At 39.1% G+C, this 72,089-nt stretch overlaps 1 pseudogene; it reads left to right on the top strand.

Annotated features, from left to right (window-relative positions):
- The first annotated feature begins 56,249 nt into the window (after positions 1–56,249).
- On the top strand, positions 56,250–56,621 carry LOC117707641 (large ribosomal subunit protein eL31 pseudogene; annotated as a pseudogene).
- Positions 56,622–72,089: the final 15,468 nt, after the last annotated feature.

The following is a 72,089-nucleotide window of genomic DNA, read 5'->3' as shown; positions in this document are numbered from 1 at the left end:
ACAAACATGTGCATGCCACATACATGCACACTCAATATGCATGGCAACCCTGTCAATCATTCTTAGAAGTAAAATGACTGAAATGTCAGCAGAATACAAGGAAACAGTAGGGACTGATTCTCTGGCTTTCTTATGAGTTCAATTCCTCTTATTTGATCCCTGGGGTGACAAAACCAGTATATTACACCTGTGCTTCTTGGGAGAGGAGAGTGGTCATCTGCATGCCTGTGTGCAGCACAGTCTCAAGCTGTGCTGAACTCAAGAAATTCTGAATCTGGATGCAAAGCAATGTTCATTTTTTCTTCTGAAGTTAACATTCTTGATTATTTTCTCAAATACTAATTTGGATTTTCCAAAATTAGAAAATAGGTCAGGTAGATTAAAAATTTAGAAATCACTGTTAAGGGGCTGGAAAGATGGCTCAGCAGTTGGGAGCACTTGCACAGAACCAAAATTCAGATCCCAGCACCAATATAAGACTTCCAACAACCATCTGTATCTAGTTCCAGGGAATTTCAGATCTTCTGGGGGCCTCCATGGGTACCTATACAAATGGCACACACATAGGCATGGAGAGAGAGAGAGAGAGGGGGAGAGAGAGAGACAGAGAGAGAGAGAGAGAGAGAGAGAGAGAGAGGGAGAGAGAGAGAGAGAGAGAGAGAGAGAGAGAGATTTAAAGATAAAAACAGATATACATAATCACAGAACAAAATTCATTATACTTTTTTTTGTTTAATATACATAAGCATTTCAAATCTGATTTTAAGAGGAATAGTTAGAAAAATAGATTTGTCTTAACAAGACAAGCTTGTTTGTATATTTGTGTATGGTGCTTGTTTTTAACACAAACAACAGATCTCTCATCCAATTCTCTTCTTGTTCACTACCTTAGAAAGAACTGAGAAAGAGTACCCCTCAGGTCAGTTGTGTGTTTCTACAAAAAGGATGATTGACACCTGCTTCCCCCATGTATTAGGAGGAGATGTGCCTTTCTGTCACCAGGTTTTAAGGCAGCAGAGAGGCTCTGTCTAAATGAGACCAGGCATGGCTTCCCTGAGTGAGTAGGCTTTCATCAGGCAGTTTTTCCTCCTTCTTGTCTCTCATCACTGTTCTGTTCCATGGACTTCACAGATCTGAGAAACAAGAATGGGCACAGGTCCCAAGTCACAAAAGAAATATAGATGCTGTGTTCAACAGTACTACCAACAAATGCCACAAAACCATAGATTCTGTGACTGTTCAGAGAAACTGTAAGTTAGCTCATGTTTGAGATTCCCTGTGACTTACAAAGACCTGGAGGTCTGTGGTTGGGATGCAGGATCGTAGAAGAGAGCTAAGGAATAAATGCCCACAGCTCACCGTTCAGTATTTCTTAGTTTTGGGGCAAGGCAGGGGTATAGTGTGTTTCATCGAGTTACCATCAAATGTTCATTCTCTAGCTTGGGGCCAGATCAGGACCCCACACTCATCTGGTTCACCAAGGCATTTGCCAACTCCTTGCTGGATTATTGGCATTGAAAGTATTAAAGTGGTTCTTCTTCTGGTACTCTGGCTTCTTCCCTACACAGTAAGTAAATAGATTAAGCAACCGAAATGGATTTTCTCAGGATTCTTGAAGCTAAATCCCAAGCCAAAGGTACTGATAAGTTTGGCTTTCCTGGCTTACAGATGGTGGTTTTCCTTTGTTATGTTCATGTGATCTTCCATTTATAAAAACATCATGGTGGATTAAGACACCCTAATGACCTCACTTTATCACCCATGAAAAGGCCCTGTCTCACAAAGCTGTTCCAGTCTGGATAGTGAAGCCTAAGGTTTTATTAATTCATCTTAAAGACTGTCATTCAGCCCCAATGTAGAATTTGAGCATTTAGAACTTAGCAGAAAGTCAATTTTAACAGCAGAGGTATGGAAGTGATTGTCTAGATCAAACGAGTGAAAGTAAATAAAACCTTCTAAAATGCACAGCTTAACCAAATTTCAAAATTTCTTGTTAACCAGTTCAGCTAGGTTATTTTTATTAAGCCTCTTCTGATACTTTAAGAAAGATCTACTGTAGATTGAAAAAAACCTCACACTATTTCTAACTGAAAGTAAGAGGTGTTCCAAGTTTACCAAACTGAAAGCATTTCTTTGCATGATAACAGAATTTTTAAATGTCCTGTAACACTATCTTAGCAATTTCCCTATATTCAGATACATTTATTTTTTCATATATCCTGTAGCTAGCTACAAATACCTTATCTAGTTCTGTGATGAGTATGCTGTTCAGTTTAATCTGAACAGAATTTCACTGTGAAAGAATTTAAATAATGAATGAGGTTTGTTTCAAAAATACAACAGTTTTCTAAGTAGGGGGATGTGGCGTTGGCTACAAAGCAAAAGAATCCCAAAGAGATAAGGAGGGTGGGGAGAAACTGACAAAGACTGCCTTGGCCCTGATTCCCAAGTATTTACATTATGTAAACAAGGGATTCCTATATGTAAATCAGACATGTACACACGCTCAGTGGTGATCACTAACTAAAGCTTGTAGGACATTAACAATACCCATCGATGAGCTGGGACATTCTAGTTTCTATTTATCCTGTCATCTAGAACAAGAAGGCTGCCTTGCTATGGCCTCAGTTCAGCTCTCAGTTCCTCCAAGAATACAGTGTATGTGAGCTCCAAGTGACTACCAACACACTGGGAATTTAGCTTCAGTGAGTCACTGGGCCTCCTAGACATGAAGCATTTATTAATATCCTAAATATGCAAATAAAACACTTTCCTAAATGTTGAAATCTACTGTAGCTGCTTGTATTACATATTCTAATTATCTTTTCCCCAAAACTGATTATATGAGCATGTCTTGTCTGCACCTATCTTCTGAGGACCTGCTCCCAGTTGGCTCTGATGGGTAAATAAACATGCCATCAGCCAATAGCTGGGCAGGACAGACAGAAGTGGGACTTTAAGATTCCCAGGCTTGGGACCCTGAGGAGAAGGAGGAAGAGAGAGATACTCCATGCTGGGAGAGTGTGGAGGAGAGAAGAGAGGCCATGCTTGTGAATGGTGAAGGACAGAGAGGCATGGCTGCCGTGTAAAGGAGCCGGGACAGCACAGCCCAGAGCACTGCCCAACTGCATCCCTGGCAGCCGAGAGATAGAATATAGGGTTTAGTAAGTAATAGCTTGAGATTATTGGCAGGAGGTGGGTTAACCACCTGGAGATTAGGCAGTGCCCAGCTATTGTGCTGATTAAGGCACATTAAAATATAAAGGCTATGTGTGTGCCTTTCATTCAGGAACATAAGGTATTGAGGCAGGTAACGGAACCCACTGCTGGGATGTTTTTTTAAATAAATAATTCAATAATCTACTACCAAAAATTTAGGGACATTTTTAAAGGTGAAAACCAGTAAAGATTAGTAGTATGTCTGTGGGGAATGACTTCTGACTCCTAAATGTATTCACAGGAGCGAGATAACAAGGATGAAGATATTAATTATTGCTTTGACCCATATTAAATGTGGGATGCTCCCAAGAGTAAGAATTTCATTTTCTTTCTATCTTGTCATTTCTTTTTTACAGGAAGAATTGGTGTTTTAAAACTAAATATCCAATTACTAGGTTTTTGTCAGACCAACTTCTTGGTCATATTAGCACAGACCAAGGAAATGCTAACATGAGCTTCTTCCTTTTAGAGAGGGCCTGAGATCTGCCCACCAACCATGCTCTCAACATGAGTCACTGTAGTTTAAAGTCAGTCGGCGGGAATTCTCCAGAGTTCATCTCTTCAAGGGTCTTTTTTTTTAATTTGCTATTTTATTTATTTACATTTCAAATGTTATCCCCCTTCCCAATTTCCCCTCCATAAGCTCCCTATCCCCTCTTTGCTCCCCTGCCTCTATGAGGGTGCTCCCCACTCACCCACCCACTCCTGCCTCAGCTGCCTACTGTTCCCCTATACTGGGTCATCAAGCCTCCACTGGACCAAGGGACTCCCCTCCCACTAATGCCAGATAAGGCAATTTTTTGCTATGTATCCAGCTAGAGTCATACGGAGCCCTGTGTACTTTTTGGTTGATGGTTTAGTCCCTGGGAACTTTGGGGGATCTAGTTGGTTGATACTGTTGTTCTTCCTATGAGGTTGCAAATCCCTTCAGCTCCTACAGTCCTTGCCCAAACTTCCACATTGGGGTCCTCACTCTCAGTCCTATGTTTTTTTTGTGTACATCCGCATCTGTATTTGTCATGCTCTGGCAGAGCCTCTCAGGAGACAGCTGCATCAGCAATAGTGTCTGGGTTTGTTGTCTGCATGTGGGATGGATCCCCAGGTGGAGCAGTCTCTTGATGGCCTTTCCTTCAGTCTCTGCTCCACACATTGTCCCTGTATTTCCTTTAGACAGGAGAAATTCTGGTTTAAAATTTTGGAGATGGATGTGTGGCTTCCTTCCTCAACCGGTGGTGTGGACGGGGGAATGGCATGCCTAACTTCTGGATATGGTCTGTACAGGATCTCCCTCCCCTTTGAGAGGTATTTCAGCTAATGTCATCCCTGTGGGGTCCTGGGAGGCTTTTGCTTTCCTAGCTTCTGGGACTTTCTTGTTGCTGCCCCCAGTTCCCCAATCTCCCATTGCTACACACGTCTGTTCAATTCCCTGACCCTCTGTAAATCTTCTACATCTCCCCCATACCAGATTCTTCCTCTTTTTTCTCTCTCCCTCTTCTCTTCCTCCCAAGTCCCTCTCACCCTCTACTTCTCTTGATTATTTTGTCCTCACTTCTAAGAAGGACTGAAGCATCCACTCTTTGGTCTCCCTTCCTCTTGAGCTTCATATGATCCATGAGTTTTATCATGGGTATTCCACGCTCTTTGCATAATATCCACTTATCAGTGAGTACATACCCTGTATGACCTTTTGTGACTGAGTTACCTCACTCAGGATGATATTTTCTAGATCTATGCATTTGCCTAAGAATTTCATGAAGTCATTGTTCTTAATAGCTGAGTAGTGTTCCATTGTATAAATGTACCACATTTTCTGTATCCATTTCTCCGTTGAAGGATATCTGAGTTGTTTCCCGCTTCTGTATATTATAAATATGGCTGCTATGAACATAGTGTAGCATATGTCCTTGTTATATGTTGGAGCATCTTCTGGAGTGGTATAGCTAGGTCCTCAGGTAGTACTACATCCAATTTTCGGAGCAACCACAAGACTGATTTCCAGAGTGGTTATACCAGCTTGCAATTCCACCAACAACGGAGGAGTGTTCCTCTTTCTCCATATCCTCGACAGCATCTGCATTCACCTGAGTTTTTTTATCTTACCCATTCTGACTGGTGTGAGGTAGAAAGGGTACATTGTGATCCTGAATGAAGAATGGTTTTTAGATATCCCTTCCCTTTATAGAAAGCCACACATCAGTAAAAACAAACCGTCATTTTCTTTCAAACCTCTAAAGGCCCTTGCAGCATAGGAAGCCCTTTAAAAACACATTACTAAAATTAAAACCTTTACCCTGATGTCCTCAAAAGTTTTGTCACCTTTGGCAAATGTGGGCCTACAAAACAGAACCTTATTTAATGGATTTTTCCCCTAAATATGGAGTCTAGGTTCACCCTCTATTTCATTATTGTTTTTAATGGGTAACAATAAGAATCATAAGAATGAATATTTACTGTAGTAATTTAAATACTCTACAATAAGACAGAGGCAGTGCCAGGAAAGCCTTCTTTTAGGGTTATTTTTTTGTATTTTAATCAAGGTTTTCCCGAGGAAACTGACAGAGGCTCTGTGCCTCAGTGAATTAACATAATACAACTGCATACATAATACAAAACTAGAGTCAAAGCATTACCTTCCCTTTCTGACTTCGTATGGGTAACTTACTTTACATCTACTGCCATAAATAGTTTTAACAAAATATAAAGCGCTACAAGTTTCCTCCTGTTGCTCTTGTGAGTGAGAAGAACTGGGTATATCAAGGCTGAGAGTCAAATAGTCATCAGATGCCTTTAGAATGATCACAGCCCCTGGGAAGATGAGTCCCAGGAGACCTGGGATATTTACTTTTCCTATTGTTCTGACCAAGTCCTTGACAAGAAGTAACATTAGGAAGAAAAGATTTAGTTTGGCCCATGGTTTAGAATATGTCTTCTTGTGGCAGGAATGACAAGGCAGCTTCACCAGTGAGAGCCTAGGGCAGCAGTTCACATCATCACAGTCATGAAGCAGAGACAACACAGGAGTCAGGACAGGCTCCAAGTCTCAGAAGCTGTAAATGAGACATGCACATCCTCTACTTAGGCCCCACCTCGAGAAGAGTTCTCAATCTTCCCAAATAGTGCTACCAACTGGGGGCCAACACTTCAAATGCATGAGCCTGTGGGGAACCATTCACAGCCAAACTATAGAACCCCAATCAGGACAAATAATGCCTTTATGTCGTTGCCTAATGTGAGCCAATCCTTATAAGAAGAGGCAGGAAGGGAAGATGGGAAATTGTCCCTATTGAGAGGAGTTTTATCCTATGGGCAAGATAAAGGATTGGTAAGTCAAAGGTAAAAGATTCCATGTTGGTATCAGACAGGCTGCACTGTCTTCACAGTGTTCATGCCTTCAAGAGTAGCCAACCCTTACCAGAATCTCTTGGTTTAATGGCAGTAGTCAGTGCTACGGTTGCTAATACTTGCTTCCTACTGTCTAAAACTTCAGTGTTTACTCTGCAAAAAAGATTACAGCTCTGCAAAACCAAAAGAAGCACACTAAATGCTGTAGTTAAAAAAAAATACATACGTTCTCTTCTGTTTGTTCCATCTTTCTTTTTTTGTTTTGAGACAGGGTCTCACTATGTTGCTCCAGTTAGCCTGGAGATCTCTGCTTAAATAAGGCTGGCCTCAAACTCACAAAGATTCACCTGCCTCTGCCTCCTGAGTGTTGAATCAAAGGTGTGAGACACCACCTTCAGTCAACTCTGTTGTTGTTATTGATTTTAATTCTTTTTAAATGAATTAAGTAAACTTAAAGGTGACTTTTGACATCTTTAAACTTTTGACTTATATTGTATAAGACTCCATGAGAAAACATATTCAGTATTTATATTAATTATTTAATCAAAGGTCTGTTTAGATGGGGCTAATATCTTTAAGTCTTACTTTTCAGTAGGGAAAAAAAAAGCCACTTCAATGTTTGGTAGATCCTAACTACAGTGGGCCTGGAAGCCAAAGTCCTAAGTAAAAACGAGGGGTTCTGCTGGGTATGTAGAATCCCAGCTTGATTAAGCTGATAATATGCTTATATAAACATTTTAGAGGAGAATCTGACATTTCTCACTGAGTCTTCAACTAACAACCCAAATTAAGCAGTATCACTTATTTGAGATTTTATGAAAATGGGCACACAGTTTGCAAACCTTTGGTCCCTTCAAGAACCTCACTCCATCTTCTAATAAAATCCACATATCCATAATCTTTATTTCTGGAATTCACTTTTGTTAACCAAAAAACCCTTAAAGTAGCATTTTCCATAATGATTGCTGACTTCCAAGAAAATCAAATCATTTTTCACATCAATACCATGTTCCAAATTCATTTCCAAGTAATTCTAGTGCATAGTGCTCTGACTGTGATCACTAAACCATTTAAACCATAATGCTGATTCCAAAGATCTAATGACAACCCATCATTTATTACCCAAGAGAAGACAGCAGGAGGAAAACATTTGGATGTACTGATATATTTCATTATTTTAAAATTATATAATACATTTAACAGTTAACAGGAGCAGAAAGAGTGCAAGGGTCATAGGGACAAGGACCTTAAGATGTTGACCTCTAGATATGGCTTGGCTGCTGCACACATGAGCACACAACGTCCGTGGTTATCTGCACAAGATCTCTGCAAGATAAAGCCAATTAAAAATCTCACCTTAGATAGGAAAGACTTCTGAGATTCCATACCTACCCGAGGAGCTATTGTCAGTTGATGGTGGATGGATAAAGCGCAGTCACTTTTCTTCAGAACCATGGCAACTCATAAGTTTCCACTCCCCAATGAATGATCCCACACCCCTGCTGATATAGGACACATTAATTAGACTCAGTGTATGAAAATGAAGTGAACCATAATAGGAGGTCATGAAGTTGGGAGGAAAATGTGATGGGAGTTCTCAGGGGAGATGAAAGAAGAGTAATGGTGGACATGAACAAGGTACATTGTATATATGTAGGAAATCATTCAAAGAATAGTATAAAACCCTCAGCTGAAAGGCAACACATGCATCCTTGACATATACTCCATAAGTTAATCTTTCACATGAGCTTGTTATTCTTAGCTCTGGAGACTTTGTATTGAAGACATAAAATACACTGTTTCAAATTCTGACTTTGCTTCATTCCATTCTAAAGTCTTTAGGATGGGACAGTTTTAAGTTCTCTATATATTAAAATTGCAACTGTTAGCCTATACTTCAAGGTAGTTACTCCCAGGTGTCAGCGTCACCAGGTCTTTGTAAAAGCATATTCCAAAATGATTGATGTAAGTGTTACTTCCAGCATTCAACCCCCAAGGGTTAGATTAGATTTAGACATTTATATCAGGATTATTTGGTTTCGTTGTTTATAACTCCTTTGTGTGTTCTATGCAAAGACCTCCATATACCATAAAACTATAAATGTACTTAGCTAGTAGACCTTATCGTATAGATTGATGTATATACTGATGTTTGTGTGAATATAAATATAGAAAAACTAGCAACAGACGCTTACCTCAGGTAGAGTGCCTTTCCTAGAAGGTATTTCATTACTTATTTTAAAAGTTAGTGCTCTCCATGTATGGTGGCATATTCCTTTAATCAAAGCACTAGGGAGCCAAAAACAGGTAGATCTCTGAGTTCTAGGCTAGCTTGGTCTATGACGAGAGTTCTAGGACAGCCAGGGCTACAAACAAAATCCCTATCTAGAAAAATAGCAATAAAAATGTGTGTGTGTGTGTGTGTGTGTGTGTATTTCCAGATGTAAATTTCCAAAAAATAATTGTGAAAAGGATTCTAATATAAAAGCTATAGCATATAAGAAAATGCATAGTTCATTATCTACAGTGAGATTCTGCCATAAAACATAGTTTGCTAAATAACAGCATATAATTTAAAATTACAAACTCATAGAGGCTGACTTACCAAGAGTTTCTTGACGCTTCAAATTCTTGGTCCAACCACAGTATACCAAATGATCATGTGACAGAGTTGAATAAAGGCAGTTAGGCCATCTCTGAAGCTGTTCTCCATCCACGTGTGTTTATCCTATCTCCATTTCATGAAAGAGAAATTCATACATCATTGTCCACTTAATTATATTCTTGGCGTCTTTTGTTTCACCTGTTAGACCTTAGGAAGCCTTGGAATCAATGTTCTTTTACTTTTACAATGATCACCAAAATAGTTTATGATATTCTCTTGTGATAGTGTCATTTAATAGAAATGGCAACTGGAGATGTTAATATATAGTCATTTTGAGTGTCTTTCACATAAGAGATGTACTGAAAGGACATCCCTTGGCCATGAAGTAAACAAGCATAACCAATTATTCTTTATTTTAAAAATATTGTAAATTACAATGTACTTTAACACATCTTTTAGCCTTTGCCACATGCTCTTCCCCGTAATGCAATAACAAGTACAGAAAAATACCTAACAATTTTAATTAAGGGTGAGGTCATGCAAAGCCATTATAAACAATAATATTTGATCATGGTGGCGAACACACGGTCTTTTCATCTTCTTGCTTTACATTTTCTCCTAGTTTCGTAAGTTCAAAATGCAGGAAATCTCCATGTGTCCAGTTTCCCTTTGGGTCAGCATTTTTATCACCAGAATTCAAAACCATGAATGAGTCAGAGACAAGAGGAAATGAGGACGGCTGGAACAGAGTTTATGTCAGGGCTGTGCTGCCAGCGGCTTTACATGCCTCCTCCATGTGTTCTGGTGTTCCCCTAATGCGGCTACTGCCTCTCCAGGGTCTGGAGTATCCTTTTCTTTCCTCTCCCAAGTGGCCCATAAATGATGGATAGGAGAACACAGGCTTTAAAAGAAATGGCCAGGGGTTTCTGGTCATTTTTTCCAGTTTGGTCATTTGAAACAAATTCCTCTCCTTTTATTGGCTCTGCTTACTTTAGCAAAACAGTTTAGATTTACAGAAACCCACAGGCTAAGCAAATACCTTTAAAAGTCACACTTTTCTAGTGGTGCTGACAGTGGTTTTAAAGGACCTGCAGGTGTAGATCTGTCATTTCTGCCTTGGGCATGTTATGACGAAATAGAACAAAAGTACCTTCCATTCTTAGGGATAAAATGCCATCAAGAGTGGGCTAGAGTCCACTTAGGAATTGCTTGTTTAACCTACTTTGTGTTCAATACTCAATTTTATCTACTCATAAATTTTTAATCCCACAATTTACAGTGCATAAAAATGTGGCTTTTTGCTATGTGGATGAAAATTGTGTAGCATAGTCACAAGGAACAATGGCCATCAAACACACCGAGCATTGGGCTCGTCTTCCTTGGAGAAGGGACCTTCCTGTAACACACACACATCTACTCTGCACAACCATTTTCTGTCTCACTTTCCACTCTGCGTTTGATTGCACTTTAGGCCCAAAGTAAATGGAATGCAAACAAAACCGATAGGCACTAAGAAACGAAAACATTTTGACAAGTTAAGTGTAACAGTTTTTCTGAGCCAAGAGCAGCTCATGAATGGACATCATTTAGAAAAGTAGTTCAGAGAAGGCTGAGCAGCAAGATCTGCAGAACAAGAAAAATGCAGTGGAGAGGACCCAACTTCAATCCACAGAAGGTACCATGTAGCATGGAGGGGTGAGTGATTACCAGATATGATCACATGGGCCCCCTTTGATCATATAACCAATCCATTGCCAATTTATTTCTGATTGGCTGGGGCTCACATTTTCAAAAGAGAAAAGATGTGGTCTGAAGACAAAATCTTGATTCTTCAAGAGCAAACCACTTGATGAGAAAACACCAGGGGTCATGGGCTTGAGTGGTACTGTGAGAAGTGCCACTTAAGAGAGGTAACAACCTTGCACTGTTTTCTTTAAGAATGACCCTGCAGCCAGTGTGACCTAGAAAATCCTGGTTTTGCATTTTGCCCAGTTCTACTGAGTCTACCCAGTAGAATTTATGACACTCGGTGAAGCATAGGCCTTGCTTAGAGTTAGCAAAAATTTAATTTTAATATTCCTGGGTGAGGGCTCATTATTCTGTGCTACATGTCAGCTCCAAATGCTGCTGTCCATGGATGTCCTTCCATTCGAAGAACACCTTGAGAGTGTAGAGCAAGCTCCGCTATGGAGTATGCTCATGCAGACAACTACGAAAATTCTCCATATATACCAGCTCTGCAGGAAAGCATCACAAATACAGTTGCCTGAAAGAAAGCTTGTACTGGACCTCAGTCTAGTCCATGGGTTCGCTGAACCTGTGTGAAGCAGGAGCCTTCTTCATAAGTGGGCATCACCTTGGTGGCTCTTCTTGGGCTTTGCTGGGTATTTGTGAGCGTGCTCTGGTTGTAGTTAAGCCTTGTTCACCTGGCGGCTCAACTGGATTCAAATTGGAATATTGTTTTTTAACTGCAACACAGTTAAAACATTCTGTTGACGTTTTAGGAATCCAATTCAAGTCAGTTCTAAAGCCCAAATCCACAGGTACTTGGAAGCTGTACATGACTCTTCTCCACTGCTGTGGTGGCCTTTCCAATGGTTGGGAAACAAGAGCCTCGGGTTTCTGAAGAGCTCAGTCATTAGGTGAAAGTGAACCCCCAAATTTTAAACCCCAGTGGACCTAAGCTTCACAATATATCTTGAGACTCTTGATGACTAGAAAGACAGATGGTGATTTTACATCCCTGAACGACTTTATCTTTAAAAACTAACCACTCTCTTTAATTCAGATTTAGGCAAACTAGAGATTGTGAGATTAATCCAGGCAGTCATGTATTTTCAAACAGGCTGTGAGCTGGCTTACTTCTTAATGCTTATAAAAATCAAAAGGCAAATAGTACACTCTCATACATGTACAGTGAGCTATATTTAAATTTCAATGTCCATAAATACAAGTTTAGCCACACTACCTGGCTTACACCTTGGCTGTGACTACAGTAAAGGCAGCAGAAGAGACACAGATGCTGGTTGCCACAGGATAGAACACATTGAGAAAATAGCCCTTTATAGACAGGGCGAGCTAACTCACATTTTGGCCTGCTGATACTTTTTATATGAAGCAAAAGAAAACAGCTGACATGTTTAGCTTCTTGGCTAGAGTCCATTTGACAGTTTCCGAATTGTAGTAAGCACACCTATGGCACACTCTAGCTTTTACTTTCTAAAGTAAAAAATATCTTTGCAGCCTCAGGCACATTCTCTGGTCAAATGCTTGTCCACCAACACTGATGTGAACTCTTCAGTGCTTGTCTTACAACACAAAATCCTGTCTCTTAGGTCCATACTCTTGTACCTTTACATACCATTTCTGCATCTGTTCTACACAATACAAGAAATAACTGGATACAATCACCATTTATTCTTGTTCTAGAATCTCTGAGTTGATGAGAGACAGTGGCCTACACTTACAGTCATTTTAATTGGTGGCTACTGAATGGTAGGCTTATGCAATCTTTAGTCCTCAAGAAAGTGACCTGAGTCTGTCCGTGTAATCATGGTAGGACCTTACATGAGTATGACAAGCATATGCAGTTTCTGGAGGCACAGACTTTCTCTTCAGTTAATGAAATAACAGAGACCTATCGGGAAATGCATCAGTCTCTTAGAAACTCTATTATCAATATGCAGCTTACACAGCTACATGGCGCTCAGAGTTTCCTATCTGATAGACACTTTCAGTCCTGAATATTGTGGTCAAAGAAATCTTTCTGTGTTTTCTTGTAGAGTTAGTGTAATGAAGTCTCACAAATAATGAGGTATTCCTTATTTTTAAAGATGTAAATATTTTATTTATGTGTTTGTGTTCATGGACCGATATAAGTTTATGTTTACCATTTGCATTCAGGTGCCCAAAAAGACCAGAAAGGGACACCACATTTCCTGGGACCTGAGTTACAGCTGTTTAGAAGCCACCATGTGGGTGCTGGGAGCTGAACTCACCTCCTCATGAAGGACATTTAATGTTCTTTACCACTGGATCACCTCTTTAGATGAAACAAAACATTCTTAAGACAATTTTTGTTGGTGGTAGTAGTAATGATTTTTTTAAAAAAATATTTTATTTTATTAATATATTTGCTTGGGGGGGGGGGTTAGGATCTTGCCATATAGTCCAGGCTAGAAGGATATACATAGCCTTCTCCTCTCAGCCTGTACTGGAATTACAGCTATGGACCATCACACTCAGCTTCCTGACAAAGTTTTAACACTAGTGAATATTATATTTTATAAAAAGAACAAATAGCATGTAGAGAACATGCAACTAGCATGTTCTTTATAAAAAGAACCAGGCACACAGCATGTAGAGAACTAGAGAGATGTGACTCTTGATAATTTGCAAACCGTTGTTCCCTAGTGTGCATTTGGGGGTCAGGGCTGTTTTGTTGTTGTTGTTATTGTTATTGTTGTTTTTGTTTTAGTCTTTCCCCGAGAGGTGGTTCTAGAAGTAAAGTCCTGCTTTGAGATATTTTGGCATTTTGTGATATTTCTCTTTTTATTTAGTCCTCTGTGCCCCACCTCTTCCTCTGTTGGTAGTTAATCTGAATATCTTGAGAGAATTTCATTTGATTTCACATTTCTATATTTCTCTCTGTTAGGTGCTAGTTGATTAATTGCTCGTGCTTTGTTTTAATCTCAGTCATGTGCCCATCACAATTCCATGAGCATGTGCTTGTGGAAGTGAACTGATTTCTCCTGACTGGCACAACCTGCCATTTCAAACACTACCTGAGAGTAAATGCAAAAGAATCAGCAGGGTGAGTGCGGGCTATGACTCAGAAACCACAGGTACTTCCGCCTCTTGTATCTACACTTTTTTTGTGCCACTAAAATAGAAGAAAGTGTGATTTCTCTGTAATCCCTCAAAGTAACACACAAGCCAAAGCACATGCTTTGTGCCACACTGGTGCAGCAGACGCCAAACTCCTGCTGAGGCTGATGGGCCACCTGTGACTTAGAGATATATATCAGATACAAGGGCTTAGGGTTACCTCAAAGTACTTTTGGTTTTGTATATTTGGATGGTTTGGGTGTGTTTGTTGTTGTTGTTGTTGGAGTGTGTTTGTTTGTTTGTTTGTTTGTTTTGAAGACTGTGAAGTTTACCCTCTAAGCTTCTGATGTATTATTTCTTCAGGTGTGAACTAATCACCAAAGCAGCCATTTTAGCTTCCTTCCATGGGAACTTACTGGGAACTTGGGCTCAGCATTTTAGGATGGCTCAAAGGACATCTGGAATTAAGAGACGATCTTGCTTTCTAAAATTAAATGAAAAAACCAAAGTAAGCTCTAAACACTTCTCTTGTTTGCATTAAAGAAATAGCCCTGTCTGTAAAGTACTTGCTATACAAGCATAAGGACCTCAATTCAACTCCCAGGCATCTATTCCAAAGCTAGGCTATGCCCAAACAGATGAAGGTGGTCATTGATTGGTGAGCTGCTCAAAAAACTGATTCTTTGAAAACTTTTCTTAGAGAGTAAACAACCTCAATCAGTCTATTTTGCTTCCTTCTCCAGTTTGTAATATTAACACAGTGGGAAAAAAATTGAAGCAGGGTCTTTCTGAGATGAGGCAAAGTCAGGAAGACACTGTGGTCAGGATTCTGGGTCGTTTCATGCATGTGAGAAGCCATTTCCCTGTGCAAGTGTCACTACAGGCAGACAAATGAACACAATCTGCTGAGGCTGTTTTACTGGCTTTTTGTGAACCATATAGACAAAGTCAGAAAGTGCACCACTGATTTGAATGCAGGGAGAAAGAGGAGGATCAAGCTTCATTCTTCTACAAGTAGACTTAAGGTTGACCCAATAACATTTGTTAATGATGCTGGGTTTTTTTTTTTTTTTTTTTTTTTTTTTTCAGTGTATGTTTTTTAACATCCCTATCAAAAAGTAGGTGGCTGTAGGTATATGGACTTACATTTGGGTCTTTGATTCTATTCCTTTGATCAATCAGTGTGTCTGTTTTGGGCCGGTACCATGCTGTTTCTGCTGCTATGGCTCTGTAGTAACACTTGAAGTCAGAGAAGTTCCTTGAGCAGTGGATAGTGGCTAATTCGGAAACTCATAGGTAGTGTAGAGAATGAGAGTGAATGGAGTGGTCAGCCACACAGGATATATCTCTGTCACCACTTTCCAAGGCTCAGGGAGAGTCCAAACAGAAGAGATGGAAAGATTGTAAGAAAGAGGGTGGAGACGGCCATAGTGAAAAGTGCCCTTTTTACCAGACAGGGTTTATGCACTCATGAGCTCACAGTACCTGTGATTTCCTTCACAGGACCTCTATAAAAATCAAATCAGTCCACATTCTAGCATTGCAAAGAAAGGGCTTTATTGGTCCCCACCCATAAGTGAGAGCTATGGACAGCTAATGACTTCTGGGGAGGAAGAGTAGTTTTCCTCAAGGACTTGGCTCTTAGTAAGTACATGGTGTTCCAGGAGATGGCCCCATATGAGAAATACACGGGCAGCACAGACTGGAGTGGATGGGTTATTAAAATAATAATGAGACATGAGTTACATGGAGGGATCAGAAGTAAATGCAATCAAACTAAATTGTATGGAATACTGAAAGGATTAATTTAAAATGGTTTTAAAAATATCTGACTAACTGGTAAATGTCTCTAAATAAAATTGTATACAGTACATGCTGTTTCATATATATATATGTATATGTACATATATATACATATATATACACACATATCATATATATATGTACATATATACATATATATATATATATATATATATATATATATATATATGATGTATTATGTATAATTACAAACTAGAATTCCCTAGAAATGGTAGCCCTGAATTTGAAGTTCTCAGGCTTGACCTGAGTTGTGCAACTCCAGATTCATGAAAAACAGTTTAGGTCAGATTGGCTTTGCTTGACATATTGCTTCCATGCCAGTTATTTAGCCACACCCCTCTTTCAATATTATGATAAATATAATATATCCAGGCACTACAATGTCTCCAAAAGGGGACAAAGTCACCACCCTAGATAACCAGTAGGTTAATCTGAAACAAATGGGAGATGGATTCTGTAAGCAAGCCAGCATGGCTAGCAGAAGCCCCTGGAGCCTTTGAATGCCCTTTGCCACGTGTTCCCTCAGTTAACAGTTGTTGGATCTGACTCAATTCCCTGAGATAAGCAGCAGCAGATATGTTCATGTCTAAACAAAGACCATGAAGCAATTCTTGTGAGGTAGGAACAACTTTAAGTGTACTTCTGTGTCACCGGATGTGGTTATCTAAGTTTCAGAAATGTCCAGTGTAAGTATACGAACAATGAAAAAAGTAAAGGAACTCTTAACAATTGCAAAGTCTAAACTCATGCCTCAACCTGCAGCTAAGTAGAAGGAAAGCTTGAAGTATTTTGCAGCAGAGATGCTAATTTCCTGAGAGAATCCTACACTCTCATAGGCCCATGGAGTCGTTTTCGATGGCTGCTTTGAAAAGACCAATGGGACACATTGACAGTTTCTGTTATCTAAGGCCAGATGACATCTTTGAGTTGGGTGTTTCTACACTTTTTTTTTCTTTTTACAAAGGAAGTGGAGTCAGTGAGAACATTTATAGTTCTCCATTGTAAGACACGCCAGGCAAGGAAGTGAGTATATAGATTATCTGTCTATCACAGCCTTATGTTCTTTCCTTCTGGGTGAATTTGGAAGCATGTGTGTTTGGTTAAAGACACCCACTATCCCTCCCACACACAAGATGTCATCTTCAAGGTCATCTAACTCTTGAAAATACTTCTTTGAATAATTCATCTGTCACCTCTAGGTATAATTTTCCCAAGGCAAAGGAACTCTAAGAATGTTAACTTGATTTATAAACTCAGTTTATCTAAAGATTCCTCAAATATATAATAATTTGCTTGGGGTATGGCACCACATTCAGTTCTAACCTTTGTTATGGAATTTTAAATAACCACAAACCTGTTATTTGGTAGCACTACCCAACAGCCATTTTAAAGCTTACTTTGAAGGAAGGAGATAGCAAATTTGGGCCAGACTTGTGTAGAGATTTTGAGAAACCAACACCAACTAAAACTTTAGTCTTTTTCCAAGCCCTAGTGAAGCATGTACTAACATCATATAAAGTTCAATTAGCAGACAGGAGAGTCCATTTCTTCAGTCCAGTATCCATTTGCTGTTCATATCCAGACACACCTACACATGCGGTACTCCACTCAGCAGAGTCCGCCAGATGCACCCTGCCCCCAGGCCCTGCTTTCTCCCAGAGTGTAATGTAATAGAGAAGGTAAAATAGTCAAGATGGGAAGGGATAAAGATAACATGGCTCCCAAGGGAGTATTATTTTCCTCCTCTATGAGTAAATGGAACAAAAATTGTACTAGAACGTTTCACCATTGAGTGTGATGAGCCATGAAGATGAAGGCGGGCTTTCAATGGCAGTGGGCTGTGATTGGAAGCTTTGTTCAGTTTTCTATCCATACACAGTGTCCATTTCACAGCTTGCCTTGGAAAAAATGATCAGCCTTGGCTACGGCCAAGAAGAATGAGCTCTGCTAGGAATTTCCATCAAGACACCTTCTAAAATACCTCTTCAAGACTCAGGACTTTGGTAAACTTGCCTGTTAGCAAGTTTGAGCCCAGCCACTCTGAAGTCAAGAAGCTGGTCAACCATTTCTAAAGGGGCTCAGTGTATTAAATAAGCTAAAGACTGATTCTAACATCTAATCCAGATTTATTACATTACAGTGTCTAGAACAGGCACTTAAGGCTTTTGAACAGAACATCTCTGCTGATTCTGACTGGGAGAAATCACAGTGTATTGATTGATTTGCTCAGTGTAAGTAAAATTAGGTTCAGGAAGCCCTCACAGGAGGGAAAGCCTGGTTTCCATCTCTTTGAAACTGACACAGCCACAGACCTTACCAATTCCTTCCAGATCCCCTCAGCTGTTTATCCAAATGATCATTATTCTACAGACTGCAGTGCCCAAGAAGTGGGTCTCGCTGAACTCCTCCACTCCAGGAAAATCCTGTGTGGATATATCTGCCATAGTGTTTCATTGGGCTTACAAGATTTCTGGATGAGACACTTAGACTCACTGGCCATACCACTTCACTGACCAAGAGCCATCTCTCTTACACAACAGAGGGTATGTCTGGTACCCAAAGCTCCTGGTGCCATTTGATTTGTTTGTTTGTTTATTTGTTTGTTTTTTCTTTTATTTCTAGTGGTTCAGAGTCACAATCCTTAAATGAAAGATGAAATTCCTAAGAGTCCAAACTCCTGAAACTCCTGAAACTAAGTTTATTTATAAGAAATAAACTAAGTTTACTCCTGAAAGTCCTAAGAGTCCACCTCCAGCTCACAGTGCACCTCAGTGCTTAATTCACAGCTTCAGTCCTCTGGCCTCCTCCTGATGCTTAGAGACTCTGAGTGAAGGTATCACTCTTATGAACTTATGAACTTATGAACTTATGCTTATGAACTCTGATCTAATCCTTTTATGCTTTTTCGGTTAATCACCCTTCTTACTACCTTTAACTGTTAACCAATGGAACTCTTCCTTACTTTAAAACATAAGTATTTTCAAAAAATGAAATTCCTACATACTCTGAGACTTATTCTTGCCATTTGTTGAAATGACTATTAAGAGTCTATGCCAGTCCTTCTCTATTGATCATGAATTATCAGGAATGTAGTTGCTGAGAGAAGATGAACATATAAAGCTTATATGATATACTGGGTAAACTTCACCCTCTCACACCTCCATTGATAGCATTTGTGAAATGTAGCAGTTTGGGAATCTGTTGATGTATCAAATGTACAGTGATGAGAACATCAGCAATTGTTGGTTACCAAGCTCCCAAAACATGTCTTCAGATAGATGTATGATGGGTAATATTCTTAAAAATCAATATTTGTTATGTTACTTTGGATTTTCCCTCTTTATGTTTTGATCACACATTAAGGCTGATACTTTGATTTAAATTCATCTTAAATAGTTGAATTATTCTTAATTTATTTTTGAAATACTGAAAACAAAAGTACATTCAAAAGATAAGATATTCAAGACAAAATGTAAATGTTAATTTTCAGAATATAGTGCTAATTAATCAAGTTACTTAAAATATTATAATTATATACTCTATATCTCTTCTACAGTACTTATAGTTTTAAAGAAACTGCTCACCACAACCACTACTAAATAAGATTCTTTTTTACATAAAGACGTTATATGATTTTATTTGAAGTGACTCCTTAAATTTCAATATATAAAATACACATTAAAATTTTCAACTTCTTGTGCCCCAAAACTTTTCAATATTTAAAAATTGCATTTCCAATTATTATCATTAACTCAAATAATAGCATAAAATAACGATCAAATGCATAGTATTTAAAGATGGCAAATATCCTAAACACTGGTGATGAGCTCAGATGTTGATATAGGTACTTGACTACTTATGCCTGACAGGACAACTAAAAGAGACAGAGTCAGAGACAGACATCTGCCTGTTTTCTTGTGTGTTTCCCTTCTTTGTCTATCTTCCCTTCCCTTCCATTGCCTTCTCTTCCCTTCTCTTCCCTGAATCCTTCCCTCCCTCAGTTGTTCCCTTCCTCTTCTCCTCCAGCCCTCCTTCCTTGCCTACCTTGACTTACCAATTTGATCTTCAGAGCCTCTACCTGACAACCATTCAGTAGCCTTAACCATGCTTCTTAGTCTTTGGACTTCTACTATCTAACTTTACAGTAATAGTGAAAAACAGAATTGAGAAGCATACACTGCAAAATAAACTTTGTTGGTTTAAATTCAATATTCAAAAAAATTATTTTTCAAATCTAAGACAAAAGACAGTATAAGTAACAATTTTAATCTAGAAGTCGGAGCTATTTATTGTTTGGCCATACAAAGGAACCAAGATGCCTCAGAAATATCTTAGAAGGAAGGTTATCAGTAAGAAAGCTTAGCTGACAAATTTCAGATGTTTAAATGTGAGAGAACTGTACAAACCAACTCCATGTTTAATCATATAAATATTTTTCTTCACTCTTGACTCTTTTATTTGGAAGTAGAATTTCAGTCAGGATAATTTGATAAATTGTGTGTCAGCACTTTTTAAAAAGAGTCCTCTGTTGTTATAAAAGCTGGCAGCTTCCAAACAGGCAGAGTTTCAGAAGAATTGATGTGGACCAAGCAGAAAGAATTCAGACTCCCACTGGCAAGCCACCTGCACAAACAGACATCCAGCTTCGATTTGGGCTGCTGGCTTCGGAACCTTCAGTTCCTGAGGGCTCTCGGAGGGTCTTGCTGATACAGGGTCGAGCTACAGGAACGAAGGAAAGCATGTTATCAGCAAAGCTTGAGTTTTAATCATTAGTACAAGTTTCTCTATATTTTTTTTGACAATGCTTGCTTTCTGTCAGCATGGTCACTCTACCATGTCTACATATCATGAGTGTGATTTTGTTGTTTTAGTATAATTTTGTCTTGAAATTTTCGGTTGGGCATATTCTAACACAGAATATAAAAAGAAAACACCAAACAGACATGGTCCCATCCCAAAGTTCTCATGGCCTCTACCGTTTAGCTCAATCTGTTCCAGGCTCCTTTGGAACCTTTTGGGGTTGAAGGAATGATCCCATATACAGTGTTCTATGTGGCCTCAAGCTACAACATGTATGCTATGATCATGAGAGCTGACTTATGACCCCCAATTAGTATTTTAAAGGCCAATTATAGTTCGGTTGCTTTCTTTGAGGAATAGAAATCTAAATTATTTTTCATTACACTTAATTATTTTAGGATTATTCATTTTTAAAATTTGCAAATACATTACAGAACTTTCCACTTCATTGTACATTCTGAACAAATGGTAAAATAGTATTGACTTTCTTCGATAACCTATGGTTAAGATAGTCTGATTCAATGGTTGGTAGAGATGACCTTGTTAAGTGTCAAGGTCACCACCTTTGATTCTGTCACCCATAGACCTTTGACTCCTCAAAGGTATGGGAGCTTCTAGGACTTTCTGTGTTTTCTCAGACAGTCACAGTTTTGAGGAACTGACTAGATATTCTGAGGAGAACCCTCAGTTCCAGACTTTTCTGCTCATGATTAGGCTGTGCTTATGGGTTATGCACACTGGTCTGTTGGCTGCTTTTCTTTCATCCAATTAGAAGGTGTCCCAGACTTAGCAGACATGTTTTCTGCACTAGTCCTCAAGTCTGTCTCTCTACAGACCTCCGTTTCTTGTTTCTTCTGAAGTCAATATATAAAATCTTCCTTCATTATTCTCTGTTTTATATTCCCATGACTGCGTGTGTACACATGTGTATGTTTGTGTTCATGAGTCTGCACACATGTGTGTATATGTCTATTATATGCATGTGAGTGTGTATGCAAACAATGGCCATGCAGGATATCACATATCTTCTTCTATCAAGCTCTATCTTGCTGCTTTCAAATAGGGTCTCTCACTGAATGAAGAGTTCTCCATTTCAGATCAGCTGGCTGGCCGGTGATTGTTGAGATCCACCTACCTCTACCTCTGCCTCTGCCCACCAATGCTGAAGTTACATACACACTCAACTTCTACATTCATGTTGGGCATTTGAAATCAGGTCCTCTTGCTTGCAGTGCAAATATTCTTACCCATTAACTATCTTGCAACTTTTCTCCACTCAGAGTTTCAATGACACTTTGCTTGACTCTAGTTTGGATGACCACAAATGAAAGTGCAGCTTCCTATGTGGACAAAATTTTCAGACCAGTCATGGAAAAAATTCAGAATCAAAATTTCTAGGTTTTCCATTATAAGATGTCTAGCTGTATAAATCCTTCCAAAATGTCTTTGGATGTAGACATTTTTATCTTATATTACAAGAATTAAAGGTATGTTGTATTTATCGGCAACTGATGCTCTCAATGGACTAGCTGTTAGATATTTTTACACACACAGCATCTTTTTCCATGGTCAATTCTCAGAGGACAAATGATACAGACATTGTTTGACATGTTTATTTGCCCACAGAAGCATCTATTCTCTAGTTTTTCCATTGGGAATATTGCTTTGTGACCAAACTCTTATCAATATGCTTATTTCCCATTGTTAGTGTGAAAATTCCTTCAGAAGTTACCATTAAAATGTTCATAGTTTATTCATCCTGAAATCAAATGAAAAGAAGGGAGCACGATCCAGATGAGAATGTTTGCCTTCAGGATGATAGAATGCTCATTCAAAAGCAAGCATGGTTTGTGTGAATGCAAAACAATGTTTATCACAGTCTCCCCTCTCTATTACAGTTCAAAGTGAGGCTATAAAAGACACAGACTTCTGGATGTGGCCATGTCTACCTGAGAGCCCAGTGCTATCAGAGACACACAGAGACAAGAGGATCATCTAGCTAGTCTCACCCAATGCTCAGTGAGAGACCTTATAGCCATAAAATTATACACCTGACATATTTTTCTGGCCTCTAAATTGTCCACAGGCACATATAACCCCCCATCACACACACACACACACACACACACACACACACACACACACACACACATGTACATCAACCACACATGTAAACAAACATCTGTTACCTGTCACATATAACTCATTCACAAATTGAGCTGCCACACAGAAGAAAACAATAACCTAGAGAATTTAAATTTCTAATAGTTTATGAGAGAAAATAATTTTGATGTACAATTAGAGTCTGGCACACAATAGTGGAGCCTTGGTAAAGGCTCTCGGCACATGGCCTTTGACGGCCCCTTGTGCAGGGCTCAGGTGGAGATGTATAGTTTAATTGGATCTGAGAGAGATTTATGATTTTAATTTGATGAGTTTGATGAAAACATCTCCCTTCTGAATCGTACAATGGGAGATGGAGCCCTTGTGAATTCTGTAGTCATCTCACTTCTGTGAAAGATGAGGCTCATGGCAGAGCATGAAAATACTTAGGATCATGAGGAAACAGCCATGAGATTCTTTTAACTGGCATCTGGGGGGCTCTGTCTGGATTGCGACGTCTATGAACACTGCCTTTTATGTACATTTTCCAAGATGCTCAAATATTCTTTTCTATGCTTTCTACCCTACTTAGTCTCACGTCAGCAGATAATTTTCAATTAACCTTCAAAATAATCTCGAAAATAAAACGGCCACCAGTGAGTTTTCTCTTCCTAAGGTAGAGCAACACTGTTGACCATCGCTGATAGTTTAACAGAATATCCCAGAATCCCCTTCATTTCTCTTTGTTCCTTTACTGTGGATCCCTTTCATGACAAAATGCCTCCCCAACTACAACTCAGACTTCTCTACCCTCTTTACACCCCATGGGGGTTTAGAATCAAGAGCACAGGTCATATTTCCACGTCGTATGTCTGCTGCTCTTGTGATATAATTTCTCACTGACCACACACACACACACACACACACACACATTGTTTTCCATGACACTTTCTCTTTATTTTCTCTTCTGCTCCTCCCACTCTGGAGCCATTTCATTGACTGAGTCTCAGCTTCACTCACCATCATCTCTTGGTGCTTCATTTTCAATCAGTCTCCCAATGGGAAGAATGTCAGTTTTCTACTGAACAACTTACCTGCCCACATGTGTACCCGTTAAGATACTTATCGCCCAATACTTCTGTTCACAACCTCTGTACTACTTCAGGCATTATTTCTGATTTTCTACTCAAACCCTAAATAGAATTATTTTCACTAGAGTTGGAACAAGTCATTTCCTGTACCAAAATCTATGAATGTGGCTAAAACTTGGGGCAGAACTAAGAATCACAAGGAGATGCTCATTGGCGCTGTTAAATCAAACAAGACTATCCGTCCCACAAGTTGGAGTCATTCTTGCTTCTGTTGTTTTGCCACTAAGAGCATTTTAATTAGATAAATGCTAATCTAATTAGTCTTCACGAAAATTAAGTAAAAAGTGTATAACAGGTTCCAGATGAAAAGAACACTTTGCAAATTATGCAGTTGTGCCTTAAGGTGTACTGTGTTTAATGTTTCTCATTAAAGAGGGTGTATATTATACAACTGAGAAAAATTGACACAGCAGACCATGGAAACCATTTGTACTAGGAAAAGGAAACCAGCCAGGAATGAAACACATCTCTGTTTAGAAATTTGAAGAGTTTTCTAAATAAAGAAATTCCACCAATGTTCTCTGACTAGGAGCATATTCTATGGTGTAATAGGAACCACTGGTGGAATTTAAGAGTGATGGTATTTTCATGGATGACAGAATCTGGGGAGTCACTGGGCCACGAGACTCACTTTAAGTACTAAACTCCTCGCTAGATTATTTACACTCACTACATAATTTTATTTAATAATTTTAATGTTTTTTCTCGATGCATATTAGAGACATTTTTTCTAAAAAAAAAAAAAAAAAAAAAAAAAAAAAAAAAAAAAAATGAGGATCCAAAATAGAGGAGAACATATAAGTAACCAAATTGGTAAGTATCAGCATCCAAAAATTGTAAGGAAAATTGAATTTCAATAAATACTTAGGATGTTGATGTGTATACAAAAGTGAATTACCTGTATGACGCTTGGGAAAACTTGGTCTAAAACATAGAACATGCTAATTGCAGCTATGCATCTCTCAGGTAAAATGCCTTAGCTAGTTTCAGTGGTGCTTTCAAACTAGGCCATGTCAGGTCTAGGGCCAAATCAAGCCTGTATTCAGCAGGCTTGATTTTGGAAATTTTGTAGCCCCAACTTTTGCCAAAAAGACCTTAGTAGTATATAATTTCAACACCTCAGAGAATAAGATAACTTGAAAAGTGCCTTTGGAAGAGTTTTAAGAAAAATGCAAAACACAAAATCCCCTTGTTATCTTTGTCAGGGTGTGAGAAATTTTAAGAAAAATTTAAAGAATGGAATAGAACCTGTGCAAATCCAAGGCAGACCAAATATTATCTTGGAGAGGGGAGGTGGGCATGCAATCCTACCCCTTACTATGAAGCCATTGGCACTGGTTAACTGCCTACATATAAAAAGTCAGTTTTCTTTGAGAGTGTAGGCCCCTGTATGTTGATTACTTTCCAGTAGAGGATCTCACATCCAATAATATTTTGAATAGCATAATTTGGCCTTAAAAGGTGTTTTTAAAAGGACACAAAATTGGGTGGACAGGGACTTGAGGAAGAGAGAGCCTCAAAAACCATGGAATGAATGTGATCACAGCATATTGTTAAGACATTTGAAACTCAACAAACTAGTGCAATGAAAGAAAAAAGATAGGAAAATAAAAACTTGATATTGTCATTTATATGCACTTTAAGCTAATAGCTTTAAAGTTAAAACTAACGTTGGTTGTATCTGCATCTGTCTCAGTCAGCTACTGGGAGAGTCTCTCAGAGGGCAGCCATGCTAGATTCCTGTCTGCAAGCAAAACATAGCATCAGTAGTAATCACTGTTAGGGTTTGGTGCCCACCCATGGGATAGATCCCAAGTCCCAAGTTGGGCCAGTCGCTAGACAGCCTTTGCTTGAGGTCGAAGTCCCCGATGGAAGAGTCATGGGAAAGACTGAAGAAGCCCCATAGAAAGACCAACTGTGTCAACTAATCTGGAACCCTGGGAGCTCCCAAAGACTAAGGCACTGATCAAAGAGCATACATGGGCTGGTCCAAGGCCCCTGGCACATAGGTAGCAGAGGACCGCCTTGTCTGGCCTCAGTGGGAGAGGATATGCCTAATCCTGTAGAGACTCGATGTCCCAGGGAAGGGGGATGCCTTGTGAGAAGGGCCCCTCTCAGAAGTGAAGAGGAGAGGGATGGGATGAAGAATTCTGGGAGGTGGGACAAGGAGGGACAGCAACATTTGGGATATAAATAAATAAAATAATTAAAAATTAACTAAAACTAAGGATAAAAAGAAAAAAGACAAGAATGGTATTAAAACTTTAATATGAAATAAACATATATGTGAGAAAGGTATTCTCTAATAATACAAAAATGCCAAGTTTTAAAAGTAGTATCTGCCACTGGCTGTCAGTGAAAAAGAGAAAAATACTTTATCAATGACTTGGAGACAGAAATTGTACAAAACAGGTACCCAAAAATTACTGCCAAGTACTTCAAAATGTGAACTTTGTATTTCTGCAAACTAGTTCATTGTCAAGGCCGAGTAAAGTCACATAGAGTTTCCAGAGCATAGCAAAGACTGGTGGAAACGTGACCTGGTTGGGAGAGTGCTTGCCTCCTGTGCAGGAAGCCTCGAGTTAAACCCAGCACCACATGTACAAGTGTGCTGATACACAGTTGTAATCCCAGCACTCCAGAGAGAGAGGCAAGAGGACCCAGAATTCAACCTTATCTCTGCAAACATAGTAAGTTTGAGGCCAATCTAAGCTCTATGAGATCCTGTCTTGAAAGAAGATAATTTTGTGAAATTGGAAGGGCTGGAAACAAAAAACATCTCATCCCTCAGGCAGAGTTCACATATAACCACTCTACTACTCTGGCAAAAGTGTGTCAACATCTGTAGCTTTGGTCACAGAACCTCAGTCGTTAGCACAGAGGTAAAGTTTCCGGAGATGACGTCCCTCTGGACAGATACCGTGTTTGGAAAAATGCTTCAGACCTGGTTGCAGCCTCGTCAGAAGCCAGTAGAGGGTAGCTACCAGGCAGGGGGACAGACCCGCAACCTGTAGCAATGCAGATGAGATGTCCACTATCACCACTTCAGCACCCAGCCTTCAGGGATGCCCACGGGTCTTGGAATTACTGAGGCTCACCTGGATGCATGCACAGTTAAGCAGAGCCCTCTGCACTTAGGCTTGGGCTTTTCCCCCTGCAGGATTATTTGGCACTGTTGTCAGAACAACACCTCTAAATCAATGCAGAGCTTTACAAACTTCCTACGCTGTGCTTTACTGTGGAATTTGAGTTCTATCTGTAATTTGCCCCGAGAACAGGTCTTTTTCTTGTGGATATGAAAGCCACTGTGTGTTTTCTATTATTTAGAGAAATATACCCTAATTATATCTCTGCCTTGTAAACACTGTCTTTTGTATAGACAAGAGTGTGTTTGTTGATGACTCACATTGCTCCCTCTACAGTTGAGATCACCTCCAGTAACTCTAGAAGTCTCAGTTTGTCTTTTAAACAACACAGAAGTGCATAGTTTGTGCAAAGTAGTCCGCACATTTGTGAATGTGTATGAAAGACATGCTTATTTTTTGCTCGTTTGTTTATTTATATTTAAGTGTGTGTTGTGTGTTCCTATGCTTGGGAATGTGCACATGAGTGCAGGTGCCCATAGGTGCCCAAGGGGCACTGAACTCCTGGAGCTGAAGTTACAGGTTGTTGTGAGCTACCCAGCATAGATGCCAGAAATCAAACACAGGCCTTTTTGTAAGAACAATACGTGCTTTTAATAAATGACCTATTTCTACAGTCCCTGTACTTCCAAGTATTTCCTCATTCAGTGTGAACCCCAGGTCTTCAGTGAAGGAGTAGTGATGAGCTAGAATGTGAGGTCTTAAGCCTGACAGCACGCGGAAAGGATTGCTGGTCTGTGTCTGGCTGACTCTGCCGCATCGCCCCTGGTCTTTTCCATCTGTGTTTCTGTTTCAGCGCTTGGCAGCCGTTCTAAAAGACAAGTACTGAGTCGTGTCAAACAAATTTTTATTATCCTGTATTGATCACGTTTAGGACATTTTCACAAAGCTTTTGTTGCTGGTCTTTCTTCTTTTGTGACATTGAAGAAAACCTCAGAAACATATTTGAACTCCATTCAAGTTGTTTCTTGATAGGTACAGACTGACCAGAGCTTTACTAATTGAGTAAAGTTCTCTGTTCTTTGTGTGTGTGTGTGTGTGTGTGTGTGTGTGTGTGTGTGTGACTGTGTGTCTTTGTAAGTGACTGTACCTGTGAGTGTGCATGTATATGTGTGTTTGTGTGTCTATGTGAGTGTGTTTGTCTGTGTGGTCCTGTGTGAGTGGGTGTGTGCCTATGTGAGTGAGTGTGAGTCTCTATAAGTGTGTGTATGTATGTATACATGTATGACTGTGTATATGTGTATGTCTATGTATGTGAATATGTGTGTATCTGTATGAGCAAATATGAGTGAGTAAATATGTAAGTGTAGCTGTGTATGTGTATATGTGTGTGTGAGTCTATGTGAGAGTGTGTGTCTTTGTGAGTGTATATGTGAGTGTGTGTCTCTGTGTGTATCTTTGTGAGTTTGTGTATGTGTATGTATCTGTTTATGTGTACAGGAGGGTTGATATTTGGTCTGCCTCAACTGTACTCTGCCTTTATTCCTGAGACAGAGTCCCTCACTGACCCTGCTTGTTACTGCCCTGAGCTAACCGACTCGGACTACCTTTCCCTCTCTGCCTTCTCAGCACACAGCTTAGTAGCACATGCCTCTGCTCCTGGATTCTTTTTTATGTGGCTACTAGGGATCTGAACTCAGACCCACATGCTTGTGCAGCAATCACCTTGCCCCTGAGCCATCTCTCTAGCCCCTGCTTCCAATTGACTGATTTCTTATGTGTTTATTGATCAAGATGCCAAAGGAAATAGAGCATGTCTGTCTCATTCCACCTTAAGTATATAATACAGAATAGAGAAACCATATAAATAAAGCACATTCTTTGTACTTGCTATAAAACCTTCTCGACCTCACCATGCCGGCCTGCCCGGCTGTACCTGTGGGATGTGCATGTAGGCATTTAGAGAGGAGAGGAGAGCAGGAGTAGCTTCCACATCATTAGCTTCAACTAAAACAGCATCAGCCAGGCTGCATATGTACCTTCAAGGTCAGTTTCTAGACAAACTTTAGTTAAAGGTTCCTGAAAATGGCTCAAGTTTTGTGCAGGTGTGGTGTGTTACATATTTGGTGCCTAGAGAGTAATTTTAAGTTAACTTTCACCAAGCCACTTTTCACTTTTTTTTCTCCTAAAAGTGATATCCTGCCTACTTCCAGATTTTTAAATGTTAGCTGGTTTGGGTTACAAAAGATCTGTGAAATGGTTTTAGATGCCTGGTTACAGCAATGACTTCCTTCTCTTACTGAAATGGTTTGAACTTCATGCACTCAAACTAGGACAGTTTTGTTTTTCTGAACATTTGTTTCTTTAAAAATACATTACTGTAGCACTTAAATTATTATTGTAGAACAGGACTCAATGAAATTTATTTAAGATTCCTGTCATAATTAAGTATATTATTGTGCACATATTTTTGAAAAAAAAAACACTATATTTGGCTGCAAAACTCAGAATTGTCTCTTACTCTCTTTTGCCTAAGATAAATTTGCATTTCAGTATGTCAAATCACTGGAAATTTGGTGACAGGCATATGAGATGCCTTGCTAAGCTATCCCTCCTCTTACTTCTGCCCAGAGCATACAACTGTGGGGGCACTGTGGGATTCACTGTATAATACAATTTAAAAATAAAAAATAATATCTCCCATGACGAACTCCATTCTTCCTTACCCACTGAGTTTATTGAAACTATCAAATGGCGCTCCATGGGCTCAGCAGTGAGTTTGCAATGGACAGCAGTGAGTCACCCCTCTGAGAATTTATCAACAGCCAATAGTTAGTCAGTAAAAATTGGGTTCTGTAATAGTAATTGCATTCCTCTTTCCGAATGTGATTTTTTTTTCCCTTCTGACTTTGAATGTGGTGGCCACCACATTTAATCACCACTCTCAACCTTCAATGCATGCTCAGATGACCCCAGGCTTTACTGAGATGCTGATTTCTCTTGGGAGGCTTCAGGGATCTGACGGAAGCAAACGTCCTTTCTCTATGACTCCACAAGTATTGTTAACCACATCTGCAAACCTCAAGTTAAGAGGTAAGAACCTAAATCACTCTGCCAGTCCACTCTGTAACTTTTGAGGACACTGCCCCTATTAATCCACAGCTCAGGAGAGCTTTAAGAAGTGTCCTGCACAGCAGTCAGAGTCTTCCTGCCGTCCCACTGCTGGATTCTTATATGAATGTAGACCTCAGTCCCTGCCAGAGTAAGTCGTCGCCCTTAGTTGCATCAGCAAAGGAGTCGAAATATTGGAAGTTCTGGATAGTGGACATGCGACGACACTAGTGTAAGGCCGGTGAGGGGATAAAATTACTGTGGGGCCCGCTTGGATCATCATGTCGGGAGGCTGCAGTGGTGAGAACAGAAATCAATGGAGCAGTGGAAAACCGGGGTGCAGGAAAAGCACAGGAGGCGATAGGGCTCCAGCAGGAAAGTGGGAAAGCTTTCACAAAGAAATTTTCCTGTAATGGAACTGTGATTGAACATTCTGAGTATGGAGAGGTTATTTAGCTTCAAGGTGACTAAAGGAAGAACGTTTGCCAGTTTCTTTTGGAGGCTGGCATCGCCAAGGAGGAACAGCTGAAGGTTCACGGATTCTAAGATGAGCCCTAACATGTGGAGAGTTTCTTAAATGGTTTTGTTCTCTAACTCAGTTTGGCTGCCTTGGAGATGATTCTTTACAGTAAACAGACAGACTTTGCATTTATTTAATTATTCAGACTTCCACTCTCACCTGCGTGGCTACATGCCGGGTATGTAGGCTCCCGAGTCATCAGTAAATCACAGTGAAATAAGAATAAAACCAGAGTTCATCCTAACATGTTTCTAAAGGAAAAGATTTTGTTCTGCGTGTTTGTTGTTAGTTTCATTTTCACTTGATTGTTAAATGTTTTTTTGTTGTTGTTGTAGTATTAAACCACGCATGTTTCCGCTTAACAATTAAAAAAAAATGTGTCTGACAAGCTGAATCTTTTAAGTTCCCAAATTGCTAGTCTGATTTTTCAAGGCCTCTTTTTCTTCTTCCCTCGAATGTTAGACTCTTCAAACTCTAACTGCTAATCTTTACATACCAATATTTAGTGATCAGGTACGGAAGGTGTCAGGTACTGATTCCATATTAGATGCTAGCTGACTGTCACAGATTTCAGTCTTAACTGTGTCTGTTCCCCGAAATTTCTTTCTTTGGTTTATTTTCCTCTGGTGTTACCATTTTCCTTGGCTTTCTCTTAAACAGCTTCCCAACGTTCTTCCATTATATGACCCCAAAACTACATTACAAGCATAGACATATCATCAGACATGCAGACATCTCATTTAGTGGGGTGCTTACATTCACCCCCAGAGCCACATGATGAAAGCTTTCGCCCCAAATTATAGTGTTGTTGGGAGGTGGGGGAAACATGAAGCAATGGGGACTGGTGGGAGGAAATTATGTGGTCCTTAGGTATGTGCCCCGTAGAGGGGACAGTAGGACCAAGTCTTTCTTTTCCTCTCCAGTTTCACACTTTAGCCAGGAGGCAGGGGGATTCTTTTTTCTCCAGCATGTTTCCCCCCATCCTCGCACAGACTTAGCAGCAACAGCCAAGAAACCTTGGATAAATAAACCTGCAAAGCTATGAGCCAAATAAACCTTTGCTCTTTATAAGTTGATTAAATCAGGAATTTGTTATAGTCATGGAAAAGTGACTATCAAAGCTATTTTTTCATAATTAAGAGTATATTTTGGCCGGTGGTTGACATGGTTGAGGGCTGAAGCTATTTGTTCTGCCTCTGACAATTTAATAAATTTGAAAAATTTAGGTTGTTGGGTGTATGCTTACTGTAGGACCACAAAATACTAGAGCTACAAGACCTAAGAACATGCTGATACATGGAGCATATTAGACTAGCTGGACTTTGAATATCAAGGCAAAAATGGGGCCACCACTCAGCAGGAGACAGTATCAGTAAAATTTAATTGGGTAGTTAAGATGCAACCAGGAATTATGAACACTGTCATGCCGTCTGTCTGCCCTGGGTTTGGGAGGTGGAGGTAGGAAGATCAAAGTTTAGTTGGAGCCTAAAGTGAGCAAGGAAAGAAGCTAACAAAGAATAAACAAAAGCAAAGAACAAAGAAAGACGAGGTATGCAGGGGAAGAAAAATAGACTCTTAAACAAGACACTGGTCTACCAAAAGCAAACCTCCAAAAGGGATTTTGGAAGTCTCTTGATGAGATAAAGGAAGTCATCTTATATGTAACCTTCCAGATTACATTTTGCTTGTGGTAAAAATTTTGAAGAGCTCTCTACCAGAAAATAGTGAAGAAGTCAGTTGTATTCCAAAACTTCACAGATATGCATTGAGAATGATATGGGATGCACACTGTAACACAGCAGCAGGAGAGCAGAGGCATCAAGTTCAAGGCCAACCTGAGTTATGTTCACTCCTGTTCAGTCCTCAGTTCTCTGTAAGCCACAAATACATGTATCTGGAACAGATCTAGGGATTTAAACATGTAAAAGAGAAGGAATAAGAACTTACTAGCCAAGGCTGTGTGAGCTTGGCAAAGTGTTAGGAAAAAAAAAAAACAACAACAATAACAAACTGATTTCCTCCAAAACAATAAAGGGTTGAATGTGCCAAAGAAGCCTGATCAGTCTCTTCCTCCCTTTCTTCCTCCTAGAGAAATCATGGTTCCTGCTCTTGATTATGTACACCAGTGCTCAGGAAACCAAGGAAGAGCATGAAGTGCATGTACCAGGGAAGGACATGCTTTTGCAGTTGAGCTGTTCTGTGGAATGCTTTGCCGTTGCCTAGATTTATGCAAAAGCACCTGGTGTCTTGTCACTCCTGAGCTTTCTATCTTCCTATAAACTTGGAATGGAAAATCTGTGTGATTCATCTGTCTAAAACTTTGCAATTGTTTGCAAAATATATTTTCATTTCTGAACTGTGGCCAGGACCCTGTGGGACAGAGCCTACTGTCTCAGTGGATGACTTGATTCTCTGGCCCCTTCCTTTGTATGCTGGTCTATGTCTTCAGTAGAACATTAATGGTATCCTGTGTTAGATACTGCCTTTGCTCTTGTAATTCTTCTATTATTTTTTTCAATTTTGTTTACCTGCTTCTTAAGACTTAAACCATCAAGTAGTGTCTTCTCAGAAGGACATTTGATTGTAACACAGACAGTGCCATAGTATCTACAGTTTGCCCATCTTACTAACTTTTTCAGTTATTTCTATTTCCTTCAAACAAAACACTAAAAAATTTAGAACTTACACTATTGACCCTTGAATTTACTGTATGATTCTATGCCTTCATCTATGAGTTTAAACCATTGATCATGGACTCTGGTGAGTATCTGACCACCAAATACCAAATAGCACAGCCCTGCATGGAACATATTAGGCATTTAAGAAAGATACATGAACAATGGACAATCCCAGCAGTTATCATGGACTACAATATCTTAATCCTTCTGGGTGGAAACAAGTTTTAAGTATTTCTGAAGGTTGGATCTTTAACAATCCCAATTAAAACAATTACATTTAAAGCAACTTTGTTATTCATTAATGTTATGGTCAGCTCCAGTTGTCAGCTTGACATACCCAGAAAGAGGGAACACCAATAGAAGAATTCCCTTCACCAGCTTGGCCTGTGGACATTTCATTGGGAAATTTTTTGATTAATGATTGACATAGGAAGGCCAAGGCCACTGTGGGTGGTGACACCTGTGAGCAGGTGGTCCTAGGCCATATATAAAACACCAAGCTGAGAAAGGCATGTCAAGCAAGCCTATAGGCAGCATTTCTCCAAGGTCTATGTTTCAGTTCTTGCCTGGGTCCCTGCCTTTATTTTTCTCAAAGATGAACCTGTGACCTGTAAGTAAACAAACCCTGTCCCCCCCCCCCCAGGTTTTTGTTACAGCAACAGAAAACAAACAAACATTGTCTGGGGGACCTTAGGTAAAAATATAAACTACTGGAACACTGATCACTTCATCAATGAAAAAGAAATACTAAGCCTGTGTAGCAGAAGGAGATGATTATAAGAAAAATCACTCTCGTGATATCACTAGTTATTTGATTGGCATTACTGTAACAACCCATGATATCTTAGCATGAAATGGAGAGCAATGAATCCAAGGAGGTACTAATAAGATGCAGCAGATGAGGCATCTCAGAATAAAAGGGAGAGAGCAGTTCCTGGGTAGAACCCACGCACACGCACACACAGGCTTATATAGGGGTGATGCTGTGAACAGACCAACCAGCTATGCCATGGTGAAAACCAGCCTTGCTTGTGTACTTTATCCCTGACCTGTGGGTGGCGGTGTGCAGACTCAACAGGACACCTAGTAAACTTCCAGATCAGGAACTGCCAAGTGATCTCCTCCTGTGATCACAGGGCAATTCTTCTGGGAAAAAAAAAATAGACGTTTACCTGAAGGAAAGTCCTCAAGCTCACAGACACAAAGAACCATTGGAGTTATTTTAGAGTCTACAGTGCATCTCTCACAGACCTGTGCCTGAATCCCTGGGACTGAGTTCATCCTTGGTCCTGTCACAGTCTGCTGGCCTTGATAAGGAGCGTGACATTCCTGTGACAATCTCTCTCACCTTCCCAGCTTGAGATGCCAGGAAATTGATGACTCTCTAGCCAATACCTCCCTCCATGTAAATTGAGCTAAACTCTCAGATGCAGTGAAGTTATTGTCAGCTACTAGCTGACACAATGTAATAGAATATTTAACTTAAGAAATACTAGCATGGAAACTATTATTCTCATTTACCACATGCTGTGTTTATATGTGAAGCATGTGACTTAATCCCCAAACATCCCCCATGTGTTGAATATTATTGCAATGGTACCCTTTACTCACTCAAAAGCAATGACTTAAAAAGTTATTCTCACTTACTCTAGTAGGTCAACATGTGGATTTGAGGCAGGTGTGGTATGCCCGCCTAGATCCACTGCTCTAGGAATGCAAGAGAAGAGGATCAAAGCAAGTTCTGGGACAGGCTGATTTACATAGAGAGACTTTGTTTCAAATAAGAAGAAGTCTGAAATAATTGACATGAGTTTTAAACTGAGGGTTTACCAGTTTTATATTTTAATCTTTATTAATTTTAGCCTGAATTTTACTACTTTCATTAAGGATTTTTTATTATTGTTGTTGTTTAGATAAAGTATTTATTTTCAATTATGTGCATTTTAATTATGTAGGTGCATGTGAGTCCATGTACATACAGAACCAGAAGATGACGCCAGATCCACTAGAACTCGAGTTACCAGTAGTTGTGAGCTACCATGTTGGTGCTGGGAGCAAATGAAAGGATAAAGAAAATATGGTAGATATACAGAATGGAATATCATTCAGTGATAAAAAAAATTAAATCATGAGACTTGTTGGAAAATGAATGACCTTGGAAACTGACCTTTAGATTAGGTTTCAATCATTCACATGAAACAGAAAAATCTAGCACACACTGGCAGCCACTAGACCTTGTAGGTATGTAGCACACTTGCCTTTTCTCAGACGTCCACAGTTCCTCTTCTAACCATGTTATCCAGGACTCCCAACATTCAGCCTGACAGATTCCTCCTCCTCGAGACCATAATTAATTGATGCTTCTTCCAGGAGACCTTTTAAGATCACCCTTTTCTTCACAGCACAAACTTCCCCTGCCCCGCAGACCTAGACTAGGGGTGAGATATTGGAGTTCTTCATCATTTCACACCTAGTGTTTAAACCTATTCTGTGTCAGAGCTCGTTCTCATGAAGACATGTTGTAAGCATAAGGGAATAACCGAGCTGGGTGTGGTAAGCCTTGCTGGCTGCTTCCTTGGCAACTTGAGCCTCGCTTACTTTGCTAATCAGTGACATTTTATGGCCATGTTTTTCAAATGAGTTTGAAAAAGGTCAATAATCCTGAGTTAGTGCTCCATGAGAATATCATGTAACTAAGACAGTTTTTGGCAGTGGCCCAAAGAAAAACAGAATTTTTTCAGTGTGTTCTACTTTCTAGTAATCTATGTCTCATTTCACTTCTAAGTGATGAACAGATCCATGAACTTAAAAAAAAATCCAAATATGCATACATCCACATAACTGAATACCACAAAAGATAGATGGCATAGCCACTTGAATGTAATACACCTTAAAATAAGTTTATTCTCTGATATTCTGTATCCTCTCATTTGTTATCCCAATAGGTTAATATGGGTGGACTTGGATCCTCTAGGCAAATGGATAGTAAAGAAAGTGAAGGAAATAATGAAATCCCATGGTTCAGATTAGCTTTGTAAGGTTGGCTCATCCATCTTCAAATACCTTTGATGTGTAATAATCACAGAGAAGAGAAAGAAGAATGGTGGGAAAATTAAGCAATGAGTCCAAACTGCCACACCAGTGTAAGAGAAGATTCACACCAGTGTTGGTTCAGAAGGTCCAATGGAGAAAGCTCATACCAGTGATGATGGATAAGGTCCACACCAGTGATGAGGGAGAAGTTCCACACCAGCACTAATGTAGAAGGTTCACACCAGTGATGGGGCAAAAGGTCCACATGAAGTTTGGTGCAGGAGGTCCACACCAGTGATGAGGTAGAAGGTTCACACCAGTGGTGATGCAGAATGTCCACACCAGTGATGATGGAGAAGTTTTACACCAGTGATGATAGAAAAGACACACATCAGTGATGATGGAGAAGATCCATACCAGTGATGGTGCAAAAGGTTCATACCAGTGATGATGGGGAAGGTTCATACCAGTGACGATGTAGAAGATTCACACCAGTGATGGTGCAGAAAGTCCACACCAGTGATGATAAAGAAGATCCACACCAGTGATGATGGAGAAGGTCCACATAAGGTTTGATGCAAAAGGTCCACGCCATTGATGATGGAGAAAGTCCACACTAGTGATGATAGAGAAGGTTCACACCAGTGATGGCACAGAAGGATCCACATCAGTGATGGTGCAGAAGGTCCACACTAGTCATGAGATATAACCAGCCAGAGCTAATGATGGAGCCCTACCTCATGCTCTCTCTAATGGATAAAAATGACCTTTCTCAGACACCTCACACAGTAGCTGCTCCTCTCCATGTGGAACAGAGAACTCTATAATCATGTTAGACACTCATGCTAACTACTCTTAGCTCTACAGACAGCTCAACTCCATCTGTCCGATGACCATCTGAGCCATTTCATTCCAGATGCTTATCTTGCCTTTTAATCAGTATTGAAATACTGTGCCTTATTATTTTTTAACTTATCATTTTATTTACCTTGTCACACTGGAAACAAAACCCAGAGTCTCTTTACATGCTAGTAAAGCAATCTGACAATATGCTTTTATCCACAGAGTATTGGATTACTCCTGTGCTTACTCATGCTTCCACAAGCTTCTACCTTGAACAGTGTGCCTGAATCCAAATCTAACTTTCAGATCATCCACATATACCCCCACACACACAATTGAACATGCACATGTGTCCACATAAACACTTTTGTTCTCCCTTCAAGAAACTCCCAATTTTTAATGAAGCCATGCTTTCTATGACCAAGATAAGCAAGTGACTAATCTGTATAGTTTACAGATGAGATTCGCATGCTGCAGTGACCCCGAGAACAGCCTAAACTTCTTTAATGAATCACCACATCATTTGCTGAATGAAGACTTCTTTCCCCTAGAAAATTAATTTCCTAGACAGTTTTATGCAGGTGTTCTAAATTCACAAACTTATATCTGAAATGATTTATTCTGATGGTTGCTGCTTCAATCTAAGATGATCATAAAGAGTTAACAGGCACTGAGTCATCATAGCAACTAGACCTTCTTCCTGCACCATGTCTAACTTGCAGCAGAAACCATAAAGCTTGCTGTGCACCCTGAGAATGAGCTGCTGTTACTCGAGCATGCTGTGTGAGATGTGCCATTATTCTGGCTCAGGAGTAAGTGTATGGTTCACAATTTAATTACTACATTAGTCATCAGAGGAAGAGAACGCTGGGCATAAATAATAGGTTTGTTCTTAGTGAGGTGGCATCCTCTTTGCTATACATCTCTAACCGCCGGTGGATGCTTCAAAAAAAAAAAAAAAAACACCATTATTTAAATTTTTGTATGTGGTTAACAGTCAAATACACAGGATACTTTAAATTACACTGAAGCACAATCATCAGCTTAGAAATGATCACTCCAAAAAATAAGTATTGCTATTACAGTATTACTGAACTTTAATAACACAAACAAAATTCTTTCATTTATAGTTGAACGTTCTTGGAAAGACCCATTCTGTGTCTGTAGTGTAGCTCAGCTGAACACCGCTTGACCAGAGCACAGACTTTCCCAGCAATCCATCCTCAAAATAAAACCCAACCTAATCCTAGATAAACTTTTGAACAATTACTAAACTCATGCCAATTGATACAAAATGATAGAACAGTTAGTGCTAAAGAGATGGCTCAGGAGTTAAGAGCCCATGTTCCTCTTTTATACGACACCTCTTTAGTTCCTAGGGCCAGTGTATAGCTGTTCACAATGGCTTGTAACTCTAGCTCCAGAGAACCAGATGTCCTCAAGTGATCTCCTAGGATACCTGTACATGACACACACACACACACACACACACACACACACACAGAGAGAGAGAGAGAGAGAGAGAGAGAGAGAGAGAGAGAGAGAGAGAGAGGGAGAGAGAGAGAGAGAGAGAGAGAATATTCAAAAATTTTAAATTAAATATTGATAAATGTACAGATGCCTCCTACTGAGTTACAACAGCATAATAATCCACACACTTTATGGGTGTCAGCGTGGCTAGTCTTGGTACCTGTAGATGTTATCTCTGTTCGTTCATGCCTTATGAGGTAGATTTGTACCGTCCACATAACCCTACTGGAGTCAAGGTCTTGATTCCCAAGGCCAGGAATTATGATAGTACACAATTTTTCTCAGCTGTCATCCTCTCGTTGATCACATAACTGCAGAACACTGCCTCTCAGTATATATGCTTGTAGGGACAGACTGTACAGAATGACAGGCCATGATGGGGAGATATGGGCTCCATGAAGTTCAGCTCCTCCTGTGAACAGTATGCCAGACCTAGAATCCCATCTTTTTGCAGACATCTGCCAGACTTTGCTGGGGTGTCCCAGGAACCCCGCCTCCTTCTACAGAGTCTGCTTCTTTCCCAGCCCTCCCAGGTATTGATCTTAAACACATTTCTTAATCAATTCCAGATTCCATGGCAAACGCCTGGGCATTTCAGTCTTTGGTAGTGTTAATTTTCCTCAGTATGAAACAAGATTATGATTCTAAAAAGAAAAACTGAAAATATTTATGAAGGGGGGGAATGCCATTTAGAGTTTAAAACGTGGTCAGTTTTATTACTCATTTTATGCAGGTATTTTTGTAAATGAAGAGGTCTCATCAGCTCTAACTCACTTAATAGAATTCTAATAGTTATGCTAATGAAAATATATCAAACTACTTTCCTCCCTTGTCTGGGAATGACACTGCTATTCCAGGTTTTCTGGCCTGGGTGAAGTTCTAATGTCCTCTGGGTGTGTATGGTCCAGTGTTTCTTCTGCTAATGAGTTTGTTCTCCAAACACAGGAGTATTTGTTTTGTATCATTTTACGGTGTGCAGTACAGCTCTTGCCCAAGGCTGTTTGACAGAGTTTCAGTACTGTGGAGTTTGAACATAGCAGTAAGACCTGAGGGCGTATGGTCTTTGAAAGACTGTTACTCTCTGCTTTTTTAAATAAGCTGTCTGAAATACAGCCCCCATGTCCTAAGCTGAATGTGGTTATCTGCCTTGAAGTCAGCCTTTCAGCTATGTTTCTGTCTGTCTTTCCTGATGCCCTCTGGCCTCTGAATGCATTCCCTCTGTGTGTGTGTGTGTGTGTGTGTGTGTGTGTGTGTGTGTGTGTGTATTCTCCTGGCTAAACACGTGCAACGTTAAAAATACATGGAACTGATTTTCCATTGATACTTTAAGAGTTCATTCCAGCTCCTCTTCTGTGAAAAATTGTGTGTACGTTCACTTTAGTGGGTAATTGAAAGAAATCGGCTCTGCATCCATATGCATTTGCTACTGCTAATGAGGAGATGGAAGTGGATAAGTGGCAAGGAATAGCTCTGAAAACTCAATTAATATAAAGTGAATCGCTTGAAGCTAGGGTATTTTTACTGAAAATAAACCCTGGCACTAAAAGAAATCTTTTAAAATGTTTCCTATAGAAAGTAGGCAAAGCAATTCCAGACTGTAGCACTTCAGTCAGCTTCTCCCAGCAGGTCTATGCCTCTCTCTCTCTTTCTCTCTCTTGCTCTCTCTCTCTCTCTCTCTTTCTCTCTCTCTCTCTCTCTCTCTCTCTCTCTCACACACACACACACACACACACACAGATAGAGAGACAGAGAGACAGAAAGACAGAGACAGAGACAGACAGACAGACAGACAGAGACAAAGAGAGAGAAAACCTGTTGCAAACTTATGCAAACAATAAGCTGTTCTCTGTTACCCACTTTCAGGAGAGTAAAAGGGCCTAAATACAGTTGAGATATATTCCTTGCTCAGTGCTAGAATAGCATATGATAGTCACAGTATTCAAAACAATGTAACACTCAATATATATATATATATTCAATATATATATTCAATATATATATATATATATATGATGACTTGAAAATGATCAATTAATAATAGAAAGAATATCATGAAGTTGCAGCCAAAGGCTGGGTTGCATGTAAAGTGCCGTGTTAAACTCTACAAGTAAAGGGAAGATACCTTCTGTTCACTACATCCTGGAAATGCTGGAGACCAGCTGCTAAATTATCCCAACAGGAAAAGGTTTCTAACAAAGTGTATATTCTTCATAATTTGACTGCATTGAAGTGAATTGTGGTCAAGTGATGGTGCATGCCTTTAATCCCAGCACTTGGGAAGTAGAGACAGAGGCAGCAGCAGACATATCTCTGTGAGTTTGAGCCCAGCAGGTCTACAGAGTGAATTTCAGGATTGCCAGGGCTACACAGATAAATATTGTCTTGATAAACAATAACAACAAAGAAAGAAAGAGAAAGAAAAAACAAAAATGGAAAAGAAATTGTGTCTATGCAACATAAGACATTGCATGAGAGCATAAAGATGAGCCCCTGTACCATAAGGAATCAACTAAGAATTAATGTTCAGAATTATAATCCATCAGGGACATGAAATTTAAGTAAATGGGCAAATGAATTAACCAAATATCTTCCAAAAGCAGAGATAATAGTCTCTGAGTTACTGGTGGGAGTATGTATAAATTGCTATGGTTATGTCACAAAAAAGTTTGACGTAACCTTCTAAACAAAGCATGTCATGAGCTTATTGTAAGTTCCTCAGTTTCCATTTCTAGAGATACATGAGGAAAATTATCATGCATCTTTTACCACTCTAGCTGGTGACATGAGCCTAGACTATCAGGGCTTAAAAATGAGGAAACTAGTCTCATGCAGTTGCCAAGTTTATTCAGAGCATCACATAATTCAATTCATACTTTGAGGGTTAAGAAAGGTCACCAGAGTAAAGTGTCCATTGAGCAGGACAAGCCACAGGTGGCAAAAACTGTTTTCTCCTTAAGGGCATGTGAATAACAACAGCTGAAGAAAACTCACCCCTGTCTATACCTGGGAGAAGCACGAGAACACATTCCAAGAACAAGTCTGTATATATATATATATATATATATATATATATATATATATATATATATTAAATAACTGAGATCACAAGACTCTCGTCTTGTTTTCTTGGAGTTTTCTCCATAGCTCTCAGAACTCTCTTCACAAGACTTCATTTGTAGACTGTGCTCCCACATGTATGCACAATTAGAGGATGTTAATGATAATACGTGTAATTTCCAGTGCACTAGAAAGACGACTGATTGTCCAGACACCTGTCAAGAAGACAATGGATAAATAAATTATTCTGTACTCTTGCAACAAAACCCTAAATAATTCAAACTCATGCACTGAAAATAATCTTTGACAACTAAAACTATATGAAGCAACATAATCACAAAACAGAGACCAAGGATTTCTCTCATGTACAATTCAAAATTGAGTAAAGTAAACCATGAGAATTTTTAGAAAATACATTTATAGACTAAAATGGAAGTGAATGAAAGGCTTCTTCAACATCTAAGACATTGAATTTATAGGAAGAAAAAAAGTGATGTAGAATTTTAAAGTCATGGTAAGTATTAGGTTCCACTGTTGAGCCTCTAGGCACTTTTGTAAAACTATATTTGAAATTTTATGTGCATCTCCAATTTGTGTAAAATATATTTCATCAAAAGTCAGACAAAAACTAAGCTTGCATTTGACATCTAAAGTGATTGGGTTTGCTGATTGTGGACCAAATGGTAAGGCTGGAGTCTCTGAAGTAATTGTATAGGGACTTTTTTTTAAAGGTCTGTTTTGCAGATATATTCAAAGAAGCTACATTGTGCTTTCAGAGGTTCTGAGGTGGAAGAAAGTGATTTTTACAAAGGTCCACATGTTTTTTCCATTTGGTGTCTAATGTGGCAGTGCAGAGAAACCATGAACTCCGATTTGCATTCTGTCAAAACTTCCTTTTCCTGTCATTTCATCTCTCCTTATTTCTACTCTTCCTTCTTCAGGCAATAATTTTGAAACAAACAAACAAAAATATTTACCTCTGTTCTGGGTAAAAATCCTCCTAAAGGCTGAAGCTAGAGTGCTTTGAGTTTTCATGTTAGGAAAAGACAGTTCTTCAAATTTAGTGCAAAGAGGAAAAGGCCTTCGCTACCAAATGATTTCCTAGATGGTTTACAGGCAACATGTTATTGTAAGTTACCTGACAGTTGAGGAGAATATGTGAATACGCATAGTGTGACGGCTGGGCAGATGCTCAGTGGGTTAGTGGGTGCAGAAGACCTCAGTCAGATGCTTTAGAACCCAAACACAAAGCTCAGCATAGTGGTCTGCATTTGTAACTCTAGCACTGGGCAGTTGGAAACAGGAGCTCATTGGTCCCCTAAGCTAGCTTGAGCTAGCAGGTGAGTTGCAGGCCAGAGAGAGACTCTTAATGGAGAAGGTGGATGACTCCTCAAGAACCACAATCAAAGTTGTTCTCTGGCCTCCATATGCACTTGCACATGTGTCACACTCACACATGCACCTGCACACACAAGCAGATACACACACATATTGCATACAAGATGCACACACATAAAGGGCACAAGCAGGATAGGAGGATCTTCCTAACAAAAGATCAGGGTTACTGTATCATTTTAGCCTTGAAATAATTCAAATCCTCTAAATCTCATTTTGTTACATTTTTGGTTTTTGTTTTCTCTCTCTCTCTCTCTCTCTCTCTCTCTCTCTCTCTCTCTCTCTCTCTCTCTCTCTCTCTACATGTGGAACCTAGAGAACAACTCTGGGCAATCACTTTTCTTCTTCCCTGTGGGTCTGGGAAGGGAACTCAAGCTGTTGTTTGGGGGCAAGTGGCAATATTATCAGCTCTAAATCTTGGCATTTGGGGGGGGTGAACATTTCATATTTTCATATCTTGCCTAAATAAATAAGATATTAAGAAGTAGATAAAAGCACCCCAGTTGGTCTCAATCTGTTTGTTGTACCAGCCTGAGGCGTAAACTAACCTTGTGCTTGCTTTCCTCCTCATTTTCTTCTCTGAACCTACAGCATGACCTGCATGCAAATCTATTTCTTGGTCAAGTACTTAGACAAACATTGGCAAGCTATGTTATCCAAAGAACTTTCCAGACAAGCACCCAAAAGTCACCTGATATATCTGAAGGGGAAATGGTGGAGACTTATTGTCCATGGAGTCTATGATGGGGATTGTTACATGACTCACAAGCCAGAACCACACATTCCTCTGTTCAGATGACTTCTTCCAAAATCACAACAAAAATACAGTCCAATTCAAGCAGTCATGATGGCTAACGGAAAGATGACGGTATGGAGGCAGGGAAGGGGGTACATCGATTCATTGCTGATGGGAGAGCAAACTACTGTGGAAATCAGTGTGGAGGATCCCCCAATGCTATAAACACATCTACCATGGTACCCAACCATAGCACCCCTGGGTATATACTGAAAGGATTTTGTATTTTGCTACAGAGTTATTTGTACATCAACCACATTCACTGCTGCCCTATTCACAATAGTCAGGAAATAAAACAGCATATATCTTCATCAGTTGGCAAATAAATTATGAAATGTGCTTCACGGACACAATAGAAAATGATTCAACTGTTAAGAAAGTCAAAATTATGAATTTTCAAGTGAACAGATGAAGCTGGAAACAATCATTGTGAATGAGGTCACCAAGATCCAAAAAGATACTCATCATGTTTGCCTCATCTGTGGATGCTACATTTGGATGATATGTTACATTGAGCATACTTTTAGATGTCAGGAAATTAGTAAGGGGTCACGTGAGGAGGGGTTCTCAAGGGAGTGAAGAGATGTTGTAGTTTAGTCTATTGCTATGGATTGTAATGCTAAATATTGGCCCTCAAGATCTGGTCTCCCCAGCCCTGACTCCAGGAAGAGATCCTCGTGTACACCAAGTGATGCTATGTAAACTTGCCTCCCAAGTTATCTCTGATTGGTCAATTGAGATACCTACAGCCTGTAGCTGGGCAGAAGAGAGGTAGGTAGGGCTTTGGTTCCTAGGCTTGGAGTATAAAGAGAGAGAAAAGAGGAGATAGGAAAGATAAGAGAAGGAAGAAGACACAATGGAGAGGGGGTAGATCATGAGAGCATGGCCATGAGGACCAGCTAGTTGGAGTAGGAGCATCTCAGGCAGAACATGGCAAGTTATATCTTGGAATTATTGATAGTAACATAGACAAAATAGCATAGAGGGCTGATCTCTCTCAAGCTCTAGTGCTTTAAAGCTTATATAAAGGTTTTGTGACTTTTATTTGGAAGTTAAATAATTGGGTGGGATAGAAATCCCCAATTAATATTTATTATTACAAAAAGAGAGAACACAATAATATATAGGGATAAAGGGGACTAATGGATTAGGAAATATTAAATACAGGATAGAGAGGGCCAAGTACAGAAGGAAATATGGAGAGGGATAATGAACACTAGAGACCTTCTGAAAAGTCATATGGAAGCTTACTTTTGTAGAAACTTTCTAAAATTTATACATGCACATATATAAAAAGAATTAAAGTGGAGTTACTCTATGGCAGGACAGCAATATTCCTACAAATGTCAACAAGTTTAAGAAGCCCAGTGCCCTATATTGCTTACCTCTTTTGGAGTTTTTGGCCAGTGAGGTCCCATAAACACCAAATATTACACTCTATTTACAACACTCTCGGTCACCCTGCAGAACATCATTGTAAGAGACTTCTGCTGAAGAGAACGCATGCTTTATTCATAAAACACAGAGAAGTCAATCTGGTATTGACCAGCTTCATTCCTGCTGCTAGCTTTCATGGTGTTGGAAAGTTCTAGGTATGCTACTTGAGAAGAAAAATAATCATCACTCTTACCAGCTGTGAGCCTTGAGAGCTACTCTCACTAATGTCTCATATGGCACACATGCACACACACACAACACCCACACACACACAAACAAAGGCATGCACATATACACATGCACACACACACACACACAGTTGAGCACAGCAATATACATGCACAGCACGCATGCATGTACACACACATATGCATACAATAGCATATACACACGTAATAGCAATTAATTTTTTAAAAGGCTATGATTTTGAAACAAAACATAGATGGGAGGGTTTGGAAGAAAGAAAAGAAATGGAGAAATGGTGTAATTATAACCTCAAAATTTAAAAATCATTCTGTTGTATGAGTCCTACAACTGGTACTATTTTCAGAGACAAATAGTTAAGGTGAGACACATTATAGGCTTTAATGGGCAAACTAATATTACTACTCTGGTAAATGGACATAGCATTAAGCTGACACCTAAAGACTTATCATTAAATACATAAATTAATGCAGCTGTCAAGAAAAGCTTCTTGGTTGCCGATGACAGTTAACACAAAGTCCTAGAACTGGTGCAGAGATAAAAGACAGTGTAATACTCAGGTCTACACGAGATATCAACATCACACCCCTCCTCACAAGGCTTGGAGATCATTGCAGAAGAAGGGTTGGAAATAGGGTAAACCATAGATAGTATATGTTACAAGGAGAGAATGTTTCTCAGATCCAGCAGGGCAAATGCTCACATAGACTCATAGGGTTTACAACAGCTAAAAAGATCCACACAAGCTTGGGCCAGACAAAATCCATGTATGAAGGGGGAAGGGTGTGGATAAAGTCCCACCACTAGCAGAGAAGCTATTGATAGTTGATAGCTACTGAATTAGAGAGTCAGTTCTCCTTAAAGCTGTGTGCCTTGATAACTGAACATTTTCCATCAGATCTCACACGTTTCAGAGAGTATTGGAAACACAAACGGGACACCCATCATGTTAAAACTTGTCTTTAACTTTGTCTTCAACATGTTGGCAGCCAAAGTATATGGCTTAAACCTGAAAATAGACCCCCAGGCAGAATTATTAAATTAACAAGCTGGCAAGCCAAGGACAAGTAAGGTTCTTCACAGAGCCTTTCCAACCTAAGACAGAAGTTTATTGCCTTCGATAACACATATTCCATGATGGGTAAGGAAGGCATTCTTGTCAGAATGACCTAAGACAGGCTTAGTCATGTTAGTGAAATAAAAAAGAGGGAGAGGTGGAGAGCCTTTAGGGCTGCTTGGCAAGAATCTGACATGGGCCAAGGACAAGGATATGGGCTACTTGGAAGGAATAAGACATTGCCAAAGACAAAGAAGTAGACTTCAGACAGGAATCTGACATTAGGCTAGAACAAAGAAGTAATTTCAGGTAGGAATTTAAATCTTAAGCTAGAACTAAGAAGTAATCTCAGACAGGAATCTAAATATTAGGCTAGAACAAAAAAGTACTTTTAGACAGGAATCTAAATTTTAAGCTAGAACAAGGAAGTAGCCTTCAGACATGAAAATGACTTTGGGCTAGGACAGGGAAGTTGGCTCAGATATTTTGGTCATCCTGATAAGCACTTAGAAACAGTGATCATGGGAGTGTTCGCAGAATTGTGTTTAATGCTTTGCTTGTTCTTTGACTATTTATGTTTATTGTATTGCTTGTTCCTTGACTATTTGCATCTATTGTATTATTAGACCTCAACCTAGAAATGATCTTAATACATGCATGTAATTAAAATGGTATAAAAGCAAAAAGACAAGAGGGGATGAGATAAGGGGTTCTAGGAACAGGAAATGGGGAAAGGGGATGACATCTGAAATGTAAATAAATAAAATATCCAATAAAAAATTACAAAAAAAAGAATACCAGAAAAAATTAAGTTAATAAAGAAAAAAAAAAGAGAACACACAAAAAGTTAGAAGGACACAGAAGGAGTGGATCAGATGGATTCTGGGCTGGATTATTTTGATTTGTTGTTGTTTGTTCATTTGTTTGGGTTTTTTTTTTTTTTTGCTTTGTTTTTTCTAAACTTAAAGGCTATGTGCCTGTATAGTAGCACTCATTGAATCCCTGAACAATGTACAGACTGCTCATCCATGCCTCAATATGAGCCGTGTGCTTCAAAACAGAGCCCAGTTAAACACACCTGTGATGTGTTTAAGAGGTTAAACATGTGTTTCTTTTAGGCAGCTCTTTCCCCATATATGTATCTCGTTTTACTTTATCTCTTACAGTTGTTAAATAAAGTCTGTGCACTGCCTTAAAGAAAGTCTTCAGTCAAAATAACTAAAGCCTCGCATCTTTAGCTAACTTGGTGACTCCATTTCTTTCTGTCTCTGAATGAGAAGATAGGTCAAAATATGAGAGTTCCTTCATATAAGATGAGTATAATTCAGCAAAAATGGGGGAGGGAGTCAGCACCTCACTTCTTCATAAGGTGTAGGCTGATCAGTAAAGACCTGGAGTAACACAAATCAAAGAAGGTTATTTCTTTCCATTCTATGCCGGACCTGCCTTTTCACTCTTGTCTATGTCCTTATGAGGAAAAGGGAAAAGAAGAAGAAGAAAAGAAGGAAGGAAGGAAGGAAGGAAGGAAGGAAGGAAGGAAGGAAGGAAGGAAGGAAGGAAAGAAGGAGGGAAGGTGTGAGATTTGGATGCTGGGTTACATGGAAAAAATATATGTAGTAGAAGAAATCCAAACACTGGTATAGTAGTGCCACTGAAACCCAGAGCAGTCAGGAAACCCATAATCCTGTAGATTCCTGGGCTGGTTACTGGAGTTCAACAGTTACCACATACAGGTGATGTGTGGCATCATACGTCATACACCGCATGGCATCATAGCTCATCAAGTCATGACATCCATTTTCCGTGTATGCAAGGAATCTGTTCTAAAGAAAGCATGCAAATAAAATAGACTCTTGTTTGCCTCTCTGGCTGGCCATCCTATACTTTGAAACCAATAATCAAACTAGAAATCAAAGACTCTAGCATGGAATTTCAGAGTGAACCATCATTTCCTTCCAGATACTAACCACAGGCTTCTGAATACAGTCCTCTCTAATAGCTGTTGAATGGAGCTGAATTCTGAAACAAACAGCTATACTCTTGTTATCCTCACCAGGAATTGCTTTGACCTGTTTTCAATCATAATAAGTAGGAGTATGGTACATTTTCCCTTATACAGAGGAAAACTGAATGCGCAATTTAACCCTTAGCAAGCTCAGAACCTGTCGATGTGATCAATAAAGGCTCCCAGTGTGGAAGGTGGCAGAATGCTGTTTAGAAGTTTTCTTCATTCTCTGTATCTTCTGAATGCAGCTGACGCTGCAAACAATAGAGCATGAGAGGGAGCAGAAAGTGTTTCTTCCAATAACGGGTACCTGGCTTGTCTTTATAACTTAGCTATCAGAGATGGTGCTTTAAAAGATACTGATGAAATCATACACTTTTATGACAATTTATTTACTTATTTTTGAAATTTTTTGTGCAGGTATGTAGTGTAATTGGTCAAATCTACCAGGACTTTCCCTCACCAACTCCTACCCTATGTCTTCTGGTACTTCCCTTCTGAGCTTCCTGCCCTCTTTTTTCTTACTTATAACCCTGAATCCAATCTAGCACTGTGCATATGTGCATGGGTGTGGGGCAATACATTAGAGCAAGGGAAACTGACCAGTATCCACCACCCCCCCAAAGAAAAGTGACTTTCTCTACCCCTACAGGGATGGACTTCCAATTGCTCCTTAACTTGGAAAGGGGCCTCACAAAACGCTCCCCCATTTATGCTGTAATTGTTAAATTGCTTTGTGCAGCTTTTATGTAAGTTAACAGAGCTACTGTAAATTCAATGATAGAACAGCATGTCATGGCCAGAGGACAGCATCTACAGCGTCCACGGAGTCCACGGCGTCCACGGTGTCCACGGCATCCACAACATGCCTTCCCATCTACTGGCTCTTCCATTCTCTCCAACTTCCTTTCTGTTATGTTCTCAAAGATTTGATACAGATGTTCATTTGAAGCCCCTCCCTCTTCTGTCTGTCTGTCTGTCTGTCTGTCTGTCTGTCTCTCTTCCTCCTCCTCCTCCTCCTCCTCCTCCTCCTCCTCCTCCTCCTCCTCCTCCTCCTCCTCCTCCTCCTCCTCTTCCTCCTCCTCTTTCTCCTCCTCTTCTTCTTCCTCCTCTTTCTCCTCTCTTCCTCTCTCTCCTTCTTTCCTCTTTTCTCCCTTACAATTGCTTATTTTGGACACTTTGCATAATTATAAGTCTCAGCATTGACCACTACTCACTCCAGTAAGGAATTTCTCTGACTAAACTGAAGAGCAACAACAATCTGTGTATATAAAGATAAATATTTAGAAAGCTAACTTTAAAAGTAGAATAAGTAGGTCCATGAAGTATAATTTCCACATTCACAAATTTTGACCATATTCATATAACCAAGCATTATTTTCTTCTGAGCAGACCCCAAATCTAATCAAGAGACCAGTGGTTACCCCATAAACAACCATACCACTACTGCACTGATGTGAACATCTTGCCTATTGGGTTGATATTACAGCATTAATGGTACAGTAATGCCTAAAACCATTGGTATATATTATTAAGTTCTTTAGCTGTCTACATAGCACTTTCTGGCACCTTGAAAGCTAGTTAGCAAGGAGAGAATTTCCTGTTCAGTCCAAGACTGGTTCCTCTGTGTTCTATAACCAAAGTGTGTGGGTTTCTTTAACAATAGAATCTTACCATCTACTTATGGAGAGCAAACAGTAGCAATGATAATAGCCTATATTATTGTGAGTATCTTGGGATCCATAAATAACCCATGAGGAAATGCCTCAAGTCTGCCACTGAAATGTTCTTATAATAACCAATGTATCAGGGTTAATATTATTCACACATGCAGGATACTTCTTCATACATCTAAGGATGGGAATACTGGAAGCAGACATTTTCAAGGAGAGAGTGGAGTGGTGGGGATGGGGATAGCAGAGGAGAGGAAAGCTTAGCTAACATGAAGTGTTCATCAAGAAGCTATGTAGGAACATGAAATCCTAAAACCCAAGTAAAAAACTATAATAGAAGGGGGCAGAGTGAAAGAGCTGTGAGATTAAAGAATAGGGAGAAAGTATGCTGGGATTTAAACATTTCACAGGTAGGAGAAATGGAAGATTATGACATATGTTAACCAGAACCACAACTGTACACTTTTTAACATTTAGTTATGCCTTAGTTTCTAGGCCAACAGTAGTATGTTATTAGATATAAAATAAATTATACATCTAATAGCAAATTGTATAGAACATTCTGATGCTCAGTGCATGCTAGTTATCCACATACTCTCTTTTCTAATGAACCTCTCATAAGCACTGTGTCTCCCGCCCAGGGTCACTTTCATTCACTTGGGGCACCTGGGAATAGCTCACCTCTTTTCCCTCATTAAATAAGCACAGAGAACCTAGAAATGACGTGTCATAAAAGAGAAAGAAAAGGGTGTGTAAAAAGGTGAAGGATTCAAGAAAGGAGATGCTAAAGACTTTTTAAAAGAAAGAATCCAAACCAGACCTTCAATAATTTGGATATCCTACACCAGAGAGATTTTGCCCTAAATGTGATTCTTGCCCTTTTTGGTTCATTATATTTAATAAACCAAAAATTCCTGATATTTATATTATAGAGATATCTTTAAAATAAATTGAAAAGAAGGAACTAAATTTAGACATGCTTTGGCTCACTGAAGGACCCAAACTCCCCCATCACAGCATGCCCAGTTGCTTAAAATATAATGATAGCAAATGGTGATGCTCCTTGCTCTCCACTTTAAATGCCTCTGGAGCACTGATGACTCCACTGCCTGTCTGACTCACAGGCCCCTGTATGTCTCCCATTTGGAGATAACAAATCATATGCTTAAAAAATGATGGTGCCTCTATCCAACAACTCAGCATCACAGACTTGCCCTGGTTCTAATCAGGGAGAGTGACTAGGCTGATAACAGTCATTTTAATACTAACTTAGGACCCCATGTCCCTTTCATTCTGTTACCCTGCCTACTTCAGGCTTTTACACTAGCTGCCTTGGGTTTCTTCCCTGTGTTATCTTTATAATGGACTATAGTGTATAATCTAAAGTAAGAGGGAGAGAGAAAGAGAGAGAGAGAGAGAGAGAGAGAGAGAGAGAGAGAGAGAGAGAGAGAGAGAGAGAGAGAGAAAGGAAGGAAGGAAGGAAGGAAGGAAGGAAGGAAGAAAGGAAGGAAGGAAGGCTTTTTCTTCTTCGAGCTGCTCTTGGCAGTGGTGCTTTAGCACAGCAATAGAAAGCAAACTGGGACAATATAAACTCAACAAGGTCCTTATATATCTCTCTGAATTTTTCATAAGCCTGCCACCATCAAGACAAAGTTCTACTATGCTTTCAACTGACAATAACTTTGTGATCTCCCTGTGATGAACATCAAACAATCCTGCTTTACCGTGATATATACTATAAGCCTATGCTAATTTGATTGTCAAAAATAAGTTTAACACTATGCTCTTACATGGAAATACAAAGCAATGCAACTTATGAATGAATCTATATTTTTTTCATATTAACTATAACAATATCTGAAAATTGATTCAACTCATATAGAGATACTAATGATGTTATCAAATAATAGTCTTTTCCAGTCCATACCTAGATAGAAAGAGTTTGTGAAAATGAAGTTATTGGCCCCCAACTATTCATATACATAGTCCAGCAAACAATCTTATTTTACTTAAATTGTTTTCACTTTCCACAATTTACAGACTAGATAGAGTACCTTAAGTAACATACCTAATTTGTATTAGTTTCAGAACAGAGCACTTTGCAAATTTAGAGCTAAAAAAAATGTGTTGGTGATGGTTTTACTACTATTCCCACACTCAGCAGATGTGATATATGTGTGTGTGTGTATATATATATATATTATATATATATATATATATATATATATATAATAACAGATGGAAAAATAAAGAAGAACCTGGGGTATGTGGCTGGTGAGTATATTTACTATAATAAAACATAGTGCTAAGAGCGTGTCCTGTTTATTTTTACTTTTCTCACTGAAAATCTTAACAAGCAACCACTCTATTCCCTCAGATGTGTGAAGCAAAATGAGCCTCTCTAAAGAAAAGAAAAAATATCCAGTTTACTTTATGTATGCAAATATATATAGTTTTGCATCTCAACCAAGCAGAATTTTAAAACGACAACTCATAGATCCTCAAAAATATCTGTGCCTCAAATTTAGCAATGCATCAAATGCTGGTTTTAAATACCACACAACTGTCTTTCTGTTTCTTTATACATTTTGGTAATTTTTAAATATAATGTTGCTTTTGTTCATCAAAAAAGTTAGTTACTTGGGAAATAACTTAGCTGAATTTACCATCTTTGAAGTACAATAATATACTATTAACTATATACAAAATACAAATTAGCTTTAAAAATATTTATTTGTATTACTCTTAATTATGTGTTTGTATCTAGTCTTTTGAGCTATGTGTGTGAAGTCTGCCCACAGTGCACATGGAGACCAGAAGACAATATCATATCCCTGGGATTCTGACCACCTGACTTTGGTGTTGGAAATGGTAGGGCCTAGGATATGTTCCTTTCTTGGTCTTGGCACAGTGGCCCCAACAGTTCTAGACTTCACCTGCTGACCCTGTTCCCTCTACAGAGCTCACACACTGTGTTGTGTTCCTTTCCCAGAGGCATTCTGGGACCTGAGGGTGAGCCCAGCCCCAGAGCCTTGGTCAGATCCTTACCCCCTGTAGTTCCTACTCCTATCAGATTCTGGCTTCCTTTTGATTCTCAGTCTGGTCTCCTCTCCACCTCTCCAGATGGACTCATGGTCTGTAGACCTCTGATCTCAGCAGCATGAGCAATGATCAATAACCTGGTTCTTCATCTCTTAGGCTTTTCCACAGCTAATTCATCTATTTTATCTCAAATCAGTTAAGAATTCCAGGCCAAAGGAAAATGGATATCTGTGGTGGTAAGCTGTGTACTTCTGTTTTAATGTTTAACTCAGGCTGAAACTCTAGAATGGAAACTATAAACTTTCTATCAGTGTCTGCTTGAATATTTATGGATCTATAAATTAGAAAGCACTTTACCTCCCAAGGTGTATGCAATGTTTTCTGATCTGAGGGTAGTAGTAACTAACCCAGTAGAATATAAAATCTTTTAAATATACATACTCCCTGGTTTATATATAAACATTTATAAAAACTGAATAATCTTTTATTTTAAATCCCAGAAAATAAGAGCATTGAGTTTCTCTTATATTAAGTTATTAAAATATTTTTGTAAAATTTTTCTCAGAAACATTTTGTGATTCTTGTCTTCTTCCTCCCAGGCTTGGTCTCTCCTTCACCTTCTTTTTCCTCATCTGGATTTGCTTCTTTGTCTCTGTTGCATTACTTGCTCTGGACCTCACTGCCCTGCTTGCCCTATCAGGGCTTATCTACATGCAGGAGTCCAGAAAGCCTTTTCCTGGCCACAAACGATTGCTGACATTCCTGGCTGGGCTGCTGTGGATGAAAGGATAGATTGTGTGTGGGAGTTTGGACATGTTCCTAGAACCAACCGTGAATCAGATTTTGACTTCTTGTCACAAATTCAGTGAGATTGCAATCTTCCATCCCTCTGACAAGGATCCTTCTCTATGAGACTGAATGCAACACTTGCACGGCCAGACTAGGATGGATTCTGCAGAGGGACACACTGCCATGGAGACAAGGTGTGCTTCAGTCTCAGAGATTCACTCTGGAAATCGAAAGTCAAAGGTAGCAGAATGAACTGACTGCTTTCCCCCTGCTGTAACCAAATACTGAACAAGGTGCAAACTAAGGGAGGGAGAGTTTACTCTGCTTGGTGTTTGAGAAAAGGCAGTCCACCGAGGTGGGGGCAACATGGAGACGAGCGTGGGACACATGTGACCACATTACATCTACAGTCAGGCCAGGAAGCAGCCTGGCTCCAAGGACACCCTTCCTCCAGGAGACTCTCCCCACTAAAGGTTCTACAACCTGTGTTAATACCACCAGGTAAAGACCAAGTGTTGAAATCCCATGAGCGTTTGGAGCAGTTAACATTCCAGGCATATCAGGAAATTCTTAAGTAATAAATACAAGAAAGAGGGACCAGAAGTTTGTGTTTCATAAATGTAAATTAGAGGGATGGATTGGATGAGAATTGGACACAGAGTTCAAGGTGGTTTTAAAAGTCTGGTTCCTTCTCATTAAAAATTCCAGCCTGCCCTTAAAAATGGATATCAATAGGTAAGACCTGAAAGCAGAAGCAGGAACTAGGTTGGGTGTGAAAAGAGAACTAAGAATAATGTAAGAGAAGTTAGTAGGAGCAAAGTGTAATGGTACATGTATGAAAGTGTCGTAACAGAACCCAGCCCTCTGCATGGGAACTAAAAGCATTAAAATGTTATCCCAACAGGAAATCCAGCAACCTTGTCAATGTGAGAAGCAGCAGTGATTATGAGTCCCATGTTTTTGCAAGCCCTAAAATACCCCATTGACCTTTAATCTAAACAGGGTATCAAGGCCAGCAAGATGTCTCAGCAAATAAAGGGTTTGCTACCAGGCTGATGAACTGCGATTATTTGATTCCCAGGAGCTACACTGTGGAGGAGATAATCTACTCCTGCAAGTTGTCCTCTGACCCCCAAGTGCAAGTACCCTCTTCCACCCGCATACACATGGAATAAATAGATGCTTTAACAGCAAGAAGATAATTTTTAAGTATAAAGGATGCAAGGACTCATACCTTTGAATAAACTGGGTGATATGCAGGCATGTCACTTGCTGTGTGGTGAGGTGGAATTAAAGGCAATGAATCAGTGAATGCATGTGGAAAAGTGTGTTCACACAGCAAAAGAATCTTCACATCTTGCATACTCTGAACAGCAGGGAACCTGAGGTGAGGGTTCTCCAGGGAGAGAGAGAGAGAGAGAGTGAGGTTCCCAACAAGCAAGTATAATCCAGTGAATGAGTCATGACACGAAGGCAGGGGTTCTCAACCTGTGGGTCATGACCCATTTGGTTCTTTCACAGGAGCCCCCTAAAATCATCGGAAAACACAGATATTTACATTATGATTCTTAACAGTAGCAAAACTACAGTTGTGAAATAACAATGAAAATAATTTTATGGTTGGGGGTCACTACAACATGAGGAAGGTTGAGAACTGTTCTAGGGTATAAAACACCCTAAGCTATCCACCTACAGTGTTATACAGTTAATGCTTCTGAAGTGCTCGTCTAAGAAAGTTTTACTTATTTAGGAAAACCACAAAAATTTAATAGAAAGAAAAAAAGAAAGAAAGAAAGAAAGACAGACAGAAAGAAAGAGCAAAAGAAAGAAAGAAAGAAAGAAAGAAAGAAAGAAAGAAAGGAAGGAAGGAAGGAAGAAAGAAAGAAAGAAAGAAAGAAAGAAAGAAAAAAAAAATCAAGATTCAAACTCCTGCTTCAGTGGAGCTGGCTAGGTGCACAGTGGAATGATATGGTCAAAGGAAAGTTACTCTCTTGCCCAGAGGTGCTGTGTGCAGATCAGGGAGTGTAGGACATTGCTATATAATGAAAGACAACTGACTAGATGATAAAAGTGGCCTGTGCCTGGTTTAGATAAGAGTATGTCTGAAGAACTTGGGCTGGACAAAATGGCTCCTGCAAAGAAGCATGGCAAGAAGAGGAAGGGCCTTTCTGCCATCAACAACATGGAAACCTGAGAATACACCATCAACATTCACAAGCACATCAATGAACTGGACTTCAAGAGGCGTGCCCCTTGAGCACTCAAAAAAATCCAGAAATTTGCCATGAAGGAGACAGTGATTCCAAATGCACAAGTTGACACCAGGCTCGATAAAGCTATCTGGACCAAGGGAATAAGGAATGCTCTGTATCGTATCTAAGCATGTTTGTTCAGAAAGCGCAATGAAGATGAGGATTCATCAAACAAGCTCTACACATTGGTAACTTACATACCTGATACCACATTTAAAAATCTACAGATGGTCAAAGTAAACTAAACTGCTCAATGTCAAATAAAGTTGGAGAACTGCCTCAAAAAAAAAGGAGTATGTCATGAGAAATGAGCAGAAAGAAGCCAGTTTTGTGTGAGGTTCAGTTGGAAAAAAACGTAGACTGCACCAACATGCCCCAGTTATCTCCTCCAGATTTATAAGTCAAAATTCTAAATTTAATATAAAATCTGGGTCTTATAACTCTCTGTCCTCTTGTTAGGGCAAAAACAATGTCCAGTTTTGTAAATAGGAATGGCTGCAATGTGAAAAAGTCTATTACATGAAAACAAGAAAAGTATAAGCCTACTCTAATGTCACTCCCCCCAAAAAAACCACTGGCAAAGCATCACACTGATGTAAGAATGATTAATAATAGCCACAATATCTTTTAAACAACAAAAATGTTGAAAAATCACCAAGGCCTGTTTTTGTATATTAAATGGCTCCAAGATACTTGATGAATGAGCTGGGAATCTTTAAGTGACAACACTGAGAATTTTTCAAAAAAGAATTCTAAAGTTTGGTCTCTAAGGGTCTGATGTTTCCATCAGGGAAGACCCCTGTGGAAACATCTTGTTTAGAAAACCTTTGTGTTTCTGATTCACATTTCTGTGTTGTATCATTACTGTGTACATGGGCAGGCAAGCCAGTGTCTGGGCAATCATGTCATCCTGTAAACATTCACAAAAGCTAACAGCTATAGGCAAGAAGGGAAAACTGTGAAAGAATCAACCCACAGATCACTGGATGCCACTGAATCCCCACTCAAGCTTTCTGCGAGCTTCTACCACACACAAACACACACAAACTTAGGAAATGGCTCAATCTGCAAAGGCAAGCAGGGGGGCCTGAGTTCAATCCCCAGATCTCATGTAAAACAAGAGGTTTTTGGTGACATGTGCCTGTTACTTCAGCACTAGGCAGGCAGAAACATGTAGATCCCAAGGGCTCAGTGGCCAGTCAGTATACCTTATTTGGTGAGACCCTGTAAAACATATAAATAATAAACAATATAAAAGTAGAGGGCACTTAAGAAACAACAGGAAATATTCCACACTGACTTCTGCACACATATACATATATAAGTGTGTATACACATGCACGGGGGGAAGAGGGAAGGAGAGAGGGGCTGAGAAAGGGAAGGAGTGGGGAGGGAGAGAGTGGGAGAGAGAAGAAGAAGAAGAGAAGGAGAAAGAGGGAGAGAGGTAAAGGGAAGAAAGGAAAGAGAGATGGAGAGAGGGGAAAGAGAGAGGGAGAGGGAGAGGGAGAGGGAGAGGGAGAGGGAGAGAGAGAGAGAGAGAGAGAGAGAGAGAATTCTCAATTATCTTCCATGTCATTTTCATCTATGACCTTTACTTCCCCGTATGTTTTAGCTGAAGTCTAACCAGACAACTTACAGACAGAATGACACACATGTACACACACACACACACACACACACACACACACACACATACACTAAAATAAAATTTAAATATCCCCCTGTATATGCAAGCCAAAGCAAGGAGCACTGATACCAGCAGAAGTTCTTGGGTATGTTTCTCTCTATGAAATCATGACAAGTGAAGATTGACAAAGACCAGCGAAGCTTTGCAGGGTGTACCAATGTGAGAACATCACCAGCAAAGACCAGCGAAGCCTTGCAAGGTGTACCAATGCAAGAACATCACCAGCAAAGACCAGTGAAGCCTTGCAAGGTGTACCAATGCAAGAACATCATAAACAAAGACCAGCGAAGCCTTGCAAGGTGTACCAATGCAAGAACATCATCAACAAAGACCAGTGAAGCCTTGCAAGGTGAGCCAATGCAAGAACATCATAAACAAAGACCAGTGAAGCCTTGCAAGGTGAGCCAATGCAAGCGCTTTGCTCACTACCTATTGGGTTATACTTGTACTCTTTTAAATATGGCATGTCTTCTCAAGCATCTGCCTCAGTTTTCTCCCTCCACCTGATCAACTCAGGGATTGAACTCAGGCCATTAACTTTGGCAACAACTACTCTTACATGCAGAACATCTTGTCAGTCCATAAGGAAAACCAAATTAAAAGTCCTCACATACCATTCTGCTTCCCTGCTTTATCTCAGCACAGAAATGAACTTGTATTTCCTAAAAACAAGGAAAACTTCGACTTTGTGTAACTATTTTTTTATCTTCCAAGTGTTAAACTTAGAGTGCAAATGGACAAATCCATCATGTTTTGAAACATTCACTGAATTAATTATAATTTTGCAGTTTCACAGACAACAATAGAATATAACATTTAGTGCAAACACATGTCTATGTCTCATTAATAAAGACAAGTATTTCACAGCCCTATTTATTCATCTAGATTATTTCTCAGTCATGAAATTATTACAGTGCTTCAGAATCGGCATCTTTCATATTCAGATTGTCTTGCAGCTTCACCATTAGCGATTGAAGAGCCATTTTTGTAATCAACTCAAGTTGTAAGCTTAGATTTTTCAAAAGCTACTTTACTAAGTGTTCTTAAACACTTTAACTGCCTTTCTAGCTCACCTACCAGAGGTTGGGGAAAAAAAAGGTTAATCGGACACAGGGCCTTTGGACCTATTTAGAAGTAGTTTTGAGGGTGAGTTCAATCACTGTTGTCAGGATATCAGCAGTTCAGTCCAAAACATCAAAAATGAATCAGGAGCAACAGTCCAGTCCAATCAGGAATCATGAATCAGTAGCAGTGGCTTAATATAAGAAAAGCCCTCAAGGAAGAGGCAAGAAGCAGCTGGAATACCCTGAGAAGTTTTTGGGTGTGTTTGTCTCTATGAAGTCACAGCAATCGCAGATAGACTAAGACCAGACAAGTGTTGCAAGGTGTATGAAAGCAAGAGATCAGCAAAGACCAGTGAAGCAGTGAAAGATGAACCAATGTAAGAGCTTTGTTTGCTGTCTGTTGGGTTATACTTATATTCTTTTCAAATATCAAGCATCCTTTCAAGTGTCTGCCTCAGCTAAACATCCTCTCATGTCTGCTTCAGCAAAAGATAACTTCTTAAGACAGATTCCAGTAAAACATCACCTGACACAACTGAGTTTCAAAAACAACAACAAACCAAAACAGAAAATTTCACTTCAAGGCAACAAATCACTTGAATATCCTGGCTTCTACTTTACTGATGATATCCATCTGCCTTATATCCAGCCTTCCCAGAAATGAACAATGTAGTTTTTCATTGTTGTTGTTTTCAACATTAGGAACTAAATCTATAGCCTTGCCAAGTATACTAAGCAAAAAGCTCTACAACTGGCCACAAGCATCTTTTGGGCTATTTTGATTAGCTTACAATGTAGGTTTTATTACAATATTTTCATACATAGTTAAGTTAGTTTAACATTTGTACACATCCACTTCCTCTGCTCCCCTGACTGCTGAACCCCTTCTACTCCAGTATTTTCCCTTTATGTTCATATCATCTGTGCTCTTTGTACCAACCTACCACCCCTTTTTTTCTGCTCTCATAGTTCTTTCTAGTTTCCTGCACTGGCATCCACATACAGACTCACATGCAAATATGCATACATAAAGCTTAGAAGCTAAAGTCAGCATAGGATAGAGGACACACCTTGTTTGTCTTTTGCAGCCTGAGTGAACCTTCTTAACATAGTACTTTACAGTGACGACTATTTTCCTTCAAAATTCATAATTTTTGTTTATGTCTGAATAAAGTTCCATTTTAAATATGCACTAAATATTTTTTTGTTAATTTTATTATTCACTTTACATCCTGATCACAGACACCCCTCTCCTCTGCATCCCTCCTACACATGGTTCCTCCTCCCACTCCTTCCTCTTTTCCTCTGAGAATGTGTAGGCTCCCTTGAATATCAACATACCATGGCACATAAAGTTTCTGCACAGCTAGGCACATCCTTTTCCACTGAGACAAGACTAGGCAGCTTATTTAGGTGAACGGAATCCACAGGCAGGCAACAGATTTAGGGACAGCCTCCACTTCAGTTGATAGGGGACCCATATGAAGACCAAGCTGCACATCTGTTACATGGGTGTGGAGGCCTAGGCCCGGCCAGTGCTTGCTCTTTGGTTAATTCTTCAGTGTCTGGGAATCCCAAGGATTCAGGTTAGTTAACTCTATTGATCTTGTAGAGACCCTATCCCCTTCAGATCCCTCAATACTTTCCCTAACTCTTTCAAAGACTCCTGAGCTCCATCTAATGTTTGGCTGTGGGTCTCTGTATCTCTTTCGATTAGCTGCTAGGTGGAGCCTCTTGGAGGACAGTTATGTTGGATCCTGTCTGCAAGCAAAACAAAATATCATTAATAGTGTCAAGGACTGTTTCTTTCCCAAATGAGTACATACCATGCATGTCCTTTTGGGTCTAGGTTACCTCACTCAGGATATTTCCTAGTTCTATCCATTTGCCTGAAAATTCCATTATGTCCTTTGTTTTTAATAGCTGAGTAGTATTCAATTATATAAATGAACCACATTTTTCTTTATCCATTCTTCAGTTGAGGGACATCTAGGTTATTTCCAGTTTCTGGCTGTTATGCATAAAATTTTTCTAAAGATAGTTGATCAAGTGTTTTTGTGATATGGTAGAACAACTTTTGGGTATATGCTCAGGAGTAGTATAACTAGGTTTTGAGGTAGAACTATTCCCAATTTTCTGAGAAACTGCCTCCAGAAATTGACTTCCAAAGTGTTTGTACAAGTTTGCATTCCCACCAGCAATAGAAGAGTGTTCCCCTTGCTTCACACCCTTGCCAGCATGTGCTGTCACTTAAATTTTTAATCTTAGCCACTCTGTTGGGTATACAGTAAAATGTCAGAGTTGCATTTTCTTCAAGTGTTTCTCAGTCAATCAAGATTCCTCTGTTGAGAATTCACTGTTTAGCTCTGTACATTTTTTATTTGATTATTGGGGTTATTTAGTCAGATGTAGAGTTGGTCAAGACCATTTCCCATTCTGTATGCTGTCGTTTTGTCCGATTGATGATATCTGGTGTCCTTTGCCTTACAGAAACTTCAGTTTCATGATGTCTCTTTTATTAATTGTTGATTTTTATGCCTGAGTTATTCCTGTTCTTTTCATGAAGTTGTCTTCTGTACCAATGTGTTCAAAGCTACTCCACACTTTCTCGTTTTATGTTGAAGTCTTTGATCCACTTGGAGTTTTATAAGTACCAAATTTTATTGCCTATTCCGGTGTTGATGAACATCGCAGCTGCACTTTATAATTTTAAAGAAAAGGTGAACTTTTCTTCACTTTCTCTACTTTCTGCACAGATGTTCTCATCAGTGAAAAAGTCCCTTGGCTTTAGTCACCTGTCCTTCACGCTTTTCCGGTAATGTGATTAATATTTAAGCAAAATCTTTCCAAAGACTTTATGAGTTTTTCAACCAAGTAACTTGCCACTCAGAAGATAACAATGATGTTTGGAAAGACTTTATCAATACATAGTGTTTAACTGAGAAGCATCAACTCTAGCCTTGTGTAACAACTTCTCACACAAAGCACAAGTTTCTAAGAAAGGCTGGATGTCTAAAGAGTGAGCACCTTTCATTCCTTTATCCCATTTTGTTCAGATTCATTGTTCAAAGGCTCAAGAAAAAAAGCATCAGGATTCAAGCCAGCAGCAAGTATTCCAGAAACTTTGTTTCTTTTAGACTTTTAAAGAAAGAATAGATTCCTTTCTACATATTCACCACCCTCATTCCTTTATAATTTACTTTTCTTTCACAAGTAATTTTTGCATCCCATGTTGAACAATATTGTTTGTCCCCTGCCTGTTGCTTTGGATCTAGCAACCACTGCTTATGAACCATGTACAGTGAAAGTCAGATTGGTGTTTGCTTTGATGTGAGATGTTTATTGTACCTGAGGTGGCATGAATGGAGCTTGACTCTGATCGTGTCACACACAATAAAACATGAATCATTGCATCTACAGAACAGTCTGGCTCATGAAATTTACAGAAGTCTGTCCTTTCATGTGAAGCAGACTGCTAATGTAGCAGAAAGTGAATGTAGAATTATATGCTCCCCCAAACATAAGAGGTTAAATGATAACCATTGGAAATAATGTGTGTGTGTGTGTGTGTGTGTGTGTGTGTGTGTGTGTGTGTGTATGCATGGGTGTATGCAAACTCATAATGCAGTCAGGATTACTATAAACAACATATTTATGTTTTTAACACATGGAATTTTAAAGAAATGTAAATGTGGCAGCTATGTCATTCCTGTGAACTAAATATGAACCTGTTTCAAACAGAATGAGAATGCTGTATCATTGAGTTAGAAGGGGACTACAGAGCAAAAACATAACCATGTGAAGAAGGGCAAGTCCCTGAGTCCAAATTTTACCTATATTTGAGTCCCTTGCATTCACTTGCTAAAGAGTTACATTGTTATATTTTTGTAGTGCTGAGAAGTGAACCCAGGTCCTTGAAAAAATTAGAAATATGATCAGTGAAAGTTTCTTTTATTGTCTTTAACATAAAAAATTACATTACAAAACATTTAATGGAAAAACATTAAATGGAAAATAGTGTTTGCCTAAGACTTTTGTACAGATTTGTGTGCATATATGTGTGTATATGTATACATGTATTATGCATGTCATGAAATGCCCTGGACAGTGTGTAAATGTGTGTAAGTCTGAGGCCAACTTCAATGTGCCTCCCTCAATTGCTTCCCCACCTTAATTCATTTGCTTCTTCATTTATTTTGAGGGAGAAGCTCTCACTAAACCTGAAGCTTGCAGTTATTTAGCTAACTGATCAGCCATCCCCAAGTCTGACTTTCTCTGTCCCTATACACTGCAATTACACCCATGCTCAGCCACGCCCAGATTGAGGGGTAACGGAAATCCAAACTTAGGTTTTTTAATTAAAATTTTAATGTGATATGTCTTGATCACATTTCTTATCCTCACACAGCTCCTTGCAAGTCCTCCAAAGCCCCCTACCCATCCAACTTCAAGTTCTTTCTTCCTCCCTCTTTTAACAAAGCAAAAACAAAAAAGCAAAAACAAAAGTTAAAAACAAAAAATTTGGTTTGGTAATTTCCGTTCAAACATACTGTATAACATGTAGTTCTTCCAGGACCTTGGGCTAATGATTTTCAACCATGGAACTGTGTGCCTTGATTAAACAAAAAATTTGAAGTTAATTACTATATTTTGATCTATTGTATTAACAAATAAAACCCACATATCTTCAGGTTTTGAGTCTTAAATTTCATATCAGTTACATATTTATGAAAACTATCTTTATAACTTCATGCTCAATAGACAGTATAGATGGATTTCACAACCTGTCATCTCTCACATGGCAAATCAACACATTATTGATTCAAATTTCGAAGTGTTTCTTTGTATAAGCTTTGGATTCTCAAAGGCAGATTCATGAAAACTTGATTTCATGGTAAGGACAGAAACTGAAACATGATCTGTACTTCTATTTCTTTTGGTTTTGTTATATGACAAAATTTAACTGGTGCCAGATTTATTTTTATTTTATTCATGTGTAAGTAAATGACACCTATGTGTGGTCTGGGAAAGCCAGTTCATTTTGCATAAGCTTCAGAGTCTCAAATGCAGAGACCTGAAAACTTAATTCATAATAGGGACAAAAACTGAAACAAAGTGTATTGCAATTAGATATTGCAGCCAACGACTATATGCCCCTGTGGAATTATTTCCAAATACAGTTTATATATTTGCGTCTATAATTTTCAGAGTGACAGTACAACTGAGAATTTTGTAAGTTATTCTAAATAGCAAATGATTCTTAAACAATGGTTCTTAAAATAGATGTATTAATAAATATATTTGGTATATATCAGAAATAGGTATATACAGTATGTTTATGTATTATATGCGGTATTAATATATAAATCTATACACACATATTTGCACTTAACCATTTTAGTAAAGATGCTTTGGAGTCCAATACTAACAATAATCTCTTTATGGAAGAGTATGTTCTTGTTAACATTGCATAATTCTGCCAAAACATTATGAAATAAATAATAAAGCTTATTGACTCTACCCACCATTTTCAAACCCTCTGTGCACTACATACACCATAATTTTTCTTTGCCTTGATACCAGCTTCTCCCTGCCTGTCTATGAATTCTTATGATGACAGACTGCCTTAGAATACAGAAAGTGTCCTCTAACGTGTGCACTCATCGCACAATATAGGACTCTCACTGTTCATAGTCTGTCAGTGTTTTCAGAACACAAGCAGCAATGTAGATTACTAGTTATTTGGACTAATGCTAATTGTTTTCAAAAGGTGTATATAAAATTGTATCATTTAAGCATGAAATATTGTATCATTTAAGCATGAAATCAGTCTGTAAAATCCCATATAGCTGCTCAATATTATCACTGCTATGTGAATGCAAACAATCATTGTTACAAAATACTTTATGGACTGAAGTCATCTCATGTTTTTGGTTGGTTAACTGGGTATGAAGTTTGTGTTAACTCCTGAGATTCCACAACTCAGGGAAGATGGGGTCAACAAGGAGCTCTGAACAGCTCTGAAGAAGCACAGTTCTGGAGAAAGGAGGAGTCTCTGTGGAGACAGCTTTGCTCTGACCCTCTTCTGAGAATAATGATTACAGCATCTGAGACATGCTGCTAAGCTTGCTACCCTTCTTCTGTTACACACACAAACAAGCAGAAAGCATCTAGGCTATATCTGATTTCTAATTCCAGCCATATATCTCAGGGACAGCCTTGGGAGGTGGACAGAAGGAAGCTTATAGTCAAAAGTCATAATAACTACTGGGCTTTGGACCAGGTGGTGGCTCTTGGAGATATCTGTGCAATCTAGAGGCATCATCTGTTATCAGTACCTGTGAGGTCAGTTTGGTGGAGCCAGAGATTCTGTTGCGCCACATCCCTCCTTACAAACTGGCTTCATGTAAGAAGTCAGTCTTGCTGAGCAGAAGACGCCAAGCTGGAAGGTTTGGACAGCCAAGGCTCTTCTGCACACAGCTTCATTTCAGAGTTTCTCATCTGTGTGGCCTCACCAGCCACATAACTATGGTTAAATCACTTTGCCAAGATTTCTAATTCCAGTCACCACCAATGCAGGAGCATTTCCTGGGATACTAAGAATAGCCTTTTGGCCAAGGTAACCTAACTTTAAGGATCTATCTAAATTTTTTTAATCAGACTCTAATTGGCAGGAAATGTTCTTTTCTGATGCTAATTACTATGCAATTACACACATTCTGCAAGTGAAAATTATGACTTACTTAAGACATCGTAAATATTTGCTCTTATACACACTAGCATTTTTCTGTATTATGGCTTATGTACTTCACCACAAAATGTGGAATTCATGTGCTAGGTCAGCAGGACAAATAGCACAGATTTGGAGCCAATCCTCCTGCATGGTTCAGATTTTGTATTATGAATATGGAGAAGAAACATTTCCCAGTTTTACTTTTACCAAGTAATTATTATTCTCTAAGTTTCTTCCAATACATGTTGCAACCGAGGCAGGAAAACAAGGAAAATTATAAGTACATGGAAGCCTCTCACTCTGGAGTCTGGTTGATGCTGCTCTCCAGCTGAGAAGACAGAATCCCAGAGCAATTAGCATTTGTTGTGAAGGTCTCCAACAGAGAAACTCTTGAAATGGCATTGAACAGGCTAAGGTCTATGTGACCTTAGGAATTGCCCCATTCCTCTCTCTGTAAATTTTTTGGGAACACCAAACAGGACTGTCAACTCTGTCTTCTGGCATCATTGTGAACTACACTTTCCTTAGTTGATCATCATCCTGTCAAGTGACACTAAGGAGTAACCCTAAGATCCAATTTAAATTCCTTGGAGTTCCTTTTGTACAAATCCATGTGCATCGATCGTAAAGACAATGAAGAGCAACTTTCAAGCCCTTTATTCCCTTACTACATGATTCTCTTTCTCTTATTAATCCTGTTTAAAAACTTGGGAAGTGGGCACAAAGTCCCACCCTTAGCTGTTCGCAATTCATACACTGTTGGAGTGGTAGAAGCCAATTTTCTTTAAGTGTGTGGCCCCAGGTAGAGCCACTACTCTCCTGGAACTGGCCACACACCCAAGTGTGCTTGTAGTTTTTTGTTTGTTTATTTGTTTGTTTTTGGTTTTGTTTATAAAGAGGACTCAAGTTTAGATGAGTAGTGCTGAGAAGAATTAGGGGAGGGGTAAATATGACCAAAAAGTAGATTGTGCAAGATTCTCAAAGAACTAAAAGCATGAAAAAAAACCTGGTAAAAATGTCATTTAATGAACTCCATTTCTATTTATACTGAAATAAGTCAAAAGAAGTAATCAGATGGAATTGTCCACAGGGTATCACAATACAATCCCAGAGTCATCAGAAGGAAATTTCAAAAAGGGCACAGTACATGTGTGTAGTTTGTTTAGGAAAATATTTTTTTAGGTTTTTGTCTATATGTTGTTAAATATTAAAGCTCACTTGGCCTTTAGTCGGGCATGTCTTGTTCCCTATGGCTGGCTGTACAGTCCTAGGAAAGGAAGATCAGAAGGGTAGAACTGACTAAACCATGGGTCTACTACTGTGTGTGTGTGTGTGTGTGTGTGTGTGTGTGTGTGTGTGTGTATACACTTCTGTGTGTATATGTGTATTTCTGTGTGCATATATGTCTGTGTGTTTGTGTATGTGTCTACATATGTGTATATGTGTGTGTCTCTGTGTCTCTGTGTATGTTTCTGTGTCTGTGTGTATTTCTGTGTGTATATGTGTGTCTATATGTATGTATTGCTGTATGTATATATGTGTCTGTGTTTATGTGTCTGTGTCTCTGTGTATTTGTGTGTGTGTGTCTGACTGTATGTATGTATGTATGTATGTATGTGTGTGTGTGTGTCTTTATGTATGTGTATTTCGTGTATATGTGTATTTTTGTGTGGGTATATTTCTTTGTGTACATGTATGTCTTTCTGTGTGCATCTTTCTACATGCATATGTGTTTCTTTCTGTGTGTCTCTCTCTGTGTGTATGTGTGTGATATGCTAACAAGCACAAGTGGAGATCAGAGGACAATTTTGATGAACTGAATCTTTTCCTTCTACCACAAGGGTTTTAAGGTTCTGACTCAGATCTCCTTGATACAATTCTTGATAAAATTTCTGGTCTCTATCCTTCTCAGAGTCCAACAGATTCCTTTCAGACATGGATCCAGACTGATATCCATGCATCTGGGAAGCAGCCAACCCCAGCTGCATCTCAGTTTCCCCCTACAACGTAGGATCCATCTCTAATTTATGTATAATTCAATATTAGCACTTTGTAGAAAACATTGCTTATTTTTCTATTTTACACCTATAAAATGACTGATGAAATGATGGATATATGTCAAATATAGACATTGTTTTGATTTAGCTGTTTGTGGAGGGAATGTTTTTTTAAAAAAAAAAAAAAGGTTTTTGTTTTCTATTGAGCTTTTTTTGTTGTTACTGTTTTTCACTTTTAACATAAGGTTTCTTGACCTGAATTTCTTTGTTGGTCAGATGCTTTCATTTGAGTCCAGGAATATTTATTCTTAAAAAGCTTATATAACATTTAAATTATTTTTCACTTCATATTCTGGTATCTTATCTTAGAATATTAAAAGATATGAAATACATTTTAATAGATATCTAAAATACAGCTATTTGCAATTTCTACATAATTTTCAATGGTATTTTAATAATATAATTTTGTATTATTAACTTTTAAACTTTCTAGAAAAAAATCAAATTTGTTTATTTTTTATAAACTGCATGAAAGACAAATACAAGTGATATAAAAATCCTTTGGAGTGGCTTGGGGTTTGGTCTTGTGGTAATTTGAATAGACTAGACTCTATAGGCTAATGTATTTGAATGCTCGGTCATCAGGGTGTGGCACTATTTGAAAAGATTGGACGGATTGGGATAGATGGCCTTGTTGGAGGAAGTGTGTCACTGAAGGGAGGCTCTAAGGTTTCAATAAGCCTGTGCCAACCCCAGAGTCTCACTCTCTGCCTACAGATGACAATGTAGAACTCTTAGCTAATTCCCCAGCAGCATGTCTGCCTGTGTGCCACCATGTTAGTTACCATGATAATAATGGACAAACCTACTGAAACACTAAGCAACCTCTCAATTAAATGCTTTCTTTTAAAACAATTTCCTTGGTCGTGGCATCTCTCCACAGCAATAGAACAGTGATTAAGACAAGTCTTTGGTCCTACACTGACATTCTTCTCAGTGAGGCAAGAAAGGGCCTGGTTTCTTCACATTCATTGGTTCTGATGGAACCATATAGTTACATATAGTTGACATATATATCGAAATATGAAGAATGGTGTTAAGTAGAATCAATAGAACAATTGAAGTTACTTTATGATTTGGAAATCATAACATGTCCCCAAAGCACTTCCTGACAGGCTGACACTGTTTCACAAGTGTGTGTAGCACTACCAGCATGACAGGTGACGTTTTCTAAGCAGCATCACTCTGAATAAAAATACACAAAATTATACAGAAATGATGTTTGCTTGTGCTCCGTAATCTATACTCAGGAGAACTATAAATTGTCTTCATAAATATAGTATCATTAAAGATTTACAAGTAGAAAATAAATGATGGTCTCTGAACAGAATCTTGACTTTCTGCCCTACACATACATATGATTATTCTTTGTCAATTAAGAATACAATGCTGTGGTCTAAGTATACTTGGCCCAAGCAGTGGCACTATTAGAAGGTGTGGTCTTCTTAGAAGTGTGTTACTCTGAGGATAGGCTTTGAAGTCCTATGCTCAAGCTCTGCCCAATGTGAAAAAGAATCTCCTTCTGGCTGCCTTCAGATGAAGATGTACTTTCAGCTCTTTTTCTAGCACCATGTCTGTGGGCATGCTGCCATGTTTCCCACCATGATGATGATTGACTGAACTTCAGAAACAGTAATCCAGCCCCAATTAAATGTTGGTCTTTCTACAAGTTGATGTTCTTCACAGCAATGGATACCCTAACTAAGACAAATTCTAGAAAGAAAAAAGAAAAACTTTGAAAATATTCTCATACAGGCAAAAATAAACATACATCAGTGATTCCACTTGTCATTTTCCAAATCAACTCTGCTCTACTGACACAATAAATTCATATTTCAGAGGCAGTACAGGTCAGGGCCTGTGCTCTGGAAAAGTCTTATCTGACAGGAGAGAGAGAGAGAAAGAGAGAGAGAGAGAGAGAGAGAGAGAGAGAGAGAGAGAGAGAGAAACCATCTTCTATATAAGATCTACAGGGAATCATCAAGAAATATACAATCATTTGTTCACACCATGACAAACTACCCCCAAATAGCTTGATAAGTGGTTTTCAACATAGTCTAAATCATCCATGCATTACATAAGAGCCTTTATGTCTGTGAAATATATAAAATCAGGCAGCAACTTAGTTGTTCTGACGCCTGTGGTTAAATCAGATGAGACATGTCAGCAGGGCTGTCACAAGTCATTTCCTTTCTTCAAAGCTTATGCTATTGATGTGCAAGAATGCATCTTGGCAGTTGAAAGCAATGCCGTGACTAGTAGTGACCGCCACTCAAGGATTAGCCTCTGGGGTCAGGTGCTTGTTCTTTCTCTTTTACATTTGCTGTGGCCCCTAGTTTTATAGGAATTTTATTTTTATATAAGAAATACCAGAGCATTATTATTACTATAAAACTGTATTTTAGAATTTAAGTTGCTGTTCTCATGAGTACTCTATCACTCCTACACAATAAGACCATATCAATTACGTAGCAAATTCCTTTAATGTGAGCAATGGTGAACTGTGTACCCAATGATTAAAGTAAATGATACTTATCCTCTTTTGAACATAGAGCCACACAGATACATAAGATAATCAGATATGCACAGGACAAAGACACAAACAGTCTGCTCAGTATGCATACATGTACACATCTAAAACATGAGACACACATGAATATGTGCACACGGGACATACACACGTAATCACAAACACACACAAGTATGAATTCATGTCTGGTGGGGAACTGGAGAACCTTCTAGGTATGCCAAAATAATACTGCTAATCATCAACCACACAGAAATACTTGAACATCACTATTATATATAACCATTTCTACTGTGTACACATTTATACAGAAACCTTCACTTCCATGTGAACGTTGTATCTAAGTCTATCATGCTCAGGCTGGAAGTCCTTATGACGTGAGGGAGAAAGATTCCAGGTGGTGACTCAGAACTTACACATTTGTTTCATTGTCACTCAGCCTTGGAAATGACCCACTTGAACCCTGAGGTCCCCTCATTCCTCACTCTGTGCAAGAAAGCTAAATTTCCAAATTCTAAGGAAACTACTTATAGAAAATTACTCATTTTTTCCTTTAATCTATATTCAATTAAATGTCTAGAGTCTTGCCAGTTTTTTCCCCAAGAAGCCTATGTAATAATGATGACTTTGGCAAGAAACATAAAGTACTATTTCAGGATTATAGATATGTTCACTTAAAAATTATTATTACTATAGAACTGTATGTTGATATTACAGCATGCTTTGTCCTTTTTGTTGCAATATTTCTGCTTGTTCTTTCATTCCCTCTGTAGACTAAGTCTGCCATTTAATTTTATGTCTTAGGATGGCAGGTCCACTTCTGTCTTTATCTGGAGAATAATTAAGAGGGGTCTCCTATTACTTAGGACAGTAGCTCAGTTAGATGGAGACCATCATGAAGGAAAACTGTGGTTTCATGCTTGTCCATCAGGTTATACACAGGGTCCATTTACTCCCTAGATAGTTCTCTTTCCTAAAAGAATTTCAAGTCCAGAAAAAAATTATCAAAGTGAAAATTTCTAAAACCTCAAAGGTGTGAATATTTAAAGTCATCAAAAATATAGCTGTGTCAGCACAGGTTTGCCTAGTGAGCTGTACAGTAAATCTCCCTTGGTAATGCAGATAGAGAAAGCTACAGTCACTAATAGTGTCTAGATAGGAATCCCACCAGAGTAAACAAGTTGACCCTGTACAGGCCACTTGCTCGTGAAGCTTGGCCGAGAACTGGCAGATCAGTAGCTGTCTTCTCAGCTGAGAACACACACATCTATGAATGTCACTTTTCTTTCCAACTGTCACTGTCTCATAGCAATGAAGAGCCCGAGAGGCTTCTAAACTTGATGAAGCCAGTGTGTTGCCATTTAAAGTCTATTAAACAACATTAATAATAATAACAGACATGGCTGGAAAGATTGTACAAATACAATAAGGTTCAGTACTCACAGGGAGCCAATCAATGCACAAGAATGTCCCCCAGGAAAATTGTAAGACATGAGGAAAGTGGATATTTTTATCTCTGATGATAAAACTTTCAGCTTAATTGGAGCTTGAATTCAATTCAATCTGGTTTAGGGCAGTCTGTGATATTCCCTAAAGTATTGCTGTAATGTGTGATATTATATCTCAGAGGAATTAATGGTATTCC

The sequence above is a fragment of the Arvicanthis niloticus genome, chromosome 4 (genome assembly GCF_011762505.2).
Source record: "Arvicanthis niloticus isolate mArvNil1 chromosome 4, mArvNil1.pat.X, whole genome shotgun sequence".
NCBI classification, from domain to species: Eukaryota; Metazoa; Chordata; class Mammalia; order Rodentia; family Muridae; genus Arvicanthis; species Arvicanthis niloticus.
The sequence above is the reverse complement of the archived record's forward strand: the minus strand, read 5'-3'. Positions and strand labels throughout refer to the sequence as shown.